The 70123-nt window shown below is 43.1% G+C and overlaps 5 protein-coding genes across 12 annotated transcripts in view; 1 reads left to right on the top strand and 4 right to left on the bottom strand.

The window, feature by feature from the left end:
• LOC115160756 (histone acetyltransferase type B catalytic subunit) overlaps nt 1-8470 on the bottom strand; it is an 11349-nt gene extending 2879 nt beyond the window's left edge. The window contains exons 1-9 of the mRNA XM_029711125.1: nt 8373-8470; nt 7691-7762; nt 7408-7483; nt 6604-6724; nt 2925-3104; nt 2617-2738; nt 1963-2067; nt 1420-1526; nt 1-100 (exon numbers count right to left, since the gene is read on the bottom strand). The exon at nt 1-100 is cut by the window's left edge and continues 52 nt beyond it. Coding sequence (XP_029566985.1) covers nt 1-100; nt 1420-1526; nt 1963-2067; nt 2617-2738; nt 2925-3104; nt 6604-6724; nt 7408-7483; nt 7691-7762; nt 8373-8397 — 908 coding nt within the window. The 5' untranslated portion in view covers nt 8398-8470. The remainder of the gene's footprint in view (nt 101-1419; nt 1527-1962; nt 2068-2616; nt 2739-2924; nt 3105-6603; nt 6725-7407; nt 7484-7690; nt 7763-8372) is intronic.
• Nucleotides 8471-10963: 2493 nt separating this feature from the next.
• On the top strand, nt 10964-32465 carry LOC115160752 (calcium-binding mitochondrial carrier protein Aralar1). Of its 6 annotated transcripts, none has more exons than XM_029711117.1 (19): nt 10964-11030; nt 11390-11494; nt 12039-12092; nt 14333-14475; nt 15141-15256; nt 16659-16798; nt 19795-19941; nt 20028-20166; nt 20579-20672; nt 21177-21261; nt 22481-22565; nt 23728-23886; nt 24794-24846; nt 25056-25136; nt 27946-28086; nt 29319-29457; nt 29733-29891; nt 30039-30129; nt 31819-32465. In XM_029711117.1, exons 2-19 carry the CDS (start codon nt 11483-11485, stop codon nt 32030-32032), a joined length of 2052 nt encoding a protein of 683 aa, XP_029566977.1. In that variant the 5' UTR covers nt 10964-11030; nt 11390-11482; the 3' UTR covers nt 32033-32465. The 6 variants fall into 6 exon arrangements, with proteins under 6 accessions (XP_029566977.1, XP_029566976.1, XP_029566975.1 ...); XM_029711116.1 differs by having other exon boundaries at nt 10964-11156; XM_029711115.1 differs by having other exon boundaries at nt 10964-11266.
• dync1i2a (dynein, cytoplasmic 1, intermediate chain 2a) lies at nt 32402-53611 on the bottom strand. Of its 2 annotated transcripts, XM_029711120.1 has the most exons (17): nt 53487-53611; nt 51157-51274; nt 50712-50826; nt 49905-49995; nt 48543-48602; nt 48084-48199; nt 43101-43190; nt 42721-42883; nt 42492-42591; nt 41317-41442; nt 40110-40256; nt 39795-39908; nt 39248-39381; nt 36160-36304; nt 35758-35898; nt 35413-35538; nt 32402-33466 (listed from the first exon to the last, which is right to left on the bottom strand). In XM_029711120.1, exons 2-17 carry the CDS (start codon nt 51262-51264, stop codon nt 33353-33355), a joined length of 1890 nt encoding a protein of 629 aa, XP_029566980.1. In that variant the 5' UTR covers nt 51265-51274; nt 53487-53611; the 3' UTR covers nt 32402-33352. The 2 variants fall into 2 exon arrangements, with proteins under 2 accessions (XP_029566980.1, XP_029566981.1); XM_029711121.1 differs by lacking the exon at nt 48543-48602.
• Nucleotides 53612-53915: 304 nt separating this feature from the next.
• Nucleotides 53916-56642, bottom strand: cybrd1 (cytochrome b reductase 1). Its single transcript, XM_029711124.1, has 4 exons — nt 56374-56642; nt 55516-55724; nt 54894-55048; nt 53916-54779 (listed from the first exon to the last, which is right to left on the bottom strand). Exons 1-4 carry the CDS (start codon nt 56564-56566, stop codon nt 54494-54496), a joined length of 843 nt encoding a protein of 280 aa, XP_029566984.1. The 5' UTR covers nt 56567-56642; the 3' UTR covers nt 53916-54493.
• A 1437-nt stretch (nt 56643-58079) lies between these two features.
• dcaf17 (ddb1 and cul4 associated factor 17) lies at nt 58080-69059 on the bottom strand. 2 transcript variants are annotated; one of them, XM_029711122.1, is made up of 16 exons: nt 69024-69059; nt 68890-68933; nt 63552-63706; nt 63361-63464; nt 63167-63257; nt 62662-62798; nt 62428-62506; nt 62199-62288; nt 60405-60512; nt 60174-60276; nt 59897-60039; nt 59351-59460; nt 59111-59195; nt 58874-58957; nt 58578-58733; nt 58080-58400 (listed from the first exon to the last, which is right to left on the bottom strand). In XM_029711122.1, the coding sequence occupies exons 2-16, from the start codon at nt 68915-68917 to the stop codon at nt 58284-58286; spliced, it is 1590 nt and encodes a 529-aa protein (XP_029566982.1). In that variant the 5' UTR covers nt 68918-68933; nt 69024-69059; the 3' UTR covers nt 58080-58283. The 2 variants fall into 2 exon arrangements, with proteins under 2 accessions (XP_029566982.1, XP_029566983.1); XM_029711123.1 differs by lacking the exon at nt 68890-68933 and having other exon boundaries at nt 69024-69045.
• Nucleotides 69060-70123: the final 1064 nt, after the last annotated feature.

Below are 70123 nucleotides of genomic sequence, written 5' to 3'. Positions count from 1 at the left end.
CCCAAGGGAAGCTTGTCTATGGAGAACGACGGCAGTGTTTGGCAAAGCTTGACCAGAACGTAGTCTCTCAGCTTCACATAGCTCTCCGAGGGGTCTTCGGCTGAAAAGAACAAGATGATAATTAAACAAGCTTGGGATTCCCTTTAACACGTTGCATTAATATTTCACTACAGTGTATATCACATACAATTACATCGAATGTTAGGTATATTGAATATATACATTTTTAAACTGTCCACATTACCACACCAACACATCTAAGGCTACAGTTTTCAATACGGGCTTATATTCATGTCCCACTGACTTCTGACAGTCAAATAATTACACCATTGTCAGACTATGATCGTGGCTGCATGTAACAAGCCCAGTACTGCTGAACCTGCTCAAATGTACATATATCCAGCTTCCACTGGGGTTTTCGAACTAATTCAGTGCAGAGCAACATGGAGGATTTAAAGCCACATGGAACAAGACCTCCTTCTAGCAGGAGTTGTCCATCCATCTCCCCATTCAAAGTAGAGGGAAAAATAGACAAGAAAAATCAGGGTGCTCCTCTGGACAGGGGGAGCTGAGGTGCTTCTGTTATTAATGTCATTTGCCTACGCAAAGCAATTACACTGAACAAAAAAACACAACATGTAAAGTGTTGGTCCCATGTTTCATGAGCCGAAATAAAAGATCCCAGAAATTCTCCATACACTTAAAATGCTTATTTCTCTCAAATTGTGTACAAAATGTGTTTACATGCCTGTTAGTGAGCCTTTCTCCTTTGCCAAGATAATCCATCCAGCTGACAGGTGTGGCATATCAAGAAGCTGATTAAACAGCATGATCATTGCACAAGGCCCCCAAAAAATGCAATTGTGTCACACAATACAATGCCACAGATGTCTCAAGTTGAGGGAGTGTGCAATTGGCATGCTGACTGCAGGAATGTCCACCAGAGCTGTTGCCATATAATTGAATGTTAATTTCTCTACCATAAGCCACTTCCAATGTTTTAGAGAATTTGTCAGCACGTTCAACCAGCCTCACAACCGCAGACCACTTGTATGGGGTCGTGTGGGCAAGCGGTTTGCTGATGTCAACATTGTGAACAGAGTGCCCCATGGTGACGGTGGGGTTATGGCATAAGTGACAGACAACGAACACATTTGCATTTTATAGATAGCAATTTGAATGCAGAAATACCGTGACGAGATCCTGAGGCCCTTTTTTTTGGGGGGGGGGGGGGGTATTTGACCAGGTGCATGTCTCAATTCCCAGTCATATGAAATTCATAGATTAGGGCCTAATATAACTCAGTCAAAATATGCAAATGCGTGCATGTAATTGTATGTGTGAAACTCTAGCAGTTATAGCCTCCTCCCCAAATTGAAACATAATGTAAGTAAGACAATTAGGTTAACACACACACACCTGTAATGTCCTGTACTTTGTGCAGATTGCAGTAGAACATGTGCACTGCCTCCAGCAGCTGAGCTCCATGACCCTCTCCTTGGAACGGCGGCAGGATCAGCATTTGGCTGTTCAGAAGGACACCAGGTCAACATACACAAAGACATGAAAGAACAGCTTCACAGACCTCTCAAACCTAACCCTCTTTCACTTCACATACATGGGCAGACCTTGTAAACGTGATTAAAATTGAAACATGACCAATGTTAAAGACTGGGAAAAAGAGAGAAAAAAAAACACTTGACAGAATGATGTACTAATTAAGCGAAAATTGAGGGAGCAATTTTTCACTTGATAAGAAACGTAACAAATTGTTATCATGTCCATCAATCCAAATGCTTATTTACAGCCCAAAGCCCCCCCCCCAAGACACTGATCATTTGGTTGGATACATAAGCCAGTAATTTGGGATTTTTTTGTAGGACAAGGGAGACCGAAATGTATAATTTTCCTCTGTTTTTTAGTATAAAAGAATGGGAAGGCACGTGCGCCCCTAGCAATTACCTCACACGTGGTCGGGTTTTGTCTGGATACACATAGTAATTATAAACTGTCATGTAGCCAACAGTTGCGAAGAGCGTCTCCCCATCCTTATTGTACTTCTCAAATCTGCAGATAAAACACAAAGACAAGCTGGTCAATTCCAGGCACACTCCCAGGCCGCAGCCATTTTCTCCTCTCCATTCTCCGGGTGCCCTTTTTCAGTGTCCGCATGCTGGAGCAGCCAGGCCGTCCCTATCTGTACACCTGCTGCAAACGGAACACATTGTGCACTTAATTGGAGGACTGCAATTTAGAAGAGGAGAAGGGGCTAGACGGGGGAAATCGAGGCCCTCCACATCACTTCATTCCATTGTCACTTAATAGTTGGTTGGCTAAAGAAAACACTGGCAGAGGCTCTTTTTACTGTTTTAGATGTCATTCAGTGTTTCAAAAGACAACAGTGTTCAATCAGCTCTTGCCCCAAAACATTTACATTTTTTTACAAAAAGGTTTGAACACAAAGGCGACTCTTGCCAGATCAAGAATTCTCAAACGGCCAGGGAAAATATAAATCAAACTGGTGGCGAGCGCCTCAAAAAGGAGCTCATTGTTTCTCAACGAGACAACGAAGGGTTCGGGGGAGAGTGACATTGGCTAAGGAGGGCAGACACTCACACGAGAAAGAAGTCCCAACGATCGTCGTCCACGTCGATGAAGCTGGCCGTCTCAATGAACCACATGAGGAAGGTCTGCAGGCGCTTGTGGTACTCTCGGAATCCCGGGCACGACACGTCCACCTAGGGAACACAACACATGGGGAAGGTACAAGGACAATCAAAGTCATGATAAATAAGCAGATCACCCTCTTATACTGAAATAATCTGCAGGTCATACAGTAGGCATGGAAAGCACTAATATCTGTTGGCCTGTACAACAACCTAATATTTTTTTATTATTGTAAGATCAAGGACTAGCATGTGAACCTTGTGGATCTGGTAGGTAAAATCTTCTCCCTCCTCCACATTGTGGACGTTGTATGTGTGAAGCAGGGTGCCGAAGGGTTTGAAGTTGGTCTCCTTCTCCAACAATGAGGTGAAGTCGTCCGTGTTGCAGCTGAACCCAGCGGGGATGATCTCCCGGATCTTCCCTTCAACATCATCAGGCTGCAGGAAGGAAAGAAAAGAGGGTTTAGTAGAACAACACAAACTCACAGCATCTTGTATACGGAAAAGTAGCCTGGTATTTTATATGCATTGCTACATTTCTGTTCAAAAGTGTGATTACCAACAAGATACGTTTTTGCTAGGGAGGTCATTTACAATCTTATCACCTTCCAAAATACATTTGAAATAACCCCATTTCTTCAACATTTAGCATAGGTCTTTGTAACAGTCGTTTCCCCAGAGTACAATGTGTTTGTTCTTTGATATAGTGTCATCATATCGATAACAAAAAATGGACAAGGTCTTTATTACATGTATTTTTTTTATACCAACTATACAATAGACTAGACAATAATCAGGAAGTGTGTGGACATTTCTCTTCCATATGTAATCACTAACTAGACCTAAAAAAAAAAACAAGGTCCTATTGTTCTGTAATTAGGCTATGCTACAGCCCTGATTGACAGAACACAAGGAATTAAAGTGGAAGAATACATATTTTGTGCCACAAAAAGGAGAACCATTAGGCAATTAAGACTGTCAGCTGAGCAGAGACAAGCACCCCCCCCCCAACCCCTTGGTGAAAGAGCACTTAATTGAATAAATTTACTACTTATGTTAAACCATGAATATTTTATGAAGTCCCCACAATAACGTATTTCTGCTTCTCACTGGGCAATAAAATGTAATGAATTGATCTCAACTTAAAAAAAAAACCTTGGGCATCCATAATAGAGGCCTTTCCTCTAATCCTAGCGAACTCAATCAAATGAATTTGCCCCCACGTTTCAAAGAGCCTGGCAGACAAAGGGCCCCTCCCCTTGGACTTTTTACTCACTAGAATGTGTGCTTGGTTCAGCTGTGATGTTTGCATTGTATCCATTTCCACAAGGATTGACATGAGAACACCTTGTATTAACTTGCTAAGCAGCCCTTTCACACCATTTACATGCGTGATGGGTATTACTTCTGTACAGAGACCCTTGCTGCTCGCCATTGAAAACAGGGAAATTAAGAAGGCCTGAACAAAATGCACTACAAAAGGCAAATAGAACACACTGCTAATTCCTCTCCTTTCAGACATCAGCTAATATCCAACTGGAAGTAATGCACCTGCAGCTGAATGCCACTTCACCATTGTAATTGTTCAACTGCATTTCTGAAGAATAAGGAGCTGAAATAAAAAGGCCATGGACAAACAAGTCATATTGTCCAAGGCACTCTCCTATATACTAGATATTAAATTGCACAATCCTGCATAAAAGAAGCCATAGTTTGGTATAGATGACGTAACAATGCATCTTTAGAACATTTTGTTTAATCTGAAAGCCTTTTATCGTCGGGATATAATTGACCATGTGTCCACATCTTATTTAGAGTAGTCAACACGTTGGAGGTAAAAAGGCTGACAACGTAATCCGATTTAGTGTTCTTTATTTTTTTTTTTACAATTCTTGGACTTCACCCTTATACGTGTCGCTATACAGGAAATACATTAAATTAGATCCCTCTCGGGGCCCAGAGAGGCACTAACTTTTTTGCTAACTAACTTCAAAAAGTATTTTTTTCACTTTCTGCTGAGAGGAGCTTTGAGAAAAGTTGTAAATCTAACAAATTACCTTTTGTTGGATTCTTTTCCATTCAAAATAATCATTACCAATGGCGTCGGCCTCAAACATAATCTACATATGGCAATAAAAATCCTGACCAGACATTTGTACGTGTCATCTATACATTTTACATCTAGGCTAACAGACACCAACTGATTTATTTTTCTCTCCAGATTTTCACTATTGATGCCCAGTATGAAACAATGACTGAGAACAAAAATGATGTTTGACTGTGTGGAGTCCATCATTATAGCATTTGGCTGGTTTAGGGTTAAGGTGATCTCTGACAAGTCTTCCATTGGAGTAGCAGCTGCATGCTGAACTCTGTCCCACAGCTCCCATCCTCTCCAACTCCCACCAGCTGCACTACACCCAGCCACAGTGAGCACGCACTCACAGACAAGCACTTCAGATGCAGCCTGAACTCTACTGCTCCCTAACTCTCTACCTCACACCAGCTGCACTAAACCCTTAACGAGGTGGACACTCGTGGGTCAACGCTGGCCTGGCCTTTATCATCACAAATTATTCAGCCTTGCTTTTACTTCCGAGTACTGTTTAGTATTTGGAACAGTATAGACTGTTTTGGAAATACTGAAATTAGAAAACTACTAAGGGAAAAAAAAGTAGATAAGAAAAACATTTGCACTGATAACTGATTGGTGTCTAAAAATAGGATATTGCCACTGCTTTTCTTATTTAGAATGTTACTACTGTCAATGCACTTCACACTCAATTCAGCAATTGCTTCCCATTCTGACAATTTTAGTGGAACACAACATTTAGTGTATGCTACTAACAGGCTCCCGAGTGGCACAGCAGTCTAAGGCACTGCATCTCAGTGCTAGAGGTGTCACTACAGACCCTGGTTCGATCCCGGGCTGTATCACAACCGGCCGTGGTCCAGAGTACCATAGGGTGGCACACAATTGGCCCAGGGTCATCCGGGTTAGGTGACAGTTTGTCCTTAACTGACTTGCCTGGTTAAATAAAAAGGTTAAATAAATGAAATAAATTAAAAAAACGTTACACCTAGAAATGTAGAAATGCTGTAATTATATAACATTGTCTTCTTAATATTGTGTAATAATGAAAATCAGCCAACTCCATACAATGACTAAATTACAATATGCTAATGCAATGTTACTGCAGCAATTACATCAATGCTGTGTGTAAAGCCAGTGAAGGGTTATTGGCCATTACTTTATACAGAATAGCTGATGACCAAGAAGACTTTGGCAGAAGTTCCGAACTGTAGTTGGAGTTCACTCTATGCACCAAGTTCTTCAGTGCTAAAAACACACTTATGGGAAACACACCCTAGCAGGACATATTCCATTTCCTGCAGCCTATCACAGAACCACTCAAATCAATGGCTGAGCCAACTCTGATCCTTCCCTTTAGGGAGGGAGGGATAGGATTAGCGTACCAATGGCCCATGTGGCCTATGATAGACTGGGAGTGGTCTGACAAAACATGAGATCTCTTATCTGCTGCATAATACCGCCACTAAGAGTGAGGTTCTGGATCACTACAGAAGGCCAACAGAAACATGCACAAAGCAACCCACCGAAAAGACTCACAAAACAGCTCACCTCAAACTAAAGCAGGCTGGGAAACTGGACAAGTTTCAGAAGAGAAGAGAAGATACTAGAAGGGTACCGAGGGTGGTTAGTCACCTGACCAGGAAAAACTATCGTCCATCATCACCAAGACCCAGAGTTTTCCCTGGTCAAGTCATGTGGTCGAAAAAACCATTCACAATATGATGGGTCCCATCTCTGAATGCCTATAGTTTGACAGGACATCTATTTTTTAGGTAACGGAGTCAGTGTTACCGCACTTGGCATAAGTAAGTAACAAAGGGCATCATTTCAAACAACTCTTACCTCCACACAGTCAAACTTTTCTGTGACTCTGGCTGAGTATTTCACTTTGAAGAGGGTGCTCAGGTTCCCAGCACTGTAGTACAGCTGAATCTGAAGGCCTTTGTATCCAAAAGCCACCTCACTGAGGGGGGAAAAAAAGAAGAATAAATATGAGTTAGCATTCATATAATCCTGTTATTAAAGGTTTAGTCATGCAACCAGAAGACAGATGTAGAATTCACATGCAGATGCTGTAATGACATTCACACAGACCTCAGGGTTGATATTCACACAGACCTCAGGGTTGACATTCACACAGACCTCAGGGTTGACATTCACACAGACCTCAGGGTTGACACTCACACAGACCTCAGGGTTGACACTCACACAGACCTCAGGGTTGACATTCACACAGACCTCAGGGTTGACATTCACACAGACCTCAGGGTTGACATTCACACAGACCTCAGGGTTGACATTCACACAGACCTCAGGGTTGACATTCACACAGACTAGGGGACATCACACAGACCTCAGGGTTGACATTCACACAGACCTCAGGGTTGACATTCACACAGACCTCAGGGTTGACATTCACACAGACCTCAGGGTTGACATTCACACAGACCTCAGGGTTGATATTCACACAGACCTCAGGGTTGATATTCACACAGACCTCAGGGTTGATATTGACACAGACCTCAGGGTTGACATTCACACAGACCTTAGGGTTGACATTCACACAGACCTCAGGGTTGATATTCACACAGATCTCAGAGTTGATATTCACACAGACCTCAGGGTTGAATCAGGTTTGATACTCACTCATCACCATAAAGCTGGTGGCTGTACTCTGGATGGAATGTTGTGCTTTCATCCTCCAAATCATCTGCGAAACGGACTGAGAAAAAAATAGTTGTTGTTAATTCTTTGAGTTAGAGGGTGTTGTCAATAGTCAGTCAACATAAAATATTGCATTATGAATATGAAACACTCAGTGTCATCTACCAAACTACACATTTCAGCGAAAGTAGCTACTTTCTCTCAACATCCTAAACCAAAAGTATGAGATTACACAAAGCTAAATAAGTAGATGAATGAAACAAACCTAGTTTTAAGCTGATTGCTTCGTTGGTGTCACACTTATATTCTGCCAACTTCTTCTCCATTGGGTTCATCCCTATGGATCAAAACAAACCATTTCAAGCTTCTACTTTTGCATCATTCTCCATTCTGATTTGAACACCAAGTGGTAAGTTTGCTAGTTAGCAGTAAAGCAAGACAATAGATAGCAGGCCTATTCTTGTTTACAAAGGAAGCTAGATAGCTAGCTTGCCAGCCACTGGCGCTGCATAGCTAGCTAGTTAATCCACCTGCATTGAACGTTGAGCTATTGAAGCGACAATAAACACCATGGTGAAGCATTGCACAACACAGTCAGTCGCTAACTTTCGTCATTTGCACACCAGTTACAAGCTATTGCTAACATGCAGTCAAAGACATTCTTCTATATGTGATGCAGTTCTACATTCAGGATCTGGCTAGCTTGTGAATAGCCACACCACCATCATCACTGACTCAGCAAGCTGGCTAGCTAGGGCCAGAGCCTCTGGCTAACAGTTAGCTACCTAGCTAGCTTGTTTGTTTGCCATCTGGATTGCCTGTGACAGCAACATACCACGCCCTCGAAAACTCAAAGAGGTAAGCACAGCTGTCATACAACTTGTAATACAAACCATAAGACAGGTTTTGTTCATTTATATAACGTAATTGACGTATCTATTACTTACCCGCCATTTCTGTACACTGTTGCATCTCTGTTGTCGTCAAAGGCCCGCGGAAAATACGCACCAAGAACTTCCTGTTTGCTCACGTATTTCCGCCGCATCTGGTGTATGCGGAAGAAATACCTTTAATCATCGCGCTCTCCATCGATTCTTTCGCATACCCTTCCAGCGTATGCTACAGTTTAACCACAAACGGGAAAAAATAGAACACTTCTCTGTACAAGTGTACAAGTTATTATTTTACTAATGAGAGGATTTGATGCTGTACCTGTGCTGGTGTTCTATTCTGTGATATTCTATTATTTTTTATTTTTTTTTATTTTACATAGGCTACTGGTAGCCTAAAAATGTGAATCCTTTTAAAATCTAGAACTTAATTCCCCCCCAATTTAACACGAACTATTAACTATTGTTATTTATTTGATTTCCAAACGACCAACCTCCTCACACACACTAAAAGTTTAAATAAGATTAAAAAATTCCTCTGTGATTTACCTTTTATAGCACTCCCACAAAGAGAAAAAAAACGAAGTGTACTGTCACGAAATAGCCTTAGAACTCCAAGAGGGAAGCACACTATGTTGTGGTAAACAAAATTGACCCTTTAAATGTCCCATTATGACAGTCCACCGCAGACTTAAATGAAGAATTTGAACCTTGAAAATTGTCTTTCAAAAAGTGGATTACAGTACAGTGATAGCTCAATAAAATAAATGGCCTCTCTGGGGGAGAGTGCATGGCTGAACACTGAACTGTGGTAATGCTGTGCTATCATCCCTGCCATGGCAATTCTGTCCTCCAGAAGCACCAATGACTGACCCACACAGTCATGTTTAAGCCACTATAATTTTACCCCTACCTACTACTCTGACAGCACTAGATTATCCCTTTTCCTGCAACAACGCCTTTTACTCTCTTGCTATGTGTTAGGGTGTCAGTATGGAGGCAATACATGCAGCTTGATCCCTGACCTTTATGAAATACTTCTGGTGGAACCAGAATTGCCTTTCCTGAACTTTTGTCTAGAATTTGTGCAATGTGTAATGTGTAACTTGTTTGTGTCTGTTGATGAAAGACTGAAAGACTGAAAAACAGCTCCTATCTCCAGGCCATTCCACTGTTGAACATCCATCACACCATCTCCTATAGTAAGAGACAAATATAGACTCACAAAACACACACCCACGCACACACAAACACACACACACACACACACACACACACACACACACACACACACACACACACACACACACACACACACACACACACACACACACACACACACACACACACACACACACACACACACACACACACACACACACACACACACACACACACACACACACACACACACACACACACACACACACACCCAATCCGACTCCTGTACTCACATATACATTCACACACACGCATACGCCCATACTCAGCCACTGCTGCTGTCCCATGTACAGAGGCATTAAACAATGGACACTTCCCATTTCTTTTATACAGTTTTTCACACTGTGTATTCATATACTGTATTCTTCACATAGCTCATTCTAATATATCTACTACTGTACATTGCATTTTTGTTACACTGTTTATTTATACGCCGGATTCTTGATATAGCTCACTGTAATATATCTACTGCTGTATATTTCCTTCTTACTATATATTGTTGGTGTATATATTAGCAAAAATTGTATTTGGATTACTGATACAGTGCTATTTGATACAGTTATTATTTATGTACCTGTTTGACATTTTACTGCACGCTAGTAACACAAGTATTTTGCTGCACCCGTTATAACACCTGCTAAACTGTGTACGCAACCAATAAACGTTGATGTGATTTGTTGCAGCCTATTTATGTTTGTGGGTAGACTGTGTTTCTCTTTTAAGCTTTATAGATTTTGTATCATTGTGGTAACAGAACATTATCATACAACACTTCTTCACAAAGCAGATAATAAAGTATGTTCTTATGCAATAAAAAAAAGCAGTGGAGGGTTTTTATGAGAAATCAGGTATTGAAACCAAAGAGAAAACAAGCCAGACAGTTGCCTTCTCAATTGTATTTATTCATGACATTTCAGATTCCAAGTGCACAAAATCCTTAAAATGATTTTTTTATTCATCCCCTATAATAGTCCCTGGATACTGGATGGACATGAATAGTAATGCATCATTTGACCCTTGTGCACCTCACTGGAGCTCACATTTCATTAAGATGATTGAAAAGGTCTAATAATTTTGGACAGCATAATTTGTAGAGGTTTTCACAGTGGTCACCTTACACTTTGCGCACAGGTAGTGTAGCCTAGTAATCTGATGATTTGTTTTAGTTGAGCATGCATGCTATAAAATACTGTATCTGCAGGTTCAGATAGCCCACACAGTAGTGCATCGTGTCCTTATATGACCGCAGGAACTCCCATTGCACGACACTTAAAAGACATCCTAAAAGACACTGTTATTAGGTCTTCTTCAATATGGTCATGCCGTTATCGAAAGTTACAGTAGCCAACCGCCTGCGCTGTTTGTCAACGTGACGTCACACCCGTCACACCCAGTATTATCAGAAATGAGTATTACCTGTACTGAAGTTGTTTATGTCTATTGGACGAGAACTTAAGCTTATTGATGCGGAAGCATATATGGAAAGAGAATTGAGTAATGTTTACCTTGTTACATCGTGTCGTTTACTGATCTAATGGAAGTTATAAAGCTACTTTAATAGTATAACAAGTTTATTGCTGTGAAGGTCGAGTAGCCGGTTCAGTAATGATAATGGCAAAGGTGACTGTTGCTGCTGGCAGGGCTGATATTCAACTGTAGACTACGACTCCTGTGTTATTGCTTTTTCAAACATCGAAACTTCAGAGACAAGCAACCGATTACTCTCTGCAGTAATGATTTTATTATATTGTAGCCAATGCGGAGTCGTTGCGTCCTATGTGAATTCTCATACTCTCATTGCATTACCAGATTCATCAGGGTTTGGCTTTGATGACTCCAACTGTATGTTTTAGGTCTTCTTCAAACGTGTCATGCTGTTATCTCCAAATCAAAGGCTACAGTAGCCAAGCGCCTGCGCTGCTAGTCAACGTGACGTCACACCCAGCATGGCGGTCAAGGTGACTCTGCCAATATTTCTTAACAGAAATGAGTATTACCTGTATTTAAGTTGTTTATTTCTATTGGATGAGGACTTAAGCTTATTGATGCGGAAGCATATATGATTTACTTTTTTTTAAAACGAACGGAATGGTCCTCTTTCAGCATCTTTCCGTGGGCACGTCGGCCTTGGAGAGCGAATTGAGTAATGTTTACCTTGTTACATCGTGTCGTTTACTGATCTAATGGAAGTTATAAAGCTACTTTAATAGTATAACAAGCTTATTGCTGTGAAGGTCGAGTAGCCGGTTCAGTAATGATAATGGCAAAGGTGACTGTTGCTGCTGGCAGGGCTGATATTCAACTGTAGACTACGACTCCTGTGTTATTGCTTTTTCAAACATCGAAACTTCAGAGACAATCAACCGATTACTCTCTGCAGTAATGATTGTATTATATTGTAGCCAATGCAGAGTCGTTGCGTCCAATGTGAATTCTCATACTCTCATTGTATTACCAGATTCATCAGGGTTTGGCTTTGATGACTCCAACTGTATGTTTTAGGTAGAAACAACCGCAAGAGGCGATTCCAATGCACTAAGGACTATATTTCTGAAGGTAAGACTGTCATTCACAAGTGGATCTTTAACCCAATATTGCTATGGCACAAAAAACATAATTCTTTATATTATTTTAGTCTGAATGCAGCAGTTCAACTCTTATTATTATCTACCCTGCCTTCATTTACATATCTACCTTAGATACCTCGTACTGTACCTCTGCAGATTGATCTGGTACCGGTACTCCTTGTATATAGTTCCATTCTTGTGTATTTGATTTTTTTCCTCTTTTGTTACAAATTATTTTGTATTATTATTATTTTTAACTCTGCATTTTTGTTAAGGGCTTGTGAGCAAGCATTTCACAGTACATTTTACATCAGTTGTATTTGGTGCGTGGGGCAAATAAAATGTGATTTAATTTTGATTTGAAAAGAGCATGTAACTTTTCATTGGTTGTCGTCAATGGTATAAGGTTAGAACCTTGATTGTATGGCAAAGCTACAGTTGAACAAATATGATATTATTGCCAGCAGGCCTACTATGAGACAAAGATTTAAGTCTCTCTCTCTCTCTCTCACACACACACACACACACACACACACACACACACACACACACACACACACACACACACACACAGAGATACACTGAGTGTGTTGCGTCTACTGTCGAATACTACAAGGAAAGGTCACACAAATGCTTGGACTAATTCTGAATCCCCTTCATGGAGGAATTTGTCCTTCCCTGACTTCTTTTAGGCTGTGACATTGGCTAGGATTTTCATATGTCTGGACGATTCAGTTGTTTTTGCTAATCATTTGGGCCATGCATTCTTGTGCTTTACAAAGTCACACATAGTACCAAGTTGAAGGGTGTAAGGCCATTTGATTGGAGAAAAATAGGCCTCTAGCAACAGATAGCACCAAGGAGGGACTTATTATTTTGACCTTGTACAACTTTAGGATCTTCTTCTTTCTTCATACAACACTGCACTGATTTATCTTGAACGTACACCAATTTATATTAGGCATAGCTGTTCTAATACACACATGCAATAATTAGTCATAAACATATCCCTGTGAAATAGCTAGTTAATTAATGGATGAATGCGCCATTTTGTCCAACCTAATCTTATCAAGAAGCACTTGAGGCTTACTGTGAAGTTGAGTTGATGCCAAATTATGTAGTGAAGAAATGGGTTAATAAATTGCTTGGAATTAATACTTGCACTTAAAATATTAACTAAAGTGTGTGCAGTGAGATGCGGTCGGAAATGCATTCTTTGTGAAGGTCTCTCTCTCTCTTGCTCGCTCTCTCTCGGTCTTTCTCTCGCTCTCTCCTTGGCTGTACACCCAGAGCCTGGCCTTTTATGCTGCCAGTTCATGCAGTGCTCCAGCTTGTAACCCAACCCTGACTCTGAAACTGACCTTTTGTTTCTTTAAGCCTAGATGAGAGGTAGCAACACCAGTGCATGGGTTGCATGTCTTGCAGCATAGCAGAAAAAACAATGCTGTTCCTTTTTTCTTTCTAAGTAGTGTACATGGATTCATTTAGAAATATGTTTTTCAGATAACTTGGCAGTCCCTTGCATTTGCCACAGCTAAAGCCCTAATGTCACATATCATTATATACGCTGCTATAGTACTTATCTGTCACATTGTACTAAAACATCCCATATTGTATATTCAATATAGTATACTGCACTGCACTTATCTGCATACACGATTGTGACAATTAACATGATAGTGGTTTGGGAAGCTTTGTTGCCTTGATGGCTTCCTACACTATACTACAGCTTGTGCTGGCTTATTGTGGGTTAAACCACAAAACTCCCACATTTTTCCTTATAAGGTATTATAAAGCTTGAAAGTGTATTGAAGTGTTTTGAAAGCAAATCTGAAGTCTGTTTACTCACTGCAACAACTCAAAGAAATGACTAGAATACGATGAATTGCAAAAACAAGATGGTTTTGAAATAGGATATTTTTGCCTAGCTTTGATGGGATGTCTGAAAAGTACATGATGGGATTAATATAAATCACACTAAGTATAACTGCGAAGACAAAATACATTGCTTTGACAGATACTGCATCAGGTTGTCTGAACAAATCATTTGTCATAAGTAAAAAAAAAAAAATGTCAGAGCTGTTGGGGGGAACGGTGATGCAGTACAAAGACAGGCTGTTTTGGGAAAGGGACTTCAAGGAGGGAGTTTTGTATGAGTATAAGTTTGTATATTGAGTGTCTGAGCATTTATATTTAACACTAACCTGGATTTTTTTGTGTCCCCTTCAGCATGCCAGTGTGGTTGAGAATGGGGTGCATTACATGTCCCCCAGGGACTTTGTGCAGAACTTCCTGGGTATGCACAACCAGCCCGACCACAACCACAAGACTGTGCAGCTGATCGCTGGAGTAGCCGACACCAGCAAGGATGGGTAAGTCTGCTCCCACTACGGGTGAGGTGGATGATCGTTACTAATAGTAACCTTGCTATAGAAGGACTTAAACAAGAGGTCCTTCAAGACATCATACAGCGAAAATGGAATTTAGATGTTTTTGTGGAAAAAAAAGGATCATAACACACAAACACATTTCGATGACAGTTCCACTACCTACATGGATCCCAATGTAACCCATGTTGATACACAGAATGTGGTTCACAATGTTACATGTATTGGCGTAGTGAAGAGTAATCCGTAGCAAGGAGAAGTTAGGTTAATGATTGGTCACGAGGTTGTTCACACATTGCCTGAACAGCCATCTTTATCAGTTGTTTAACACCCATACTTGTTTGATTGAATATCCCCCTGATAAGATAAGCGGCCATATTATTTGCATAATGCCGAAGACTCGAGAAAGCATTTTGTTGAAATAGCACTAAACTGCACGTTCCTATCCACATTACACTGTAGACCATGTTATAAACATGGGTAAAATAAAATGTTATACTTGAACTTTACTTGAACTTTTATGTAAATGTATCTGGTAGGCTCCAGTTATTGGTGTGCTCAAGTGAAAATTCGAGTTGCTGATGTTCTTTGGGTTTTGTAGGGACATGTACTTTTTTTCAGATAGTACTCTTTGTTTCTTGTCCAAACAGACTGATCTCTTTCCAGGAGTTTCTGGCCTTTGAATCGATTCTGTGTGTCCCGGATGCCCTTTTCATAGTTGCCTTTCAGTTGTTTGACAAGACTGGCACAGGGGACATCTCGTTTGGTATGTACATGGGGATGCCTGGTGACCTGGTGTGTGGGGATGTTCGTCCTGCTGCATCCCAGTCCTGTCTGCTTCATGTCATAATCATGTCATAGGTAATGGGGACAGCATCAGTAGAGCTTTTACCTAGGGCAATGACCACACACTTTCCCATTGTGCAAGATCCATTTCTATGCAAGAAGTGGATAACACAAGATTACTATATCTTATTTATAACCTAGGACCTTGTGTAAAAAAAAAAGGTGCTACATAGCTGTTTTCAGTGTAGAAAATGAATGTAGGTCTCATGTTACTCCTAGTGCTCAATGTGTATTCCGTTTGTGCACTAGTGTGTCTCTCTATATTGGGCTTCTGAAGACTGCAGAGTAGTATAGGGTCTGTCAGTCAGCTGCTTCTATTCTAGAGGTCTCTTCTAAGAGAAGAATTGTCTCAGCTCTGAGTGAGCTGTGGGTAATACCACATCATAACAAGTCCCATCTGACAGGGGGAGAGATGAATCCAGCGTGTCACAAAAACAGGGGAAAAAAGAGCTGTTGCAATGCTCATTGTGCACACATTGTGCAGCACGGGCCCCCATGAAGGCAATAGAAAATGAAGGCAGTGCACAGACACAGAATGACCTAGATCTGCTTAGAACTCACACAATATGAAGGCACTGGGATTGTCAGCAAGGCCATATTCCTTCTCTGTGCATATCAGGTTCCCAGAAATGAGATAGGGACATACAGTGGGGTCTGAAATTATTGGAACCCTTAATAAAGATAAGCATAAAATAAATAATTCAAATACTGAGCTATATTGGATGCTCAAGAAATTGGGGAAATTATATTATTTTATACTAATACAATTGCTGAGAGAAAGTGGATCTTCCAGCAAGGCAATAACCGCAAACACACATAAAAATCCACAAAGAAATAGTTAATTGACCACAAAATCAACCTTTTGCAATGGCCATCTCTGTCTCCGAAACCCATTGAAAACCTATGGTTGGAATTGAAGAGGGCATTCCATAAGCACAGACGAAGGACATCAATGATCTGTAAGAATTCTGTATGGAGGAATGGTCTAACATCCCTCCCAATGTGTTCTCCAACTCATAAAACATTTTAGAAAAGGTATTGAAAGTTTTTGAAAACAGGGGTGTCAATACTTTTGACCCCTGCCTTTTTGAGAGAGAAAAAAAATACTTTTGAAACCAAATCTATTATTCAGAAAAATGTCATTAGTATACAATTTTGTTTTGGCATACAATATACAGTAGCTCACTTTTCATTGAATTGATACAGTCATTTTTGCATATCTTTAACAAGGGTGTCAATCATTTCAAACCCCACTGTATATTGTATGGTTGTTGTGTTTTTTTCAATCTCTTGATGTTACTCATCCATCTCCCATTTGGCAGCCAATGTGCGGGACATCTTCAGCCAGACCACAGTGCACCACCACATTCCCTTCAATTGGGACTGTGAGTTCATCAGGCTCCACTTTGGCAGTGACAGAAAGAAGAACCTCAGCTACTTGGAGTTCACCCAGTTTCTGCAGGTACAGTATACAGTAGACATTACTAGACACCTTATGAACCGTACAAATACAGTGCATCCGGGAAAGTATTCAGACCCCTTCCCCTTTTCTACATGTTGTTACATTACAGCCTTATTCTAAAATTGATTAAATACATTTTTCCCCTCATCAATCTACACACAATACCCCATAATGACAAAGCGAAAACAGGTTTTTTGACATTTTTGTAAATGTATCTAAAAATAAAAACAGATACCTTTATTTAGTATTCAGTATTCAGACCGTTTGCTATGAGACTCGAAATTGAGCTCAGGTGCATCCTGTTTCCACTGATCATCCTTGAGAAGTTTCTACAACTTGATTGGAGTCCACCTGTGGTAAATTCAATTGATTGGACATGATTTGGAAAGGCACACACCTGTCTAGAGCTAGCCGCCCGAGCAATCGGGGGAGAAGGGCCTTGGTCAGGGAGGTGACCAAGAACCTGATGGTCACTCTGACAGAGATCTAGAGTTTCTCTGTGGAGATGGGAGAACCTTCCAGAACGCCTTTATGGTAGATTGTGGGCTCCCGAGTGGCGCAGCAGTCTAAGGCACTGCATCTCAGTGCTAGAGGTGTCACTACAGACCCTGGTTCGATTCCAGGCTGTATCACAACCGGCCGTGATTGGGAGTCCCATAGGGCGACGCACAATTGGCCCAGAGTCGTCCGGGTTAGGGTTTGGCCGGAGTAGGCCAACATTGTAAATAAGAATTTGTTCTTAACTGACTTGCCTAGTTAATAAATAACATCAAATAAATAGATTGGCCAGATGGAAGCCACTCCTCAGTAAAAGGCACATGACAGCCCGCTTGGAGTTTGCCAAAAGGGACCTAAAGAACTCTCAGACCATGAGAAACAAGATTCTCTGGTCTGATGAAACCAAGATTGAACTCTTTGGCCTGAATGCCCAGCGTCACGTCTGGAGGAAACCTGGCACCATCCCTACGGTGAAGCATGGTGGTGACAGCATCATGCTGTGGGGATGTTTTTCAGCGGCAGAGACTTGGAGACTAGTCAGGATCGAGGGAAAAATGAACGGAGCAAAGTATAGAGAGATCCTTGATGAAAATCTGCTTCAGAGTGCTCAGGACCTCAGACTGGGGCGAAGGATCAACTTCCAACAGGACAACGACCCTAATCACATTGCCAAGACAACGCAGGAGTGGCTTCTGGACAAGTCTCTGAATATCCTTGAGTGGCCCAGCCAGAGTCCGGACTTGAACCCGATCGAACATCCTCTGGAGAGACCTGAAAATAGCTGTGCAGCGACGCTCCCCGTCCAACCTGACAGAACTTGAGAGGATCTGCAGAGAAGAATGGGAGAAACTCCCCAAATATAGGTGTGCCAAGCTCGTAGCGTCATACCCAAGAAGACTCGAGGCTGTAATCACTGCCAAAGGTGCTTTAAAAAAGTACTGAGTAAAGGGTCTGAATACTTATGTAAATGTAATATTTCTGTTTTTTAATTTGTAATAAATTTGCAAAAATTTTGAAAAACTTGTTTTTGCTTTGTCGTTATGGGGTATTGTGTGTAGATTGATCAGGGAAAAAAACGATTTAATCAATTTTAGAATTAGACTGTAACATAACAAAATGTGGAAACAGTCAAAGGGTCTGAATACTTTACAAAAAATGTTTAATCACTTGCATGCAGGAAGTTAGTTTTCTATCATGGTTTAGATCAGGGCTGTGCAATGTCGGTCCTGGAGTGCCGAAACACTTCTGGTTTTAATCCTCTCTTTCTATTAAGGGACTTATTCAGACCTGGGACACCAGGTGAGTGCAATTAACTACCAGGTAGAAACAAAAAACAGAAGTGTTTCGAGCCCTCCAGGACCGGAATTGAACATCTCTGGTTTAGATAGACACGGGCCGATTTATAATAGCATAACAAATACACAATTATGTAATGTATTAAAGCTGTAACACATATATGTAATCACCGAAACAGGGAGGGCCATAAAGCCAGTAGTACGGCTGTGGACGTAGCTTGTTTGGAATGATGGGGTTTGTGGGTTCATATGCAGCTGGGTGGTCTGGGACTTGGAAGGGCTTGGCTGTGGTTCCACTACTCTACTGTGTGTAAACCTTCATAGCAGTTTGCGGTGGATCATGGTTGACTGAGGGTTCCCACTTGCGCGTCAAGGATTCTTGTGTGCGACCCTTTTCATTCAAACCAACGTTTGCTTTAGCTGTTATTTCACCGCTGATGTTTTGCAATATTGTTTCCTGCTAATAGATTATTGAATGTGATTCAGCTAAATCTAACATAGTCATAAACAAAACTGCTGAAAGTTTAGTGATTTTTTTTGTTGTTGTTGCAGAATATGTCCTGCCACCTTGTGGAGGTTACATAGTTCTCAGAATTGTCTAACCGGAATAAAAAAAAAAACCACTATTTGTAGCATATGTGCTGCAATAGCCCTCAATAGTGCAGCAGCCTAGTACAGCACCTGGATTTAGGTGCCAAAGTATTCCCCAACTCTTACAAGATGTGGAATAAAAGTATACAGTATAAAATGTTACCATTGTCATGTTGGGCTGTAGTCTGCTATGGCCTGATGAGTTGTGTAGATGAGAGGGATCTGCTGGTAGTATGTGATCAGCTTTGACAGCAGTGCTGACCCTGGGTCAGTGGTACCCCTGCTTCTCTCTGATTGCATGGCTGTCCTATTGAATCATCCCTGTGCTCCTCCGGACACACCTGCCTGCTCTCCTGCACAGACTTGAGATCAGACTTCAGGGGGACATGGTTTTCATCAAGACTCCTGAGAGACAGCTGTGATTACAAGAGCCAGGGTCTAACACTGTCTCATCTGATGCTTCCACATGTGCCAAGCAGTGTCCGACATCATCCAACATCATGTATTCCCCCCCCCCCCCCCCCCCCCCCCCAATTTTCCATTTCATCCCTGGTAATTTGACGTGTCTTTTGTCACAAGAGCCTGCTCTTTCTATCTTTCCTTTCATTGTAGGAGATGCAGTTGGAGCATGCCCGCCAGGCCTTTGCCCAGAAGGATAAGAATAAGAGCGGTACCATCTCTGCCATGGACTTCAGCGACATCATGGCCACCATCCGCCACCACATGCTCACCCCCTTTGTGGAGGAGAACCTGGTCTCGGTGAGTTAGAGACAGCTATGGTCTCCCAGTTTCAACGTGAGATGGTTGTACGATGAGACCTCAGTGTCTGTTCCTCTCCCCTTTAGGCCGCTGGAGGCAGCACCTCCCACATGGTGAGCTTCTCCTACTTCAATGCCTTCAACGCCCTCCTTAACAACATGGAGCTGATCCGCAAGGTCTACAGCACACTAGCCGGAACATACAAGGATACCCTCATCACCAAAGGTAGCCTAGTCCTGCTCAAGTGAGGAAATGTGATTTCGAACATGAACTGAGGCTGTACAGTACCATCATGGTAGTTTCACCTCTCTTGGCAGAATGGTGTCAGGAAACACAAGAACATTTTACCCTAGCTCTAAGTAAATAAGGTAAATGTACACTGTAATATTCTGGTTTATTAGTTTAGTCTGTTCCCTTAGATCTGTGGAATGAATAGTTGACCTGTTCTGATGGTGATAGTTACCTGTATTATAGGAGTTTACCCTTTCACCTTTAGACTGTACTGCTGATGTGGTTGGTTATCCTTGCCGCAGGCCTACCCACCCACTGTATCTCTAAATATCTAGTCTTAATAAGTGACCCCCTGTCTGGTTTTTCTTACATAACATGCCTCCCTCTGCTCCGTATTGTACCACAGAGGAGTTTGTTAGTGCTGCCAACAAGTTTGGTCAGATCAATCCGATGGAAATTGACATCCTGTACCAGCTCTCTGGCCTCCACGCTCATTCTGGGTAAGGTTCAAACTCTCTCCAGTCTCAGTGACACATCTCCGCTGCGTTGTGCTTTTTACTCACACGCATACAACGTGGCATTTGCGCTGCCAAATGTTGAATTCCTGTCCTCCACATGAATTCAATATATCTAACACATTAATCAAAAGTTACAGCTATATTTATTGGATGTAAATTCTAAGTTATGACCCATTCAGTTTAGCAATAGTGGCTCTACTGGTTGATGTACGAAATAAATCTAAGCATGCAGACTTTATGATGCCAGCGGGGAATATTTGTGTCTCACTGGCATTGAGAAAGCTTCATTTATTGCTTGAGTTGTGGGCATGTATCCAGCTTTGTTTGTCTGTTGTGTATACAAACTCATATTAAACCAGCAACAACCTCAAGTTATATGGCCATAAAATGTCTGTGGAAAATCGTGCATCAACTCCGTGTGAGGGATGCTATGCTGTGTTTGCTACTCCTGGCGTAACATTGTGATTCTCCCCTGCTGCTCTGAAGAAAGCTCAACTTGGCGGACATCGAGAGGATAGCACCGTTGGAGGAAGGCGCGCTACCATACCACCTGGCTGAGATCCAAAGACAGGTACCCTGCCTGAATGACTGTCCACACGGCGCTTATCTACCGCCTTTTCTTTGCTGCATCCCTTCTGTTCCCCCGCCATGCTTTCTCATTAAAGAGCAACGAAAGGGAGTGTTCAATGATGGAATTAGCAGAGTGCTGATGTTTTCTCTTTCTTTGTGAATGTGCATTACACCACCGAGGATAAAAGTCACCCCCCCCCCACCCCCTCATTTATAGGTACAAAAGAGGAATGGATTGTTGCGATGTTCCCTTTTTCTAAAAGCCTGTCCCATTTTATTCAGTGTAGACATATACATCAGACGCAATCATACACCTGAGAATCTAATTGGATGCTTTTATCAGGGTGGCTTTTCATGAGTCTGCTGGTGTATGAAGCCTCTGGCTAGGTCTGTTTAGAGTAGGAGGCTAGGAGCGGGGTGAGTGTGCTGGCGAGAGGTGGCTCTGGGAGGGAGGAGGAGGAGGAAACAGTTCCTGTCTTTCCAGACGACACAGCTCTGTAAATCGGACTGTGGTCAGGCCCAGGTCCACTCAACGCTCGGAGGTCTGGAATGGGATTTTGGGAAAAGGGAAAGACACGAAGTAGGGTAATTGCTTAAACCTTTTGATCAAGGCCTCGATCTCATTAGCATGCTGCCTTCAGTGAAAGCAGCTGGGTAGGAGGAAGGGCCTGGTCTGGGAGATGTTGCTCACTGCCCCAAGGAGGGCAGACACACTCCAACTGTTACTCAGCCAGTGTATTCATTCATGGGGATGCTTATCTCTACACGGGAAAGGCTTGTGGGACTAATCTGTTACACGGCACCACAGAGAAAACAAAGGGGCTCCACTTTCAAGATCATGAACCAAACCAGAGATGAGACAGATAATGCAAAATCATGCTTAGTTGATTTTTTTTTTTTTTAAGGAAAACCCTTAGCTTCCATCCTCTACCTAGCTCCATTGTAATCAATGGATAGCCCTGGAGAGTTCTCCTACACAGCCATTTACTGTATCCGTAGCCAGAGTGTCTATGTCGGTGACATACAATACTGGCTTATGAATAAGACCTATACCACGACGAGATGTCTACATTCCATAGCTTTCCTCCTCTGTTGAGTGGTCCATAACGTTTTTCTTTCCACAATGTATCTGGTTCACGACAGTTTAATAGAAGTCGATTCTTTCCTGGTGTTCTGATCCCCCGTCTTTCTCCACATCGGTGTCTTTTCTCCCTCCACAGCAAGCTCATGGGGATCCACATCGGTCCGTCTTGCTCCAGGCTGCAGAGTCTGCTTACAGGTTCGGTCTGGGTGCACTCGCTGGAGGTGAGTGACATGTCTGCGACAGAGACCTGGGCCCACTGAGGGGTAACCCAAGCCGGTCAGACTGGCGCACTGAGGCCCTGGGGCCGGTTTGCCCATTGTGCTGCTGTGCCACTGGTGGCTCCAGGCTGTCTTTGGAGCCGGAGCTTTGGAATGACACAAATCTTCCGGAACCGCACTGGAATCTCTGTCTAATTACACTGGGAGGAACTAATATAACAGCCATTGAGATGTGCGTGCGGGAAACCAACATTCTAAGAGCCTACTGTCTCAGTGGGTCTTTGATCTAGCAGCTCAGGAGAGTGATCAGTTCTGAATGATCAATGGACAGTTGAGGGTCAGAAGTCTTGCGAAGCATTGTGAAGACGGCGGCTCTCCACGGCGATAATGAGACCTTTCTCACCCTCTCTTGCTGACGAAGGGTGAGAGAGCTCTCTGCATGCTTGAGAGCCCGAGTCATTACAGGGCCTTTGATGTCAGAGACAAGACATGACAAGCCGCTGTGGCTAAGAGCTGCATTTAGGGCAACCTGCTGCATGGCTGCCTCCTCAGACAGTAGACACCCTCTACACTACGGCTCTCCTGCAGACTCCTAAATAGTCACTACTCTGTCTGGGCCTAATGACTGTTTTTAACTTCTTTATATGCCCACATCTCTCTATTTATCACTGAAGCAAAACACTAAAACACCAATCTTTAAATATACCCCACCTAAAAACGGTCTGCTAAATAGTTAAAATAATGATAAAGCTATTTGCTGTGTCTGAATATATGAAGATCATAGGATATTATCACCAACAAGAGTATGTTGATGGTGTGAATGCAGTATGTTGATGTTGTGTTTGTTGATGGTGTGAATGCAGTTTGTTGATGGTGTAAATGCAGTTTGTTGATGGTGTGAATACAGTATGTTGACGTGTGAATGCAGTATGTTGATGGGGTGAATGCAGCATGTTGATGGAGTGAATGCAGTATGTTGATGGAGTGAATGCAGCATGTTGATGGAGTGAATGCAGCATGTTGATGGTGTGAATGCAGTATGTTGATGGTGTGAATGCAGCATGTTGATGGTGTGAATGCAGCATGTTGATGGAGTGAATGCAGTATGTTGATGGTGTGAATGCAGTATGTTGATGGTAGGTTGATTGACATGTGTGATTTGCAGCCACCGGTGCGACGGCTGTGTACCCCATTGACCTGGTGAAGACCCGTATGCAGAACCAGCGCTCCACCAGCTCCTTCGTAGGAGAGCTCATGTACAAGAACAGCTTTGACTGTGCCAAGAAAGTGCTCCGATATGAGGGATTCTTTGGATTCTACAGAGGTATAAACTAAAGCCTGGTGAATGCGTTTCTATTATGTAATGCTAGATACGGTCATCTGGTCCGGCGCAAATGGTGGCAAAACACATTTTTGTGCCAGTATCATCATCAACATGTTTTGCATAATAACAGAAACATTTGCCTTGACTGTTCTAAATTGACCAAGTCTATGGAAGGTCACATTGTCATTACTTAGCTAGCTGAAAAAGTCCCAGAGGTAAAAGAACTCCTGTAGTAGTGTCAGATCTATGTTTTCCAGTGTAGTGATAACGCTGCTGAAGGCTTGTGATGTATATATATATATCTATATAACACTGCCACAGTGAGGACTATCAGATGAAGGAAGTCAAGACTGCCCTCTACTGCTGCCTCCGCCACTGCTGCTCTTTGTTTATCCTCTCTGCTTGGCTCTCCCCCTCCCTCTTTATCTTTCCACACTGATGAGAGGGGTGATTGACTGAGAGACAGACACGGTTGGCTGTTTTCTGGCTGCATACCACAAGCAGTCACTCAGCAGCTCCTGAAGTTTATCTGGCTCGCTGAAGGACGGACGGTGAAATAGTACGGTGGTTATCAGCGCTATAGCACTGCCCCCCCCCCACCCCCACCCTCCACCAGGGCCACACAGCTCTCTCTGTTCCACACCACACTGGGATCAGGCCACAACAATGTTGAGCCCATACAACTGCTAGTTTCATATTTGAGCTTTTTGCCCATTTCAATGGGAGCCATTGTCGTTTGGTTCATCAGATGTAGCAGCCGTATCTGTAAATATTTCTGGGTTTATTTTATCCGGACAAGAATCATGCAGATTTATTGTGGTAACTGGCAATGGAAGTATTCATTTCCAGTCGGAGTGTCTTCCTCTGTCAGGTAATCTAAATGGTCTCCATGAATACTGTTTTGCAGGTCTCGTACCACAGCTTATCGGTGTTGCCCCAGAGAAAGCGATCAAACTCACGGCAAGTCATTCCAAACCCTCAGAGTGCCTTCATGTTTATTGCACAATAAGGAAAGGTTGTAGTATGTTAAATATGAGTACAGTCTCACAGAAAATACAATAAGTCTTCCAAAATCCAAGGCGCGACTAGATGCCCTCCTTGTCATTCTCTTTGAGCGTTTCTTTCTCTAAAGGTGTGCGTTGTGCTTGCCTCATTCTCTTTTCTCACAGATGAATGACTTTGTAAGAGACAAATTCACCACAGAGGATAACACCATTCCCCTGTTTGCAGAAGTCCTGGCTGGTGCCACTGTAAGTATTGGTGTGAGGATGTCTTGGTAGACAGTCTGTCTCTACAGAGTGAGGGCTGAAAAGGCGTGTGTGCTTCATGCAAAGCAAAGGGAAAGCGTTGGCAGCTGCTACATTGACTCGTTTTAATCTAATTGATCTCGATGTGGGGGAACTGAAACAAGATTTTTGTTGAAACTAAAACATGATTTAAGATTTTCTCTTTGAGTTTATGAACATTTTGCATCTCATGGGTGTAAATTGTGGATTCCAGATATTGAGCTAAGGGGGGACATTTTTGTGGTTTTCCAACCCCTTCAACTTTAAGGTTTAGCTTAATTATTTCTGACTGATCTGAATGTACAATTATAAGCTTTTCATCTTCAATTTGAATTACGGACATTGAATTATTGTATATGAATTTAAGCTCTAATTCAAGTTTCCTGCCGGTGTATTGACATCCTAAATAAGTGGCGGAGCTGGATAAAAAGGTGCTCTTTGGTCTCTGAACCCTCTAATTGGGCACAATTTGAGAAATTATGTCTGTGAATGGACTATTTTTTACCTCAGCGTGGTAATTTGGCACGCTGTAACGTTTGGTGAGTGCATTGGTGGATTAAAGCGTGTAATTCCATCACCCTACCTCTCTGCTAAATGAGTCTAAGTGAAACGAAACAGACAGGGCGGGGAAGAGAGCCTGCAGGTTGCCTACGGAGGGCAGGGTCTGCGGGGTTGTGACCCCTGTCAGCCTGTAATTGGAGGAAGAAGGCCTGGAGGGCCCTGGATGGAGCGGGCTCTACCTCACTGTGATTGAGTTTGACAGGACTGCACATACCTGAGGTCTGATCTGCCATGGGCACCACAGTTCCATACACCATACATGTACAACAACAAGCATAGTCCCAGGTGGTATTAGATAGAATGCCCGCCTGTAGGGAAAACAACCTGTTTTAGGTTACCCCATTGGTTCACAGCAAAAACTTGACCCTTTTCAAATGCAATTTTCTTGTTGTCGGCTTGTTTTAGTCAATTACAAAACTACATCTAAGAAAAGTACAACGTGTCTAAAATGTACTTTTCAACATTGCCTGCTCCAGAGGGTTCTCACTACTTAGAAAAACGTAATATTGTAGGGCTTCCCTCATGCCACTTTTCAGGACGATGCTAGCAGCCACGTGAGTGACAGTGCTAGCTAGCTACCGACTGGAACTTAAGCTAGCCAAGAAAAAAAAAAAAAAGAACTATACAGCTACAAGTAATGAGTGGAGTTACAAATGGACTGTACTAAACAGGTTAAATGTCTTATCTGTGATTAAATGTTTTCCACACAGATACTGTAGCTATGTGTAACCTACTTGGACAGCGGGTCCCCACATTTCCCACTCTCCCATGCTGAATAGCCTGAAGCCACAAGGCTCTTCTTGCAGGCTCTATTTCCCTACGTGGGAGCATTGCGATTCATAGGTCAGGATCTTTGACCTGGTTACATGTACATTGAACAACACAGCAGCTTTTCGCCATTTTTTAAATGTATTTTTGTATAACAAAAAAAAACGAAGTAGACTCTTTTACAATGGGGGTGAATGGGAAATAATTTTGTTTTCCCCAATGTGTGGGTGTGGTCGAGGGAAATTCCTTATTATTACGTGAATATCGACTCGGGAGTATAGCATGCCATCTAGAACTTTAGATTATGGTAACCTTCTAGTTCTGGTGAAGGACTGCACCCAGCAATATTATCTTAATTAATATACTACGTATATTTATTTATGCTAGATTCTTCCCATAGTATTAATTTCTTGCACATCAGATGAACGTGGTCTTCATGTAAAGTGGTTTCACATTGTAGAAGGCAAATGTTTTGCTAGTTTGTGGAGATGGACTGTAATGTAATCCCTCCTGACAGTGAATAAGTGGAAAAGATAAAGGAGATAGGGACAGAGGGATGAATGCATAAACCTTCAGAGTAGCGGATCTTCCCCTTCCACTTTGAAAATGACTAAATGTGCCTGAGCTTTTTTTAGGACAGCGCTCGGATGTTTACAGATAGGACCCCTGCCCTCTGTGTCACCAGCAGGCATCCAGGGGCCTGATTCGATTTGGGGAGGGTGATAAATGTGCCGGAGTCAGAGGGGCTGCACCCTGGGGCGTCCCTGCCAGGGCCCTGAGCAGAGCAGTGTGATTCAACGCTCTCCCCTGGGAGTGGGGTGAATTGGGGAAGTGTGCGGGGCGAGGCTGGGCTGGGCCACTCACCCCTCCACAGGAGGTGCCTGGGGGAGATGGAAGGGGCATAGGGCTGTTGCCGGGGTCAGGGCCTTCCAGCCATAAGCAAGGCTTCTCCTCGCACCCAGCCTGTTCCTCCCTGACCCCACTGTTTCCTCCCTCAATGCCTGCTTGTTTCTCCTGCTCTCATCAAGGCTACTTTCTGACAGCTTGACATCAGCACTTGAAAAGAGTGTCTTTTGTGTTTGAGTTTACCAAGCTAATTTGAAAATGCTTATTGGGGTGAAATGCTTAGACATTATCATCCTCGCCACAGGCTGACCCCTGAGATGTTGTAAAACCTATTAACCCCTTAATCATGGGACACAAGTAAAAACAAAACATGTATGATTGTCTTGATTTACTTACTGTAAGTGATTACAAGTTTTTCATTATAATTATAGATTTTGTTTGTGCGACAAAGTACTACAGAAAGAGAGTAAGACAAAAATAGTGTATAAAGTTGGTTCTGCAGATTGAGACCTACGATTTTATCACGCTGCTGTTACTTGTGCACTGTGACATGTACCATTTGTTTCGTCTCACCCTTAACCTGGGTTGTGTTCTGCAGGCCGGAGGATCCCAGGTGATCTTCACCAACCCTCTGGAGATAGTGAAAATCCGTCTCCAGGTGGCCGGAGAGATCACCACGGCCCGCCGGGTCGGTGCCCTGACCGTGGTCCGGGACCTGGGCCTCTTTGGCCTCTACAAAGTGGGTAAACCCCTCTACATCAGCAGCTTCACTTAACTCATCACCTCTTAAAACCTCTGTTATAGCCTAACTTAATAACCCCTGCATGATGTCACCCCCGAGATTAGTTTATGTTGCAGTGGTGTTGAACAATAAATACTGTATGACTGTGTATCAATGCTGATATTACATAAGACACTTTCGCAATATGAGAGTTCTGATGAGCAGGCGCAGTCTGCAGTAGGATGACTAGCTAGATTCCCTACTGATTGTTACAATCATATTATTTATTTCCAAAACAGTGTTTAACATGCAGAGAGACCACGGCTGCCAACAACCAACAGTAAATTATGCTTAGCTACTGCTCCTTTCCAAGTTCTTGTCGGTTTACTTACATCTCAAGTAATGTGTTCATGGTTCATATTTTAATGAGTAGCAGACAATGTGGAGCTTGTTAAAAGTGACTGACTTCCTCTCTGTGGATGGGCCCAGTAGACCATGGGTCCATGTTAATGTAGTCTCTGTGTGTGTCTGAGAGACTGTGTGCTGGGCTGGGAGGGAGTTCTCTGGGGGCCCCGGGGGAACCGTGGGGGGAGCAGCGCTGCCTGAGGGCCTTCTGGCTCCTGCTGTGATCGACCACACCGCCAGGTTCCTCTGTGGGTTGGCTGAGGCTCACAGCCTGCCAACAATAATCCACTGGAGCTCCCAGGCCAGATGATCCCAAAGCCACAGCGGCCGCCTCAACCACTGCCTTACCTTCTCCACCATCAGGGTCAATCATATTTTGGAAGATATTCAGTACATTAGAATATTCAGCACATTACAATATTCAGTACAGTAGTCCAAATCTGGACTAATGAGACCAGATGTCTACACCACTTAACTAATTTGTAGTTGATGATTCCAAATAAACCTGTGCAATATTCTATACTGTATTTCTAGTATAGAATATTTTTCTAAAAGCACTCGGTAAGCATTATCCTAAGCAAATATCTTACAGAAATTCAGGCAGGTCCAAATGCATTTTTCATTTCATGTACTGTACATTTCATGTGTAACTCTGTGTTGTTGTATGTGTCGAACTGCTTTGCTTTATCTTGGCCAGGTCGCAGTTGCAAATGAGAACTTGTTCTCAACTAGCCTACCTGGTTAAATAAAGGTGAAATAAATAAAACTGTGAAAATGCGATATTCTTGCGGGTGTAGTTATTTTGGGTTATATAAAATAAATCCTTTTGTGTTTGTGTGTCCTAGGGAGCGAAAGCCTGCTTTCTGCGTGACATCCCGTTCTCTGCCATCTACTTCCCCGTGTACGCCCACACCAAGGCTGAGTTTGCAGACGAACAGGGCAGAATTGGACCTCTGCAGCTGCTCACTGCTGGTGCCATAGCAGGTAGCTAGCACTAACAACCACAGCTGCAAACCTCACCAACTCAACCTATAGACATAGTGTAGTATACTAGAGACCTGAATAAATGCTTCAATCAATTGAATGTTTTATCATATATATTCTATATGTGATGAAGAAATATGTACAGTAAATGACTGGACATTCTATTCCTTTTTTATTTGAAACCTGGCATTGTACTACTCTGCTTGCCATCAGTGGTGATACTATTCCTGCATAGTGAGAATGACTATTATGTGGGTTGTGCAACACCTCCTAAGGTATACCTGCTGCCTCCCTGGTGACCCCTGCTGATGTCATCAAGACCAGGCTCCAGGTGGCGGCCCGCGCAGGCCAGACCACATACAACGGAGTCATAGACTGCTTCAGGAAGATCATTGCTGAGGAGGGCTTCAGGGCCCTGTGGAAAGGAGCAGGAGGTAAGCACACACATGCGTGCGCTCCACAAATGAGCAGTTTCATGACTGGGAAATGAGGCACTCCTTGGCTCCCATAATTGCTCTCTTGAAGACATCAGAGAAAATGTGAAATCCCACATTGTAATTTGAACCTCTCTCTCCCACCAGCCCGTGTCTGCAGGTCCTCGCCACAGTTTGGTGTAACCTTGGTGACTTATGAACTCTTGCAGAGATGGTTCTACATTGACTTTGGAGGACAGTGAGTATTTCTGTCTGGTTCACCCAGTGGCGATTTTAGCATGTAAATCTTGGTGGGGCAAACAAAACAAAAAAATGCGGGATGCATGCCAGCAAAGCCACAACACTAAACAATACATTAATTGCACTGTAACGGTGACAAACGGTGCCCATAAACTGTTAGGGCCTACATAAATCTGTCCCAACAGCAGAGCTTTCTTTTCAGCACCATGGAGTGAATCCACCGCTACACCTGGCTATCAGCAGACACTTTTCTGGCAGTGAAACAGTTCATTCAGCCTCATTTACTGCCTTTTTTAAAAACATAGCTGATATGGCTGACTTGCTTAAACAAATGTGGTTTCTACTGACAATTTAGACGTACAAACTATGGCTTAAGGGAACGACGAGCGCATAAGAGGCAATCCATAATTTTGATTAAGACATTTAATGAGCGAGCAAGGACGGACATAGTCAATATGACTATTTGTTCAGCACTTTCAAAATTCAGAACAAGTCAGAACCGTAGGATAAATAAAGGGGGCATATAAGCAATGAAAGCTCTTACAATATTAAATGATTACATTTCTCTAAAATAGGCTACATGTGCACCACGAAGTCAGAACAGTAGGCTAAATTATGAAGGGGAAAGGGACCAAATGATTAGAGTGAGGCACATGGCCTACTAACATCTTACTACACAACATACACTTAGTATTACTTTCTTAGCTACAGTATACATATCTCCCTGGCATATTACATCATTTATGCAGCAGAATACAATACATTTTTGGACTCACCTTTCTGCTGTGCTCACTTGAACAGGAAGGTGGCAAAGCGGTACTTGTGGGCAAATTTTGTCATGAAACAAAGTCTGGCGTTCTCTGGATTTATGGTGCTTTCAAGACAACTGGGAAAAGAGACCCTTAAACCCAGACTTGGACAACATACCCTCTCTCCAGAATAGCAGAGGAAGCAAAATAGTGATTTCTCTTCAATACTTGCAGTTAGCCACTGATTCCTTCCAAACCACTCATTGTTGAATTTGCAATTTCCAACTTGTTGTGTAATGTTAATGTCCAATGGCCGATGAGCACCAATACGTTTTATCTATAATTTTTCTTCATATGACAAGGATTGAAAAGGATTTGCCAGTAGATTTTCAACGTAATGACGAGTGCTTGTCTAGCTTGCTAGCTAAGATTTTGAAAGTTTGATGTTGACATGAGTCCAATCAAAGCTACAGGAGATATAACGTGATTTGACATTTTATCTGTGGCCAATGACCTTGAGTGTTCTTGGATGGGCACTTCTAATGTAAATCTATGGCAGCACCCAAGGGGGCTTGAAATTTCTAGCTCCCATGATTGACAGAACACTGAGCCAATCACGGCGCAACTAGAGAAGATTACCAACCCCTACGCTCTGTATTTTCCGCTGGCTGCCCCACCACCACAGAAAGCACTGAGCTGCCTTACTCAAGAAAGCAAAAAAGAGACCATGTTTCTATTGCGGCTTTAACTAATTAAAAAAATATGTTGTTTGCAAACTGATATGTGACATGTATTAATGCAAAAATAACATGCAAAATAGGCAACAACTTTTTTTCAAGCTGACCTGCCCTGAATTACAGGTTGCCACCGGGTTCACCTTTAGTGAACTGAAGTATTGTCTGTATGTTAATTATCCTTCCCAAATCTTTTGCCCCCAGTCGCCCCACCGGCTCTGAGCCAACTCCTAAGTCGAGGATCTCAGACCTTCCCCCTGTAAGTGCCGACCACGTAGGAGGCTACCGTCTGGCTGCTGCCACGTTCGCTGGCGTGGAGAACAAGTTTGGTCTACACCTGCCCAAGTTCAAGTCTTCTGGAGCGGTGTCTGTTAGCCAAGCCCCAACCACGACCAAAGAGGAGCCTACAGCCCCATAGGCTGTCCGTCTCCCCCTCAACACTTAACTGCTAAATGGCTGCATGGTCCTTGAGTCAGGTGTCCTAAAACATCTGTCCCTTCATTCCTCTGAAATGGTAAAGAAAATGGTCTCCTTCATTCATAGGCATTTGAAATAGTTACTTTGAATGCTGCATGAATAGTGCTTCCTTGGTTAGTCTTTGTATAGCTCGCACAATGTTACTGTACATATTGTATTTCTGTGGAGAGGCATTTTTTCATTGAAAATGAGGTGTCACTACAGCATTTCTCAAAGCGAGGCTGTCATCTCGGCAATCACATTTCAGAGACTTGAAAGGACGTACAGATGTTTTCCAAAGTATTTATTTTGAAATCATGACCAGGGTTTTGGGAAATCATTTAAATGTATTTATTGTATTTTTGTTGAAATAAATCAAAATGGTTTAATTTTAATTGTGAAAAAAGTACATTGAGATTCATGACAGCATGTGGGAGACATTCTCTGTAGTATCTGTCACACAAAGTAACACTTTTGATTAGACACGCCATAAAGAATGGATACTGAATTCGTACTGCACATTAAGCAATTTTCCAATACAGCATAATATCTTCAGGTAGTTCTCCCTTCGATCAAACTTCTAAAGATTCCGGTTCTGATATCTTAACTGTCAAATTTTATTTAAAGCAATAGTCAAGTTGAAGGTTACATTTTCCCATATATTACAAAAACAAGTGGAGATTTTGTGCATCGAAGTTAAAGGAACATAGAAAAACACTGGCTGATGTATGTATGTATGATGAGACCACTACATTCCTGTGTGTAGTAATGACGTGATGGGTCTACTGCAGTTGAAGTGGACACGGGCATCGAAGCACAGATGGTGAACAGCAAACATCAGTCATCAGGACAGCAAAACACATGCTCAAGGTGGTGTAACCACAAACAAGTTGAGTGGCCTGTGAAACTGAAGCTAAACCCACAACACTACCGTATGGATTCAGACAGGTCTCTGTGTGGACTTGACATGGTACCTTTAAGGCATTCTGGTTTTTGAGTAGTTGAAAAAAAGAGTTCAACTGATTTGTATTGCAGAGTAAGAAGATGGCTTTGTTTCTTGTAGTGTCTGAGGTTGACAGATAGCCCTGTTAGTTATCCCATCGGAGACTGGGGTGCTTAAACCAGCCGAAGGCGGCGGCAGAAGTATCCCAGTTAAGTAGCTATGTGTATTAACTCTGACTACAATGTTTCCAAAGAAAAGATGTCCACACGCCTGAACGCTGTCGCAATCGCGACATTATGAAGCCTTTCGCTGGTCCCTAGACTGGAGTTTCCATGGCGATCAGGCAGAGAGACGCTGAGCGGCCAGCTCCTCTGCGTCGTCCCGGTTCTCGTTGATCTCCGCCAGGGTTCGGACGAAACGGGTCCACTCGTCGTTGCGTGGAACGGCGATTTGCTGGCGGGAGAAGAAGACAAAAGCATTGATATGGGTGAAAATACTAACATATTGTTGAAACTGGGACACTTTCAGAGGGCATGGGATCACAGGCAATCTTCTAATTGTCACAGAGACTTGACCCGTCAGTGGCAGAGATCAGGGTGGGGGAGAGCTGCTCTCTGTATCTGCAGCTCAATACTCAGTGACATGACTGACACACACTCAGACAGACCCTCTGGAGCCGTCTCCATCCAGATAGCTGGCCTCCTGACAAGACAATGGCTTAATTGTTGTCCGGAGAAATGGAGCATGAAGTATTACCAGAGTGCCTTCACCTCCACTTGAGATATAGGAGGAGAATAGGGAATAACCCCATTGAACATTTTAGATTTAGTCTAGATCTCAATTCTTGCTCAAATGTCTGAATGTTAAACCCCCTTCCCAAACATCTAAACTCAGCAAAAAAAAAGAAAACGTCCTCTCACTGTCAACTGCGTTTATTTTCAGAAAACTTAACGTGTAAATATTTGTATGAACATAACAAGATTCAACAACTGAGACATAAACTGAACAAGTTCCACAGACATGTGACTAACAGAAACAAAATAATGTGTCCCTGAACAAAGGGGGGGTCAAAATCAAAAGTAAGTCAGTATCTGGTGTGGCCACCAGCTGCATTAAGTACTGCAGTGCATCTCCTCCTCATGGAATGCACCAGATTTGCCAGTTCTTGCTGTGAGATGTTACCCCACTCTTCCACCAAGGCACCTGCAAGTTCCCGGACATTTCTGGGGGGAATGGCCCTAGCCCTCACCATCTGATCCAACAGGTCCCAGACGTGCTTAATGGGATTGAGATCCGGGCTCAACGCTGGCCATGGCAGAACAATGACATTCCTGTCTTGCAGGAAATCACAAACAGAACGAGCAGTATGGCTGGTGGCATTGTCATGCTGGAGGGTCATGTCAGGATGAGCCTGTAGGAAGGGTACCACATGAGGGAGGAGGATGTCTTCCCTGTAACGCACAGCAATGACCCCAAGCTCAGTCCGATGATGCTGTGACACACCGCCCCAGACCATGATGGACCCTCCACCTCCAAATCGATCCTGCTCCAGAGTACAGGCCTCGGTGTAACGCTCATTCCTTCGACGATAAACGCAAATCCGACCATCACCCCTGGTGAGACAAAACCGCCACTCTTCAGTGAAGAGCACTTTTTTGCCAGTCCTGGCTGGTCCAGTGACGGTGGGTTTGTGCCCATAGGCGACGTTGTTGCCGGTGATGTCTGGTGAGGACCTGCCTTACAACAGGCCAACAAGCCCTCAGTCCAGCCTCTCTCAGCCTATTGCGGACAGTCTGAGCACTGATGGAGGGATTGTGCGTTCCTGGTATAACTCGGGCAGTTGTTGTTGCCGTCCTGTACCTGTCCCGCAGGTGTGATGTTCGGATGTACCGATCCTGTGCAGGTGTTGTTACACGTGGTCTGCCACTGCGAGGACGATCAGCTGTTTGTACTGTCTCCCTGTAGCGCTGTCTTAGGCATCTCACAGTACGGACATTGCAATTTATTGCCCTGGCCACATCCTCATGCCTCCTTGCAGCATACCTAAGGCACGTTCACACAGATGAGCAGGGACCCTGGGCATCTTTCTTTTGGTGTTTTTCGGAGTCTGTAGAAAGGCCTCTTTAGTGTCCTAAGTTTTCATAACTGTGACCTTAATTACCTACCGTCTAATCAGTGTCTTAACGACCGTTCCACAGGTGCATGTTCATTAATTGTTTATGGTTCATTGAACAAGCATGGGAAACAGCCTTTACAATGAAGATCTGTGAAGTTATTTGGATTTGACAAATTATCTTTGAAAGACAAGAGTCCTGAAAAAGGGACGTTTCTTTTTTTGCCGAGTTTATGAAGAATGCCATGCATTTTATTGGCACAGTAAAGGCTCTTAACCCACTCACCTCTCCAACATCATAGACCAGAATCTGTCCATCAGAATCTCCCACGGCAATCTCTTTGCCGGAATGGGCCCATCGCACGCGGTTCAGGGCTGGGTTCCCCTCCACTGTGGTACTGGCTGTAGGAACCTGCAAAAGAAACACCTCATCTGTCAACACCAATACTGATGACTGACTGGATTTCTGTTACACTATGGGCCAGTTTCCCAGACACAGATTAAGCCTAGTCCTGGACTAAACAGCACTATCAATGGAGAATCTGCCAGGGCTAGGCTTAATCCGGGAAACCGCCCGTATAGATGCTGCATTGGTGCAAAACTTGTGGTAAAGGGGGCATGCGCCAGGTACCTCAGTGTCGTTGTTGAGGTTCCACAGGTCAAGATGGCCCACTCCGTCCACACACGCAAACAGCGCCGGGTGAGTGGGAGACCACATGACGTCGTAGACGTAATCAGAGTTGTCCTCGAATGAGTACAGCGGCTTGTTGTTCTGAAAGAGAGAAACGTAGGCGGCACCTGAAAACATAGACCCACTGAACTGACCATGCCAAATACAAATATCTGGATCAATGCAATAAAAATTAAAAAACAGATGCAGCTTTGTGGGTTTAAATGAGTCCAAATTCAACCACATATGTTGCTTCCTAAATGGCAACCTATTCCCTATATAGTGCACTATGTTGGGAATACGGTGCCATTTGGGACGCACAATAGTAACAGCAGGCTTTCTAACGGAGAGACGGTACAGTACCTTAGTGCTCCACAGCTTGACGGTCCAGTCGAAGGAGGAGGTGACGAACAGGTGGGAGAAGTCGACGGGCCCGGTCGCTGTGTGACAGTCTATCCCTGTGATAGGCCCGTGGTGACCCTCAAACATCTCACTGATCCCTGCTTTACTGTGGACCAAACAGACAGCAGATAAGAACGCCATAAGTAGCAAACACCACGTTACATTTCTTAAGGAACCCCTCGATGAAGACATGAACCAATAAGAATCTAAGCCATATCTGAGCCAGGGGCAAGGGTCTATTCATTTTAATTTGGCCTTAGTGCTATTAGCCCATACAAACACATTGAACAGCTAGGCCCCCCCCCCGAAAAAATTATCAAAAGGAAGTTTGTTCTGAAGTGTCTGTCCTATATCTGCGAGATATAAGAAAGATTGTATTTCTTTTTTTTTTACATGTATTTCACCCTTTATTTTTGGCATGTGTCTAAGCCCTGTCTAAACCGGGGAAGTTATATGGAATTGTTTTAAGAAGATCATTTTGCTATTTGATTTATAATTTTAAGACCCATTGAAGTATCAAAAAATATATATTTGGCCTTAGTACTATTAGCCCATTCACTTTTTTGAGCGCTTCAGCACTCGCATATTAGTGTGTAGCCCAAACTGTTGGGACGCTACAGACAGAAGTTGGCAGATCAACTGTACCGACTTCAGACGAGTCCCAAGACGCTTGTGGGGGTCATAGAGCAAAACGAAGACCATCATTGTGTTCGTGAAAGTCTCATTTTCAATAGAGGGGTCATAATAGTTTGTAGGCCAAACCGTTTGGACGCTACAGATGATTTTGTGAGAAGTCAGATTTTCAGGATGTCTCATGGTCTGACAAACAAAAAAACAGATCTAACTTAAACTGACAGACTTATGGGGATTTTTTTATTATGCTAATTGGATTTCCACAGGGGAGCGGACATCAAAATTAGGGGTTTAACATATATACTTAGTGCACAAAACATTATGAACATCTGCTCTTTCCAGTACATATACTGACCAGGTGAAAGCTATGATCCCTTATTGATGTCACTTGTTAAATCCAATTCAAATCAGTGTAGATGAAGAGATTCAAGGTTAAAGAAAGATTTTAAATCCTTGAGACATGGATTGTGTACGTGTGCCATTCAGTGGGTGAATGCGCAAGAACGGGGTGCCTTTGAAAGGGGTAGTAGGTGCCAGGTGCACCGGTTTGTGCCAAGAACTGCAACGCTCTTGGGTTTTCCACACAACAGTTTCCCGCATGTATCAAGAACGGTCCACCACACAAAGAACATTCAGCCAACTTGACAACTGTGGGAAGCATTGTAGTCAACATGGGCCAGCATGCCTGTGGAACTCTTTTTACAACTTTTAGAGTCCATGCCCTGATGAATTGAGGCTGTTATAAGGGCAAGTCAATATATTAGGGGGGGCAACTCAATATATTAGGAAGGTGTTCTTAATGTTGTGTATACTGTGATATCATTACCAACTAAATATACTGTACATTAAATATGCCAGCATATACACTGAACAAAAATATAAACACAACATGTAAAGTGTTGGTCCCATGTTTCATGAGCTGAAATAAAAAGATCCCAGAAATGTTCCATATGCATGAAAAGCTTATTTCTCTCCAATTTTGTTCACAAATCTGTTTACATCTCTGTTAGTGAGCATGTTATCAAGATAATTCATCCACCTGACAGGTGTGGCATATCAAGAAGGTGATTAAACAGCATGATCATTACACAGGTGCACCTTGTGCTGGGGGACACTAAAAGGCCACAACACAATGCCACAAATGTCTCAAGTTTTGAAAGGCGTGTGCAATTGGCATACCGACTGCAGGAATGTCCACCAGAGCTGTTGCCAGAAAGTGTTCTGTTACATTTCACCACCGTAAGCCACCTACAACACCTTTTGAAAGAATTTGGCAGTACGTCCAACCAGGAGGTGGAGGAGTATTTCTGTTTGTAATAAGGCCCCTTTTGTGGCGAAAAACTCATTCTGATTGGCTGGGCCTGGCTCTCTATTAGGTCAACCTGGCTCCCAAGTGGGTGGGCCTATGCCCTCCCAGGCATGCGAAATCCATAGATTTATTTATTCTCATTTATTTATTTATTTAAATTGACTGATTTCCTTATATGAACTATAACTCAGCAAAATCTTTGAAATTGTTGCGTTTATATTTTTGTTCAGTATATTTCTGAATGTTATAGTACACAAGGTTTGGTTAAGACCTCCCTTTTTGTCTCAATTTACTTTTGGAATAACATTTAGAGAATTCTCCCTTTTAACATGCCATGACTGTAGATTCCCAGCCCAGTAGGGAAGAAGAGACAGCTTTCAGCGCCAGAGCCAAATGTTGCAGAGCTGTGGCCCTGATAATTACGCAGAGAGGTAAATACCCAGCATGAGTGATGCTTATGCGTTATTAACTGGGATGAGAGTATCATACCATTGTAAATGAGGTGGAAAATCAGTCCCTCAATTACCGAGGTGAACCTGCAATGCAGAACCTAGCAACTATCCCCTCTCGGCGGTCTCTGGGCATAATGCAGGACATTAACGTTAACACCGTAGCTGTAGAGACCAGGCTCTCCGTCGCAGGCAGCACTCCGTGTCAAGCCATGTCGCTCTGTTGCCCCACATGCGGACACGCTGACTGTTCGCTCAAACGAGAGCATTGTGCAACAAACTTCAGATTCTAGTCTCTTTGGGACACCCAGTTTTAAACAAACTCCCTCACTCTGAGGGAGAACTCCTCCAAAAGAAAAGAGGGAAAAAATTATTTGTTTCCCCTCCATGTGTGCCCTGTTTAGGTTGGGCGACCTTTACAAACATAACTGACAGAAGCTAAAGCAAAACAGGATGACTGGGGTAGGAATGAAAACCTCAAAACAGCAGGAGATCAAGTGTTGGATTCATATTGCTTGGGGAAGTGAGGGGGATATATTTATGTTTTAAACTGGGGCCTAACAAGCCTCCTCAGTTTCCTGGAGGTGTCTGCCCAGCCAGAGGGGACGAGGACGGGGACAAAGGGGGGGGGGGGGGGGGGGGGGGGGTGTTGGTGTACCTTCCATGACGACACGCCATGTAGACGGAACCGTCCTCGCTCCCCACCGCAAAGTTGTTGACATCTCCGAGGGGGAAAGACATGGAGGTGACAGCGACGGCCTTCGACTGCTTCAACACCAGCTCCAGGCTGTCCTGTAGAGTAGGGGTATGGCGGGAGGGAGCAGAACAACATTCACCTACCAGCTCTCTCTGCGCGGCCTGCATGCTAACACACACACACACACACTACCCTAACCACAGCCTATAAATTTCGCTTGACAGGTTATTAATGCAGAATTTAAATTCAGCTAGCACTTTATAAATGATTAACATTTGACATCGGTGGGTTTGGCAGCGACGTCGGAACAACATTGCTAGCGGAGATCATTTCCTTGACTTTGGGGGAAAAAAAAGAGCAAAATGAAAGGTTTACGCATAACAAAAGGGTTCTAGTGAGGTCCGGTGTTTGACATGCCCTATGAATGGGCCGACGTGTTGTGTGCGCAGAACAGGCTGAACGGTCCCCATGTCAGTGTGGTGGCGGGAAGCTGACTGATGGGTGGTACCTGCGGCTGAGACAGCATGTCCAGGCTCCAGGAACACATCTTGCCGTCGGTAGAGATGCTGATGAGGTTGTTGGCGTTCTGGGTGCCCAGCACGTTCACGCAGTACACTGGGTGCTGCGCAGAGAGAGAGAGAGAGAGAGAGAGACAGAGAGACAGAGAGAGAGAGGAACAAGGCCCCACAATGAGGCTGTTCACGACACACTAGCGAAACCATGTTCCTGCACTCGCCTCTAATTGCCATTCTATGTGTCAAATGGAACTCGAGATCAAAATATATTTTGGTGATGGTTGATTGACATTCCATCCCAGTGTTACCGTGTGTGCTGCTGCTGACAGGGGAGTCCTCTGTACGGGGGTCCTCTTGTTGCTCCGGTTGTCCCACAGAACGATCTGCCCTGAGTAGGTGCCCCCCACCACCAGGTTAGGGTGGAACTTGGCAAAGGCGGCCGACATCACTGCAGACTGGCGGGGGGGGGGGTAAAAAAGAAAAAGAGAATGCCATGTTAGCGTCTGCTGAGATGGAGAGCACAGTGGAATGGCGACAGCTCTCCGGTAATATACGTCTAATGTCACCTCCAATCAAAAACCGCTGTGTGCAGTCCCCATTTCAGACCTGCTCAAAATAACATACAGTACAGACTTGAGCCATTCAGGCTCCTGCAGCAGTATACCAGCTTGCTGTATAACGGGCTGCTTATTTTCATTTAAAACTAACAATCCCGTGGTTTCCATGACTCACACTTCACCACCCACGGCAGAGCCTTCTGCCGGAGGCTGCTCACGACAGGATAGGTCTATATTATTCATGCTAGTTTATTATGTGTCAAATCTCCTTCCTTGCTTTCTGGGTTACTGGTCCAAGCCCTACCTTCCCCGTAGCCTGAAACACATCCCCTATAAATCCTAAAACATGTAGTCAAATGTAATCATTAATTCATCTTTTTTTTTTTTTTTTTACAAAAGGTGACACCTGGTGAGGAAAAATTGCATTTCCCGCCCACTTAGAGGCATGAAGAAAAATGAGTTCACACTTCTGCTCAGTTTTATTTCGTCGGAGCAACGTGCCTGGGACTACATCCGCTCTGGCGGCAGCAACATGTGGTTCTACTCAACCTGCCTTGGTCTGCGAACCTCAGGGCATGCAGTATATTAAGGCAAGCCAGCGGAGGAGCTTCTCTCGCTCTCTGCTGAACACAGGGCCCTTGTTTAGACACACATGATAACCACTCCAGCCCTGCAAAGCACACTTAATACGACTGCTGCAGCCTCTTGGACCCCAGTCAGCTATTGCAACACTGCTCTTCTCCGGCGCCTCACTAACATGTGTTTGTGGATAGATGTGGAGGAGGTGAATGCCAGCCCGGTGAAATCACAATGTAGATAAGAGAGGGAGAGAGAGAGGAGGTGAGAGAGAGAGAGAGAGAGAGAGGTGGGAGGGATGGTTGGCGGTGTGCCACACTCGTCAGGGAGAAAGCCACCCATGAGGCAGAGGGAAAGGGAGGGACCTGCGTGGCTTTAGTACCTGGCAGTGGAAGACGTATTCCGGCGTGTTCTTCTTGTACTTCATGTTCCAGACCAGGGCCACCCCGTCCGGTTCGTGGGGGGCTTCCTCGTTGTTGTTGTATGAGGCAACCAGCAGCTCAGGATACTGGTGACAGACAAATCAGCCCAAATGAATGTCAAGAGGAAGTAGTCATGGCCCCCAGGCTTGGCTCCATGTGAACAAGCCTACCCTGCCCTCCGCGGTGCCGGTGAATGCCGAGCAGAATGCGTAACCGCCCCTCCTTCAACAAGATTTATGGCCGGGAAACTTTTCCCCAACAGCGCAGTCTGGTAAATAACGTTCGGATGCTACAGCTTTGCATAACGTTAAAGGACTAGGGGACTAGACTTCTGAGAGAGCCGAGTGAACAACAGTAGTAAAGTTGGCCACTCCAGGTCGTTGGCCACTCCAACTCAACCCTCCAGTGCACATTTAAAACACAAGGAGAAATAGCTGAGGAAAGAATGGCTTTAAAGACCTGCTCTCAACCACTTACCAGATGTAAACAAACCATTAACCTCTGCTGCTTCTCATATCGGAACAACTGAAGTTTACAGTTTGTGAATACACAATTAAACACAAGGGGAATGGATTTTGCTCTAGGCGAACGACATAGTGGTGAACAATGAGTTGGTGTTCAATAACTGACAGAAGCCATTGCAGAACTATGAATCAAATGAAGAGCAACGTTAGGGGAAACAAATCATTGCGGACTTGTACTAAGTGACAATTTGTGCATGACACAGTCCCAGCTCCAGGAGGAACATGGTTCAATGTCTAATATGTCAAATAAGTCCCATGTATATCATACAGAATTACGGCAGTGGAGAAGGAGTTAAAGACTCAATGCATTAACATACTTCATTCTTACAATAACAATGGCATTCTAACACACAAAGACAGATCGACATGATTCACAAAGACGCAGGGGCCAGTGAAACCATAAAGAACTATTGCTTGCATTTTCAGTGAAAAGGTCGCATCATGAGCCAACGCTGACAGACGGTGCTGTGTTATACCGGTATAGGGTGAAGTTCCCCCTTAGACGCTGATCTTGGATCAGTTTTCCCAATGATTAAGGCTAGGATTGGAAAAGGGAAGCTGATCCTAGATCTGCACCTTGGAGAAACTTCACCCCGGAGCATGTTTTTTACCTGAGCGGACCAGTCCAGACAGGTGACCACACGGTGCTTGGACCAGCGCTCGTCCATAAACTGCCTGTTCAGAAACAGCTTGGCCCCCGCCTGGATCTCACTAGAAAACAGTCAAGTCATAACAATACCACACTCCTTCCTATTACTAAACAGCGACATGATTTAGCCTTTTCTACTCAAAAAAGGTATCAAAAGAAACGTGACTCGTCTATCGGAGAGCTTTCCTAACCCCTCCTTCTCCTCCATCTCGCGGCCACTGTAGTCAAAGAAGACGTCCACATGTTCGGACAGGGCCCGCTCCACGATGCGGGTGCTGTGGTCAAAGAAGGTTATGAATTCTGAGGAGTGCAGGATCTGCAGCTTCTCCTCCTCGGTCAGCTCTTGTGGAGGTGCTACAGACAGACGGGACAGTAAACGTTACGGGCAAAAGATACAGAATCTTCTAACAGGTTTGGGTTGTCTCGTTCAAATTAAAAAAGTCCAAAACAAAAAAGGGACGTCATGCAAAACTTGGATGTAAAAATCCCACAAAAACGGTTGGTAGGATTATTCAATGAAGATGACATGAAAGAGATTCAATTGTTATTCCTTTAACACCACAACTCCTACCTTCCTCCTCCTCCTCTTTCTGGACAGGTTTCTCTGTTTGGGCCTCCAGCACTAGTTGTGGTGGAGCAACTTCCTCCTCCTCCTCTTCCTCTGTTGTGTAAAAGATGCATGATTTCAGTTGAACACTACATAAACCTGGCAATGCTTTATATTTCACGGCTGAGACAAAATTAGTGACGCCAAATTTGACAGTGACAAATGAGCAAAGTTATGGCTCATGGCTTATTTTAATTACAATGGCTTAAAGTGACAACTGATCCTGCAATTCTGAGTCAATGTTTGGTTCATTCCTATTGACTACTAGTCTACCTCTGCAACATTGTTTTTCCTCTTCAATATAAACACACTGAATGTTAAGCAGGCTAGCATGGGTATGGGAATGGAATCATTCTGTGTCTCTCTCTCATTTGTTTGGTTTGCCAACACAATGTCACCTCTCTGAAAAGACCTGCGCCTCTAAAGTTGTCATTTGTGTGGAGGGGGGTGACACAGCAGGGGTCTGGGTCCTAGGGCCCCCCCCCCCCTTTCCCCCTCTTCCTGTTAATGAGACCCAGCTATTCAACAGGGGGCTTGCACTTGGAGGATATGGCTGCACTGACATGTCCCAGTAACAAGTCCCCCCCCCCCCTTCCAACCAGGCCAGGGGCCGGGGCCATGGTCCGGGGCCAGCGGGAGGGGAGCAGCTGCCCAGGCCCACTCCCAATGGCCCGACCAGCTGACAGGACGGTGCTAAGCAGATGGCGCTGCGCGGATTGTCTTGTTCTACTCCAAGGTGGCATGAGGATGGCACAGAGGTTTCCCGCCTGGCCGCCCCTAGACAAGTCCCTCTCTGAACGGCAAGCCTGTGCAATTACCGTCCTACCAGGGGGTCCACAGACTGCTATTCAACCTCGGAGAACGTACAACAAAATACAGCTTGTAGGCCGGACCAGCTGGCAAACCCCACGCTGGCTCAGACACACTAGACAACTCCGCTATCTCAAACCAACACCTCTCCGATGCATAAATAGACAGTCTAAACAAACACATTCACGTGGATGAGAAAATGTACAGTGTGTTACTTCCATACCTTTTTAGAGCTCTACGTATGCATAGTTCATCTATAATGGCAGCAGCGTTGCACACCACCTTTCCATTTCCACTGAGATCTATGATAAAGTAATCTGTCACTTTTCCCATATAAAGTGATTCTCTTCCCTCCTTCCTATTAGGTGGGAGGGCGTTGGGTGCGCTGATGAGTTTACAGAACTGGGTTGATGACGAGCCATTTCAAATGGACGGCGGTACCCTGAGACCCAAAGGAGAAGGTTAAAATCTTTCCTTTCAAGGGCCTCAATCAGGCTTAAAGGAAAACAGTAATCACTGTCTTTCAGCTGGGCCCGGCCGCGCTCGACAGCCGCTTCCCCCGGCGAGGCAGGCAGAGCAATCAACCTGCCAGGCATTAGGAGCGGAAAGACAATCTGAAAATAAAGGGTATAATGCACCTGCCAGCCAAAATGGCCATTTGGAGAAAAGCTAGTGATCCTGGTGACCCCGCTGGGGTAAGAGGACAGAATCAGGGGTGGGGGGGGAAACATTTAACAGAATTCAACACGGATCAACCATGTCCTGCACACTGACACCTCCCCTCAAAGCAGGCCCAATTATGGCTTTTGTACCAGAGAAATAAAAGCTTTTTTTGGGGGGGGGGGAGTGGTGCCGGGAGAGGGAGGTGTAATCACAGTTCTTTGTCAATAGACACTATATTAATGCAAACGAGACGTGGCCCCAGTGTGTTGTTCACGTACAAAACTAATGACCTTTACTCCCACTGCAGGTGTGTCCGTCGCCTCCACAGCCACAGGATGGACAGCACAAATCTGACTTCCACATGTCAGTTTACTAAAGGCTGTTCCACAAACCTCAGCTTTCCATCTGCTAGTCTTTCTAGATGAGCTGCGGAGACAGCACACGGTCTGTCAGCAGAGAGAGAGAGCCCACTTAGCGCTAAATACAGAACGCGCCTTGGCGTCATTCAATTCACCGCTAGTTTTCAACCCGTAAATGAAAATGTCCTTCCCCTTCAAGTCTAAAGTAAACAGAATTACTCATAACAACTGTTCACAAACCACATACGACGAGGTTCCTTTTAATTCTGTTCTCCCATTTCTTGCATTTGCTAGCTAAAATGAACGGCAAAATAATTTGACATCTCAGAATAACATCATAATGCCCTAAATGTATTTTGCTGCTATCAGAAGCAGGTCAAGCGCCAAAACAGGTTTACGTGCATCACATTTTCTACAAGTGTCACATACGGATTTACTAGAGGGACAACACAACCCGGGAGATTTCAGCAGTCACCCTACTGCTATTCTGATGAGCAGGTTAATCAGGGTTCAGTCAGCTTTAAAATGGGAGGCTTTTGTTGAGTTTGCACACTTGGTTACCTCGCGCTCTCTGCATCTCTATCCCTTCATATAAGCTCTCTTTCTCTCTCAACAAACAAAGGACAGAGACAAAAAGTACCTTTCTGTGAAGATGTGATTCAGCAAAAAAAAAGAAGAAATAATCTACCCTCTAAATCTTTCTTCACATTCACATCTTGGAATAAACTCTACTAGAATTGATATGAGCGTGAAGAAACTCTAGTTAAAAATGGTAGCCTAGGCCTAAATTTTATTCAACAATACAGTCAGTTAAGGGGTACTAATCAAGTGCCAAGCGCATGAAATGTGACAATGTTCAAAGAGTGCCACTTCGAACAAGAGGCTGTCGAGTTCCTTTAGTGATTAAAAGTTACGGCCTTCCCCTGAATTCCAAGTGATTAAAACAATTTAAATTAATCATATTTCAAATGTACTAAAATGCTCTCTTGTATTGCCTGAAGCCTTTTTCAAACAGAGTTCCAGGCAGACCACTCAATGAATTTCCCCATATCTTCTTTCCATAATTACAACCTCTTGCTAAGCAGCACTTATTGACATTGCATAAAGTCTACTGCTGTAGCCCGAACACGCTAACATTCTTGATATAGGCTACCACAACATTTGATTTCTACACACTGTGGGCCTGATTCACTGCATGACCTGGAATGGGAATTACAACCATCCCAAATAAACAATGAGTATTACTTTTATAAATATTGTTGGGCCTAAGATTTATGGGGAAACGTCTCAAACTAATGGATAGTTTCCCACCAGGTCACAACATTTGCGTCTACTCTGGACTCCTAGTAGTCTATATTAGAGACAGTCTAGAGCAGTGCCTTTCAAACCTCTCCCATGGGACCCCCCCAGACGTCTCACAATTTAGTTGTAGCCGTGAACTATTTCACCTGATTCGCCTATTCAAGCCCTTGATGATTAGTTGACAAGTTAAAAATCAGGTGTGATAGCTGTGGACTAGTTCAAATACCTGAAACGGCTGGGGGTCCCCGAGGAGAGGTTTGAAAACCACTGGTCTCGAGGATGGGAGCTGGAAGGACCAGTGCCCCCTATGTAAATTAAAGATGACTAATTAGCTTTTTGTTCCTTTTTGGGAGAGGAGTTGATCATCTATGAGGACCATTTGGGATCTCCCTCTCTCCCCCCGCTCTCTGTCGAGCATGGCACGGCAGCACCTCCCTCCAATGCCACCGCCCGCTGACCTTGTGTGCCGTGCCGTCGCCTCCTCTTGACAACATGATGAATCGCTCAAATCAGTGCACACGCCCGACTCCACCCCCAACATCGAATATGCACAGAAGGGTGCGAACAGGCGAGGGGACGCCGCCTCACCAAGTGCCAGGAGTGATGCCGCGAAAACGCACAATGTCACTGAGTGTGTTTTGTTATGTGCCTATTGGGTGAAGGGAAAAGACAGGGAAGCGAGAGAGTTGATGAAATGATTACAGAGTGGCAGAGAGAGTGGAGGGGGTCTAGTGTTGAACAGCCGGCAGAAACCATCCTTGTTTAACACAGTGTTACAATGCCCTAGAGAGAGAGTCCCTATGCCTCCACAGAACAGACAGAGAGAGCTCCACTCTTCACTGGGTCTGGTTGTTTTTCCCTCCCAGAGTCACACAACTTGTTCACAGCCAGACTGCAGGCAATTCACAATCCTCAATGACAAATCACCACAAATCATCTGGCTAGTTTCCACGGGAGATTGAAATGATAGGGAACTAACTTGGTTCTATGCAGTTTGAAGTGTGAAGGGGGAACTTAGCGTTGCTTCTCAAGCAAAGACAACTGGCCCGTGCAGGGAATAAACCTTTTGTTCATCAACCCAAACTTCTACGAACACAAATCTTCAATCATACATTTTTTTTTTTTTAAAGCACTGTGTAAAATTTTTTTTTTTTAAACAGCTAGGTAACATTGCCCCTCTTTATAGCAGTAGGGTAGTCTCTGACATGTATTGCTGATAAAGCAGTGTAAACAACTAAGGTGGGTTTCAGTCCGAGAGAGTGTTTGAACTGCATCTTAGCAAAGAAAAACGAGGGCCGTAATCACAATATTGCACATGTGGACTTTACGAGTAAATATGCTTTTTTTGAAGATACGCATAGACAACCACATGAAGGCTGCTGTGCAACAATAACATACATATTGACATGCTTCCAATAAATTAGCCAAGCATGCACAAAGCACTTCCTATCTAGCCAATCTACTGCCTTTCTTCCCCGTTCGCCCTGGCCCTCTCAACCTGCACATTTATTGTAGCAAGGCCGTATTGGTTTGAGGATGGGAGTTGAGAGAGGAGTGGGCATACGTGTGTGAATTTAATCTTTCCTTTGGTTTCTTATGTTTCTCGGGGCCCCTGCAATTTCCCCCAGCTTTCATCTCTGTGCTCTGTAAGGCCAGATCATTTCCACTCTGTGTTCACTTCCTGCTCCCACAAGCCAGTCGGCCACACACACACACACACACACACACACACACACACACACACACAGCTTTAGTTGTGTCCCGAAAATATCAACTCCTAAAGGAGTCTAGAGTAGTTGAATCAGGCTTTCACCTTCCTTCTGCTGGGTCATCACAGGTGTCTGGGTCTCCTTGGTGTACGACACCATCTCTTTTGGAGGGAAGTCAACATGGGTGATCTTGGCCATGCCCATCTTCAGAGGTCCACGCCTAAAAGCAGAGCACAACTTCAGGACACATGGAAGGGCCAAGGAGAGCTGAAATAATAACATCAATCCGGGCCAGCCCAGACAAAGCACACAACAGTACTATCATATTGCCGCCTTTTCATTAGCACCTCAAAGCTGAAGTTGCCTTTTAAGACCGATGGGGGATTTTGTCTTCTAATAACCACTTATTCATGGAGAAGAAAAGGAAGGATAACAGCGTGTATGTAGGTCAAAGAAAGATGCCACCAAAGCTACACACTTTTCTTCTGATATAAAATGGCGGCTTTGAGAGGGTCAAGAAGAGCAACAACACTAGAGGTCGAAAAGAAGGTAGTGTCCAATACCGCAGCTCAGAGTCAGAGTGAAGCTGAAGAGTGGACGGGTCAGAGTCCCAGTGAAGAGTCCTGGTTAGTGTCACAGCAAGAAGGCAGCATTAGTGAGAGAAAGCAGGCATAAACCAGAGGATACAAGTTAGAACATATACACTCAAAATTCCCACACTGAAAAACACAGGTAACAAACCAATTGACTACATAGGATTTCATTTCAGAAACACTGCGTGAATAATTTGACGTGGAGGTTGGGAAAACGAGGTTACCACAACAACCCTCTAGTAGGCCCTTCCACATCAAAATACAAATAAAACAAGGACGGTATCTGTTTAAAATGTGCGGACACAAGTCCTGAGAGTGTGATGACACGGTGTAACGAGGCAGCCTGAGGGACTGGTGAGGCCTGAACTGTGTCACACCAACGGCTTGAACTCCCGTGTGAGGGAGCGCCCTGCGGGAAAAACATGACCTCCATGTGTGTAGGAAATGGCCACGCCGCTGAGGGAAACGAGTCAACACGTAGAGCCTTGGGGTGGAGGAAGAGCTCCCTGGCCCTGATGGGACACTGGGGGGGATCTAGAGTTTCAGCAGGGGGGACCGGGGCTCTAATTAGGGGTTAAGATGTCCCCCAGGCATTGCACAGTCCTGCTGTTTTATTGTCCATTTAGGACCATCCTAATGCAACAGAACACAAACAAAATGAACACGCACACCCTCAGCACAAGCTAGCAATCATTCTCTTTAATGGTACTGTATATACCATGCAACGCCATGCTTCCGATGGGATATTGTTAATGCACACTCTTAAAATGCACCAGCTTACCCTGTGTAGTGCTACACAAATCTAGAACAACGTGGAACCTCGTGCTCCGCAAAAACTAGTTTACTTTTACAAGCGCGTCATGCTAGGTTTTATAGTGCATGAAAAACCATGGCAAAGCGTTGTTGGTGGGCATGTGTGTGTTACTTTGAGAAGAACACCCGTACTGTGATCTCAAAAACTGTACATGTTTATGGGCATAGCTTATAAGGCAAAATGCACGTGTCAATTTAGTCAAACTAACTCAACGATAGTTCACATTTTATTGTAAGAACATTAGCAATATCTTACTAAAAACCTAGATGCGAGATGTTCCAGCTGTGACATGGATTTATAGAGAAGAGACTTGCTCAAACCTGTGATACACAAATCCTTCAAAATGACACAGACATTAGGAGAGACAGTCCCTCATTCATTCCTGCGATTAAAAGCCCCTGCACGCATCGCAAGCTAAATTACAGCAGCGCTGCACTGTGCTTAGAGGATGAAGGCTCTTTGCAGAGAGAAATGAAAGCATTTTGTCATTAAAACATTAGACTGGGGGGTGTTTGTACCTGGGTCCCACGGCGCCATCGCCTGAGTCTTGGCTCCCTGCATCGCTTGGTGTGCCCACGGATTTGCAGGTTGGAGACATGGGAGGAGGGACTAGATAGTGAAACAGACAGGTATCCTCTGTTACTACACACAGAGGCTGACCTGTTCACAATGGCATAAAAGTATGTAGTGTTAGGGAACCAGAAGTGATATATATATATATATATATATATTAATGTGGCATGCAAAAAGGCAAATAAGGAGTGGGTATGAGCAGCACAAAGAGAAAAGACAAAGAAAAATGGTTATATTTCATGCCGTATGCTGTGAAAATGCAAGTGAAAATTCAACAGTAAGACAAATACCAATAGTATTACAAACAACTATTCACACATCAGCATACCAAAAGTAAATGGATGAGACATGGCAGAGAAGTTGAGGCAAAAATAGAGTTGTCAAATTTTAAAATACAAACAAGTATTTAATCATGTCACTGTCTTTTTTTTTTAAACTATTTACATTTCTAAGGAACCTTGGCAAACCTTAGATTTATTTAATTTAATTTTCTGATTTCATTCATAGCATCAGTTCCCTAGTCTATGGCAAAGATTCTGGTTTACACACTGACAGGCCTGGCCAGTCATTAGGCAACATTCATTAATCTACTATGGACCACTTCTGCCCCCTTCTGTTAGCTTGGTGGCAATGTTCTCTCACATAAATCTCGGTTTAGAGATGTCAAGAGTCAGATGGTCCACACTAGAGGCACAATACACTTCCTTGTAAATAGCTAATGTGCAGAGATCTGCCGGTACATGGTTTCTTACCAACAGGAACATCAGCTGACGTGATGCCCATGCTCTGCAGAAGGGCATCTGTCTCACGTCTCTTTTTCTCCAAGTCTGAGTCATCCATCGGGGCTGCATCTTTCTTCAGGTCAGCCTGGGAGAGAAGCAGAGCAGGTACACGGTTAGTATCCTGGCTGTAAGCATGAGGAATAGACGGTTTGATGGAGCGTTCGAGGCTGATAGTCTGAATTAGTTGCCTGGTTAACTTGCCTAGTTAAATAAAAAAAGGTATAAACATTTTTTGGGGGAAGTTAAATAAAACAATTAGTCTAGCTGTAGAATCTGTACATTTTCCATGGAATCAAAGCTATTGTTCCTCTTTCCACTCAAATACACCTACTCAGAGACTGAGCAGAATGCGCACTACCATTTTGGTAGGTCTAAGTTCAGAGGGTAAATAAAGTCCCTATAAACATGTACTAACCTCTTTCTTTTTGCGCTCATCTTCCTTCCTTTTTTTCTCCTCCCTGATCTGAGCCAGGCGTTGCTTCTTCCTTTCAAGCTCCGCTTTCAGCTCGCTTTTGTCTGACATGATGCCAACACTGTAGGACACAAACACGCTTCAGAACAACAAGATAGGTGACCTACAACATTTTACAGGAGTCTGATTTGCCATGATTTGTACAGGTGTTCTTTTTTTCGTCTCTCACAAAAAAACACGAGTTAGGCTACACATTGGAATATAGACTATAGTATGGTCAGAAGCACATTTCATGAGAGGGGCGGCAGGTAGCCTAGTGGTTAGAGCGTTGGACTAGTAACTGAAAGGTTGCAAGATCAAATCCCTGAGCAGACAAGGTAAAAATATGTCGTTCTGCCCCTGAACAAGGCAGTTAACCCACTGTTCCTAGGCTGTCATTGAAAATAACAATTTGTTCTTAACTGACTTGCCTAGTTAAATAAAGATAAAATAAGTGAGCTGTTCTGAAAGTGTAATAAGATCGTTTCAACGTTTCAAATCAACGAGAATAGCACCTGCTCCTTTGATCTACCAGGTCAAACCATTTAACTAGGGGGACCACTGCTAGGTTTTTTTTTATCATGAATGAAGTTTCAGCAGGGCCCAGATAATTTGGTTCAAGAGCACACTACTGTCCAGGCAGAGAAAGGATGGATGCTCTTCCATTAACAGGGTCCTGACCATCTGGGCTGTAAAACCTCTCTTCTGGTCCAAAGCCCCATTCAAGGCTCTTTTGTCTACTCAACTTCACAGTGCGCTCTTAAGAGATTAAGTTGATAATTTCAAGAGGCTTTATCATTCAGCATACAGCATTAATCAACCCTCACATCCTCCACAGCACCTGACCCTTTCCACACCCAACACAGAGACCACTTCAAGACATTTGTCCTAATTGCACAATTTAAGACAATGAATGGAGGTCTGAGCTATCATATTGAAATAGATGTGGGTAAGCCTTCCTTTTAAGATGGTCTGCGCAGTGTGAAACCCCTTGCACATGAAATTTGATCAACCTTGAGATAACAATGTGGTTGATGCAGCTGTGTATATTTAACTCAGACATTTGCATTCTTCTGACAAAAACTGACAAAATATGCTTTTTCAAGGAGGTGTTAATTGTGAATGCAGACTTTAACTGCAGGGTAATACAAGGACTTTAGTTAGCCAACTCTTATAAAAACTTGTCTTTAGTAAAAAAAAATATATATAATAATAATAATTTTAAAAAACAACATAAGAGGTAATCTAGAGTTCCAACATAAGCGATGCTGGCAAGAGTAGAGCCGAGAAGTAACTAGTTTAGCCACCACAGACACTGGTCAAGCCATGATGAGTATTGAGCAGCATATTCGTACTTTCGTATCTTTTACTGACACAATTTATCGCGTTGGTAAACTAGCTGCGGCCCCACCCAGCCACTGACCCAGTGGGGGAGTTATATTAACATGAGCCGCTGTGCACCGGACTAAAGCCCGTGAGAAGTGAACGGACAAATACTGTGAGGGAGAAACGCCATTCTCAAATCGAACAGTCACCTGCGCCGCTCGGGTCATGTTGTCAACAAACATGGTGCACCGTTCATAAACATCTATTTTCCATAAAATATATGTTCGAATTTACAGACTAGTTTTCATTGGGTATATATATATATATATATGTCTACATCTGTTGTTTACGAAGCATGTGACGAATAGAATACGGTTTTATCAAAAGTAACCACTTTTGCACTCGAGAACACAGAATCCAACTCATTACTCCACGTGCTTAACCTAACTACGTCACTTTTGTTTGTTTTTAGCATACTTCGCCGACAGACAGAGCAGGACTGACGAAAGCCCAGGAGGCAACCCGGATCCAAAACGAATACGATCACTTTTCACCCGAAACAATCTCCTACCACCGGGGCAACCCGGGCCTTAATCGAATCCCCTCACTGTGTGTAGTGACAGACAGCATTTTTAAACTAGCGAACTAAATAATTGATGACTGACTTGGCATCCTGATCTCTTCAAGTTGAAAGCATTGATTAGGTAGCTGAATATTTCGCAAACACTTTATAACTACCGTTCTTTAACGTAAAGTTTTATTTCAGTTTACCTTGTAACGTTGATAATCTTAACTAGCTAGCTATATCACAATGAAGTGCAAGTGAGTCAGCTCGGCCTGCTAGCCAGCCAACTCAAAGACAACGGGAGGGCTGGCATGGCGACTAAATCGCAACACGTTTTTATTAGCAACAATATGTAAAACAAAAAAAGTACGCTCCACGTTTCACTTGTAGTTTGGTAACAAACCTGGTTTCTCCTCGGATTTCCAATCGCTTGAATCAGGAACCCAGGATCCTTTCCTAAACTTGCCAACGCAACCAAAGCGGAATTACGAATGCTGAAGAGGGACATCTAGATTGATATCCGCAGTCGATTTGCTTGCAATGAGTTTACTGCGCCAGTGGGGAGCACTGTCTGCGCAAGGTGGTAAGATCCCAGTGGCTGCCGATAAAGATAAGTGTTGGTGGAGAGATAATTTGAGAGAGATGCATGTCCAAGTCCTGATAATTTATCTGCGCGCAGTACTATGATTTGGATCCAAGAGGGTGTACAATTCCATTAACCCTACAGAAAATATATTTGAAAAAACATAGACCTACTAATCATAATTCAACAAAAATGTATAGGCTGCTATAGAGACATGTCTACAAACATTCAGGTAATGTTATAACTTAATCATTTGTAAAATATGCTTTAATTTTATGCAGCAATTATGAATTCCTCACTGTATGAAATCCAGGTACACAGTGCATTGAACAAAGTAATGAGGAACTTTGTTTGCCTATTATTGCCTTTAGGTAGGCCTATATGTAATATTACATGATATATTTGGATTATAATGGATTCACCTCTCACATCCCTTCCCTAAAGATGTGTTGGTTCTGTAATTCCTCCCTTAAATGAAAATAAAAACACTGAAGAATACTGTATGTATTTGTTATAAAAGGTATACAAATGTAAAGAATATGTATTTGATTATTATTTTTCTATACTTCAATAGGCTAGTTTAATCCTTTATCAAATCATTATTCAATGATATCAAATTGAGCTGTCATTTATTTGTAAAAAAATACAAAATAAAAAACTGCTTAAAGGTCAACATTCTGGAATGGTTGGGAACAATTCCTCAAGGTGCTATTTGGAACAAAGGTTATTACAAAGGTTTACATTTGCTTTGGGACTGCCAGAACAGTAGATCCATGCAACTTTTTAAAGCATCAACAGACAGAACCAGCAGTTGGTTTTCATGTTACTCAGTTGACCTGTCCTGAGTCCTCCAATTTACCACTCCTTCTCCTGGCATCTCCATTGCCTTCGGGGTCAATCGGGTCAGTTTGTTGTGACAGGGCAGTGCCCATTTTGGTGCCAGCTGACCCATCCCCATAAGTTGGCAGGGAGCGTAGGACCTGCTCACTGGGGCGTTTCCAAGAGGGGCGAGTAGCGATCCAGAGAATTATTGCGCCAAAAACTACTATCAGTACTCCCAGCACATTTACAAAGTTGGCCTCTGGGGGAGAGTCCTTGTACTTGGGATATTTCCTGAGAGACAAAGAAGAGAGAGTTACCTATAGCTGTAATATAATTTTATGAAATGAGGTCTCTAAGTACCCAAGTTTAGTATATTTCTCGAATTTCCTGCCTTGTAATACTTACAGGCCAAAAATGAGCTTCTCTGTGATGCCCATGAGTGCTGTGGTTATGACACTGGCAAAGATGAACAGGCCACTGTAGACATGCAGGGGCATAAATGCTGCTCTCAGGTATATCGGGGTGATGGGTATCAAGTATATACACACTCCCAGAACAAGCTGCTCAGTAAAAGAGGAAAGATCAGGAAACTCTGTCAAGCATTGTAATAAAGAATGACATGTGGTATACCTACTGTGCCATAAAATGCACTTCATAAACAGTCTTCATAAGCATCCATGCATAGAACTCTAGTTATGTAGTAGGGGGGAAAAGATTAATAATGCTTTACGACAAAGCTTTATAACAATGTAATAGATATTATGAAGCAATCATTATGGACAGTTCTATAGCGTAATACTAGCCCACATTCAGTGCTTGACTTGGGAAGGCGTTCACCGGAGCAGAGTACCGGCACCTCAAATTTTCTACTGCTTGAGCTCCTGTTCCTTTTCTAAAATATTAGCTCAAAAGTATTGTTGAGCTCCTGCCCATAAATATAAACAGTACCGGCACCCAAAATGAGTACCAGAACCTATTTCAGTCCAAGTCAAGCACTGGCTACATTATATATTTGAGGTGTGCTTACCTGTAGTGAATATAGTATCACTGCTGCTAGCCCCACCCAGCTGTGCAGGCTATACATGTTGGGGATGTTTTGTGCATTGTGGAAGTCAAATACTGCTACCAGAGATATGACAGCGAAAATGAAGGCCAATATGTTTAAGCCGGCATGAATAAACTTCATCATTAACTTGCTGCACTTCCAGGTCCATGGCAACCTATACACCACAATGGCTGAAACAGAAGAAGAAAAAAAACACTTATTCAACTTATTAATCATGAAAATGCATTCACTTCACAGTAATTGAATGGGAATAATACACCCTCAAGGATGAGCAATTCCTGCTATAAATACCAGATGTTGCAACATCCTGTCTTGACAGAATCGCTATGAGGTATACTTCTATACTTCTATTTAACTAATGTAAGTGCATACCAATCAAAGTTGCTGTGTCATTGAAGTTAATTAGGCTACACTAAAGGAGGTACTTCACGTTAAATAATGCAAATGAGTCTGGAATGTACTTTTGTAAATTATCGAAGGGTGCTATTGTTTTGGGCTACTCTTGTCAGTAACTTTACTCCGAAATGCATCAGAGTAACAAATTACAATAGAGCACCTAACGTTTGTCTGCAAAAAAAAGTCGATAACAGGCTATTTCTACTAAACATTGACACGTTTCATAATGTATATTTCGTTCAATAACAGTAGCCCCTGACGTTACAGCCTTGCAAAACAGACTAATCTGTTCCAAGATTGATTCATTCCCAAACTTCACTGCTTGTTGAAATAACTTAACATTTTTATGTATTGACAGACCTCCATCGCTTCAGATTTGACTGAATTATGTATGTACAGAAGAGAGAAAAACAAACTTCTCACCAATTCCCTGCATACAAATGAACCCGGTAACGATTAAAACAGGGTGCCAATTGAATTCCGCTAATTCTCCATCCCATGCTAAACCTTCCTTGAAGTAGAATACCCATCTCAAAACAAAAATTGTCGACACAAAACCAACGGATACAGCGGCCGACAGAGCGAACAGGAACTGCTTGAAATTCTCCATCGCCATCTCCGACGAACGCACTCCCAACACTGGACTAGAGGAATTTCAAGAGGTTACTCAGGGGGGATGGGTCATGACTCTTCTTCATAACAGAAGGTCTGAGTGTTTTTAACTACCAGTTTTGTAACCGCAGGTTGTTACATAAGCGCCAGACACAAGTTATTATGGAAGCCCATTCCCGCCACCATTTCTTAGAATATTTTTTATGTCGATATTAACTCGAACTTTCATGGTATGCAAGTCAAAATGTTGTGATATGTATTCGAAATTACGAGATATGCAAGTAAACATTTCTAGATACTAAGTCGAAATGTTGAGATAGACCATAATCATAGGATATGTTTCTTCATTTGGAGCATTGTGTGGTGATTTCAGAGGTGGCACCACAGGTCCCAAAGCCAGTGGTGGTGGTGGGGGGTGGGATTGTTTTCCTGATCTGGAGGGTTTACCTAACCAGGTAAAACTCTTGCCCCTAGTTGTAGACCAGTGTATGACAGAGTTCAAAAGGTACTTGCACACAAACTATGAAAAGGAATAACCCAAGGAGGCCAAGATGCAAAAATAATATACTTAATTTAATCCATGCCCGAAAGAATACAAAAAGGGTGGCAGTGCAAGTTGTTAAAAAGAAAACAAAAAATAGTAATAAAGTCAAATCAGCTCTTAAAACGGTTTTATATGGGCTGTTACGGGACCAGATTTGTTGTAAATCAGGTCATACGTTATTAAATACTCCTGGCCCTAGGGAGTACTTATTTACACAAACTGCGATTAGACAATATAACAAACAGGGCTGAGCTTGCTTCATGCAGGGTTGCATTATGTATGCCTTTGCATCTGTAATTAGAGTTACTCACACAGTATGTCTTCACTATTGTGTTGATTAATTCCAGTCAATCATTTTGGATAGAAAAGGTCTAGCCTAGCCACCCGAAGTCAAACAAATAAATGGGCCTATTTTAGACTATAAATACATAGCTTAGGCTATAAACACATGACGTTACCGCTTCGTTTCCCCTGGCCAGAGGGGATCAGAGCGCATAGGCTTCTCTAGGCTACCTGCAGCTGTGGTTAGGCTACAGTTGATCCGACTAAAGCACAGATGAATTGTGCACGAGTTGACAAATCATGAGGCAAATCAGTCTTAAGAACAATACTTTATCCCTGTTTTCAACGCTTTGTGTCAATATTTTTTATGAAGCCGAATCAAAGGTGCTGGGGAAAATTCCAGCTTGCTACACATTTGCCAGCGGCCTTGCTCTGCTGATCTATGCAAAGAAGAAACATATCCTCAATTTTGAGTATATAAAATGTTTGACTTCCATGCATCTTGACATTTATTTTTATTTTTGGGTGGCGGAAATGTTCACAGCTCTTCTTAGATATTCACAGCTCTTAAATTCTAAATTCACAGCTCTTCTTAGATGATCAAACATGTACAACTATTTTTATCAGTTAATTTAGACATTTTGGGAATGAATTCATATGTCCTAAAAATAAAAACGCAGAAGTAGCCCAGTTAGCCAACAGTTGTATTGGAATAACTATTTCAGACACTTTATTAGAGTACCAACAACATCTTCAAAATAACAGAATGACAACATGTAGTCCTTATTGGGAAAGAAAGTGTAAAAAATAACTAGAAAAACACATTCAACGGGGCTATTTACTTGAGGAATCTTTTTGAATAACATCATTAGCAATTGGAAGGAATGTCTCAACTTCACTCATCTGCTTGTCCACGACTGATTTTGTAGACATGGCAGCAGAAGTTATTATTCTTCGTCTGTTCAATATGAACAATTGTATCTCTGTCAAAGAACAGCTCGTGGCTGTAAGTCTGAAACAAGAAAAGACAATACATGAATAAATGAGAGATTTCCCACATTTTCGTCCTTTACACTAGCCTCGTTCGACCATTGTGATCTTGCAAGCTTACATTCTGTTTAAACAAAATGAGTGCAGCGGTCAGGATGGCGGACCAGGCTACATTTACACAATATTATAAAGCACTAACCACATCCCATGACTCCACAAGTGGAACCCTCTTCAGTAACGCTCCAGTGTTGTTGTCATGGAGTCTGACGTGGGCCTTCCCCTCATCCTCCCTGTGGGTCACCTCCACAACAGCCAGAAGGTCAAGCTCATCCTCATACTCCACCATCCGGAATGTCTATGAAGTAGCATGTTGCAAGAGGCATCAACAAAAACACTCACCGGCAATAACCAATATGCCTACATGGAATGCCACTGAACTGTCAGTAAAAGTAATTTAGTCAGGATACAGTCTAAGCCTAATCCTTTAGAATCTACCTCTCGGTCTGGGTCATCATCCAGCTGATAAAATCTTCTCTTCACTGTGCGGCCTGAGGAAGTGACATTGATATGGGAGGCAGCCTATGGTGGATAGAAGACGAGAGGTTTTATGAATCCATCACAGGAAAAGCAGCAATTTTCACCCTTCTATCGTAATGATGGAGAAAATATATCTAATTTCAAATGTATTAAGACCCATGGTTAAAAAGGTGCCAAAACACTATGTTAACTCACATCGTCTCGGTGAGCTGTGATGGAAAACTCCTTCACTATATCGAACTGTGCATCACTCTCCAGTTCACTCAGAATTTTCAGCACACTGGGGAAAAGTATTCAATATTCAGTAAAGGCATAAGAGAAACGTCACTGTGTGTAATCTGACTGATGAATAGCACTGACCTAAATAACATAAAGCTGCAGTGTAAAGCATGGTCTTGTGGACAACTTTGTTGGGGGGGGGGGTTTTAAACTCACTTTATGGTGCTAGGTCCAACATGGATGATTCTTCCTGAGTCATCAGGGTGGAAGTAGATCCAGTCAGACTCCAGAGAACAGCACTTCATGTCTTGTATTCCATGCTTTGCCTATTTAGAAATGCATACAGTGGGAATTTTACAGATCTTGACACTGGGTATGACCACTACAGAACACTTTGGACCTTAAATTGATCATTACTTAGCAGAAGCATTAATTTAAAGCAACTTAGTACCCAAAGTATTTGTGAGCCACGCATAAATTGACTCAACAACATTGGTGCTGCCAGCACCATGCTCCAACCAGCTGAGCCATCTAAACATCCTTTTGAGGATAATTTGTGTTTGAGTAATACGTTTGTTGTGTCAGTTAAAGACAATGCCTGTCAAAGACATCTGTAGTGCTCTGAAACTGACATGCTCAAATGGCTCTGGCACACTAGCAGCAGGATACTTAATATGCTTAAATAGTCTCACAATTCCGGAGACTTATTTGCGACCCATTCAATGCGTAGTGCATAAAGATAGATATGTACAAGTATATTACCAGGGTGTTATCCTTGAGAGAGCAGATGCGGTACGACCCCTGGTGTTTCTTATGGGGTAGGGTGAAGATATAGTGCCATGGGTGGCCTCCGATCTGTACTCCATTATCGAAGCATGACACCTCAAACAGCACCGGGGGGCATTCTGTGAAAAATTATGAGAGAAAAAAATAAAATCACTAAGGGTCCCCTGAGGCACTTCTGCAGATGGATAGACAAATGAATGGTTGGAATATCTGAGGGACAGAAAGATGGATAGACAGATAAACAATCACCTACCGTTGATGTGGATATTCACTGGAATACCAAATGGAGCTTCTCCCACAGTTTTACCGCCTTCTGAATGACACGGCTCCCCAAGAACCAATTCCGTTCTTATGTACTGGCAAAGAAAGAAAGAACAATCAATAAATGTTTTTTGAAATAATGGAACATACAGTACGTAGACAATCGGAACATTTTAAGAAGCATGCATTAAAACAAATGTTATTGTTAATCATAAATTCACACCTTATTCAGAATGTCTTCAAAGCTATAGAGTTTCACAGTCTTGGTACTGTGAGAAACTGCAAGGACCCCTTGGGACAGAACTACATCAATGACAGTGCTTCCAAATATCTGAAATGACAGAGACATACAGTGCATTCGGAAAGTATTCAGACCCCTTCCCTTTTTCCACATTTTGTTACATTACATTACAAATTATTCTAAAATGTTTTAACTAGTCCCCTCCTCATCAATCTACACACAATTCCCCATAATGACAACCCAAAAACAGGTTTTGGGACATGTATAAATAAAAACTGAAATATCACATTTACACAATTATTCAGACTCATTACTCAGTACTTTGTTGAAGAACCTTTGGCAGCGATTACAGCCTCAAATCTTCTTGGGTTTGACGCTACAAGCTTGGCACACCTGTATTTGGGGAGTTTCTCCCATTCTTCTCTGCAGATCCTCTAAAGCTCTGTCAGGTTGGATGGAGAGCGTCGGGTTCAATTCCGGGCTCTGGCTGGGCCACTCAATGACATTCAGAGACTTGTCCCGAAGCCACTCCTGCATTGTCTTAGCTGTGTGCTTAGGGTCGTTGTCCTGTTGGAAGGTGAACCTTCACCCCAGCCTGAAGTCCTGAGTGCTCTGAAGCAGGTTTTCATCAAGGATCTCTCTGTACTTTCCTCCATTCATCTTTCCCTCAATAATAACTAGTCTCCCAGTCCCTGCCACTGAAAAACATCCCCACAGCATGATTCTGCCACCACCATAGGGATGGTGCTAGGTTCCCTCCAGACGTGACGCTTGGCATTCCGGCCAAAGAATTCAATCTTGGTTTCATCAGACCAGAAAATCTTATTTATCATGGTCTGAGAGTCCTTTAGGTGCCTTTTGGAAAACTCCAAGCAGGCTGTCATGTGCCTTTTACTTCTACGTCTGGCCACTCTTCACTGATTGGTGGAGTGCTGCAGAGATGGTTGTCCTTCTGGAAGGTTCTCCCATCCCCACAGAGGAACTCTGGAGCTCTGTCAGAGTGACCATCGGGTTCTTGGTTACCTCCCTGACCAAGGCCCTTCTCCCCCACTTGCTCAGTTTGGCTGAGCGACCAGCTCTAGGAAGAGTCTTGGTGGTTCCAAACTTCTTCCATTTAAGAATGATGGAGACCACTGTGTTCTTGGGGACCTTCAATGCTGTACAAATTGTTTAGTACCCTTCCCCAGATCTGTGCCTCGACACAATCCTGTCTCTGAGCTCTACGGCCAATTCCTTCGACCTCATGGCTTGACAGTGCATGTCAGAGCAAAAACCAACTGTGGGACCTTATATAGGCCGTCAATGTAAATAAGAATTTGTTCTTAACTGACTTATCTCGTTAAATAAAATACAAATATATAGACAGCTATGTGCCTTTCCAAATCATGTCCAATCAATTGAATTTACCATAGGTGGACTTCAATCAAGTTGTAGAAACATCTCAATGATGATCAATGTAAACAGGATACACCCGAGCTCAATTTCAAGTCTCATAGCAAAGGGTCTGAATACTTATGTAAATAAGGTATTTCTGTTTTTAATACATTTGCAAAAAATTTTACAAACCTGTTTTTACTTTGTCGTTAAGGGGTATTGGGTGTAGATTGATGAGGATTTTTATTTATTTCATCAATTTTAGAATAAGGCTGTAATGTAACAACATTTTTAAAAAGGGAAGGGGTCTGAATACTTTCCCGAATCCACCGTACAACAGATAAATGTCATTACAAAAATACACGACTTAAAGAAACCTTAAGAAACCAAAATGTTGCATACACTTTTGTTGATCTCCAGAACGCCCACAAGTTGCAGGGGGAAAACGCGGAACACGGCGAGGTACAGCAAGGTGTTTTGGTTGAAACCTGCCTGTGAGAGTTAGGATCGGAAATAAGTGAATACTTCTCAGATTTCACCAGTCACAAAGAGAAAAACTACATGGAATGGTTCTACTTTACAAAGGCAGATTATAAAATGAATGGGCATATCAGACTCGTGGAAACCACACCTGTCTTGCTGAAGATGTCACTTTATTCTGAATGGACTTGACATAAAATGTCTCCTGAGATACATCCCAGCCAAGGTATCTGATATAGAAAAAATGTCATGTTAAGTAAAATCAGCGGTTCCCTACAACAAGAGGAACCCCAGCTCCACAGTAATAATAAAAAGAGATCTGTTGGGTTCATGATTTGTGGAAGACATTTTAATTGTAATTAAATCACATACAACTGCCAATTACCTGAACTTGTGATGTGGGGACAAGTAAACTTTCTCCAATTGTTGTCCTGTCACAGCTGAGAAGCGATACAGCCAATTATTGCTAGTCAGGGCCAAGAGGCTAGGTTTTTGATCTGACGGTGTTGGCAACCCTTTGTCCTATGAGGGTAAACATAATGATGGTTAATTAGGATAACACTAGTACAGCACTCTGTTTATAGCATTTCTACTCATTTACTATTACATTTAATGAACTTTATTCATCCCCAAGGGGGCAATAATTCAGAAGTAGGTATAATAGACAACAAAACATGCACTTCATAAATACAAAAAGCAAAGTGCAATACAGTACAGTCCATATTCCAATAGTCCATAAGTCCACAGTGATGCTAACGCTGTAGATGTACAGAACTAAAAACTGGAAGTGATATCTATTGACCACTTAGGAATTATAAGCTGTTGACACCTGTTCCATTTCTATACAGCAACAGCGAACTGGCTAAGATGGAAAATATGAATTCACTTACAAGAGGGCACTGGCATAGCAATGCATCTTCAATCTTCTCCGCTTTGGACCGCTTGGGTAATTCATACAGAAGTTGTGGCTCAGATGGAAGGCTGGAAATGATATTTTTTCATTTTAAAAAGAAGTAACGGTACTCATGTGATGAAACATAACAATGCCACATAATGTAGTTTAAAAATAAAATATATACATTACCTACTGAAGCAGCACTGATAATTTTCAAAATAAATCCTCCCACTCTCATAAAATATAGTGGATTTTGAGGACTTGGTCCAGACTTTGGTGAAGTCTTTGCTGTCCTAGAGTAAATTAATAAAAGTCAATACTCAGATTTATTTTTGTGGAATTAATATATTCAATTACTTAATACATTGCACTTCACATACCTGGAGGACAATACCCCTGAGAATCTTCAAGTTGAGTTTTGACAAAGTGCCAGCGTCAAAAATGCCCCTCGATCTCAGGTCTAGGTAGGCTGCAACATTTTTCCCTCTCAGCTGAGGCATCACTAGGAGGCGCTCAATGCCCAGGGGCTGGAACACTCCACACAATAACACCAGTGTGTCCAAAACAAAGCAACCGCAGTTCAACTGTTATCCACGTCGGTATTCGATACTCCCAACCATGTCAATGATTCATTTACAACCAAATACTACGTATACACAAACCTCGTCCTTTACAACACGATAATTAAATAGGCATAACTAACTATCACGACTGTTAAAACGACGTGTCCTTAGCATCAGATTTACAGTGATCACAAATAGAACGAGCCATATATTTCACCGGATGTATAAATGTGAAGCATCCGGTTGGCGTTTCCGCTTACTACCAAATATGGGGATGAGAGGAAAACCAGCGGTAAGCAGTGGGAGACGATAGAGCGAGGTGGATTTTGGCCGGCATTCTTCAGATTTCCTCAACGATGAAACATTTGATCTCCATACAGTTTTCAGTTTCCAAAACTAGAATCTGTAACAAACAAAGTGGACTACGTTTTGTAGACGTTACCCTTCGCCAAAGTAAAAAAAAAAAGTGAATCGTTTAGGAGGGCAAGGGCGAATTGAATTACTGCACTTCACACAGTAGGCGTTCCCCCAACCCTCCTTCTTCTTCTTTGGTGTAATAGCTTTTGCAACAATTACATGTGCATTCCCGCCACCTACTGTACCGGTAGATAATAAAGATCCGAAAAAGAAAAAATGCGGGGTAATTATTATTATAAATATATTTTTTTATTCCATACAAAACTATCAATAACGACATTTGTATTAAACTAAATCAGCCTGCTTTTCTGTTTTAATCAGGTCCCAACACAGGCACAGAAGGATCCTGTGATGGTTGGACATTTCCTGGTGACAGTAGTCCTTGCAGTGCTTCTGCGGTTAAGTCTTGGAGGCCCAAAAACTTCTCGGCTGCAGATATAATGATGTCCAGCTTCTTGGAATTCTTGGACACTTGGCCAGTACATTTAATAACTGTGGCTATAAATGGTACAAATCCACCTTCTTCACAATAAGTGTATCCAGAACACTTGATTGACATATAAAATATCTTATTCAGAACTCTCTTCACCGCCTCCACATATAAGATTTGCTGTACAGCCCTGATCCTTGACACCTCAACCTCTTTCACTCTAACAGGGCACTCAGGGAATTCGGAAATGTGATCCCCATCACAGTTGCAACATTTTACATTCAACTACTCCTGATTGTCAATGTCCAACGTAGCCCTGCTCCGACAATCAAAGCTGTCCACTTCATGCGTTGATAATTTTGCGAACCACAATGCACGCCCCTTTTGCTCTTTTGATATATACAAGATATCAACACCTTACCGCTCCTGGTTACTGTTTCTGTATGATATGTTAGATTAAAGAATAAAGACAGACACAAATGTCAAGTTCAATAGCCATGTTCAAGTATTGTACAAGTCCCTACATACGGGGTCAGGGGAACAGCACAGCTCGTCAATTACCTATCAACTAAACTCCGTAGCATCATCCTTTTCAATAGAAAGTGCTAACGTAAGAGCACAACATTAAGTTCTTAACAGTCAAGTCATAAATTAAAATACAATACATTTTCTTTTTACTTCAGTTGTCGTTGTCCTCTTTTTGTTGTTGTTGTATTTAACAGAGGACAGGTTAACACAGTCCCTTGCTTACAAAGTAAGCCTGTCTGGTGGCTTACACAGCCAACCTACCAGTGAGTAAGTATGGGCTCTGACAGGGGTAGGATTAGGGCCACGGCTGGAGAGCTTGGTGGGGTAGAAGCCTCACCCTCAGTTGGCTCATTTCTCAATTCTGTAGCCCTTGCCCTTAGGCCTGGGACTGTGATCCAGCTCATCTAGGTGAGTGTATGGAGTGTTCTGGTTTGTCTGCTCTGCTACGCACAGATCCACCCAGTTGTGATGATAGAGGGAGCCACCGACATCCACCAGGTAAGAACATGATGCAACTCTGTAGTAAAGTGCCCAGCCTCCAAAATCCTGTGTGGTCTCCCGGCAGCAGTTTCATCCTTATCGTTTCACCTCCAGCTCTGGTAGGTCTCGAGCATTCCAGTCTTAGAAGCACTTAGCAAGCTGCTTTCTGTGATGCCAACCATGATGCAGGGCTCAAGTAGCTTGTTGGCTACGGGGATGGTAGTCTTCACATGTCTGGACAGAAGGCGTTGCGCTGGGCTGCTGTCCATGTTTTCGGTGGGTGTGTTCCTCCACTGTAAGATGGCTTTCCAGGGGTCGTTGCTGTCCCGCAAGGCCTTGCGTAACAAGGTTATCCCGTCGAGGGGCCTGTCCACTCCTCTCTGATCTCATGGGGAAGTTTACAACTAGATTTGTTTCCTGCTCTGGCGGCCTTGTATAGTGTTGCACATAGTCTCGAACCCACCACCGGCCTCGACGAGGCTCATCATGGGTCTGGGCTAGTATCCCCCCCCCTTTGTGTCTCGGGACCCTCCCCACCAGCAGTTGGTGTTGGTGTCCAAGGCACAAACGAGAAGGTCGGACCCTTTGTACCAGTTGTCAGCTGCCACGCTATTAGATTGGCTGTAACCTTTCAACCAAATCTCCTGGTGTTTGTGCTTGAAAACGCTCAGTGACTGTCAAGGTTTGTTCCTCACCACAGCATCCATGTGTGGCAACCGTTCCAGTACCTGCGGACTGAGATGAGGATATCTTTCTACGATATCGCAGAGCGTTTCACCAGTGGAAGTCATCGGGTCAGTTGCGGGACTGACGCCGTTAGTGTCATTGTAAGGGGTTTCAGTCCCCCACAAAGTGGACACTGTATCAGCGGAAGCAGAGTACATTCTGCACGTTTATGCTTTTATTCCTGAGATGGCAGCAGTGCTTGCGGAAGTGTCCGAAGGCTACAGTTTTAGCTACAGTTTTGCACGACTCCAAGGAGGAGGGGAGTTGCTCATTCACAGAGACTGTCGGCTCAAAAATCCTGAAAATAATGGTCGTTTGCTGATTGAATGTGACGAGATATCGTAATATCTCTTTGGGTCAGATTCTGCACCACAAGGTTTTAAAACGTATTTTTCCGAAGGGGTGCTGTTGACAGATGCCTCTCATGGATGACTGTGTTGCAGCTAGCATTAGGAGATGACAGTGTGGTCAGTGGAGAAGGCACTGTGACCTGTGACCATACTTGGTTGGTTTTCCAATCCATTAGTGGGAGTAACTGATCCATCTAGTCTGCTCCAAGTAGCAGGGGTTCAGATTCGAGGCTGGTAACATACACAGGGTGAACAAGCGAAAAGTCCTGGATGTGTAGTTTTAGCATGAGTCTCAATGTGAGAGGCGAGGTAGTCTGAGTGAAACCTCGAAGTGTAGTGTCGCATCGTTCCGTTTTTAACCAACGTTTAGCTGGCTTCAAAGCCCTTTTGAGATCATTGAACAACGTTTGAGAGATGAGCGACATTGTTGAGCCCGAATCAATTAGCGCATCACAGGTTTAGCAGTCCTCCAGGACTGTTTCCAGGTATGGGCTGTTTGAGTTGCGTTCTGTGGTCATATTCTCCACAAAGTGGAGTGGTTGTTCGCAACTACGTGATGTGTCATTTGTGTTCATGGTGAAGACAGATCGACTAACCAGGGTTTGAGTGGAATTGGCTATTAGAGCGGGCCCTGGACAGGGTCTTGAGTAAGAGCGGGAGTAATTTGATTGTTAACGTCCTTGCTAAGGGTCTTAATTCCGGCGGACCACTTGTCCGGCAATTCATGTCTAGTCATAGTGACTTATCTTTTTCCCTTTTCTGAAATTGTATTCCTTGGGGCTCGAGCCAATTGTGGCTACTCTCTGGCAGATGATTACACAGGCTGCTTTATATAACTAACATTTCGTTATTTCTTTATTTTTCCATATTTTCTCATTGTTTCTGTGATCAAAAAATAAAATTAACATTTAAATAAAATTCTTTAAGAGTCCTGTTTAAGTAGTATTTTAGTATTTTGATACTTTGTGCAAACTGATAAGCATTAAAAACGTTGTAGATGGGGCCTCCTGGGTGGCGTAGTGGTCTATGACACTGCATCGCAGTGCAAACTGGTTCGATGCCGCCCGTGACTGGGAGACCCATGCGGCGATGCACAATTGGCCCAGCGTCGTCCGGGTTAGGGGAGGATTTGGCCGGCCAGGATGTCCTTGTCCCATCGCGCTGTAGCAACTCCTGTGGCGGGCCAGGTGTACAGTGTTTTCTCCGACACATTGGTGCAGTTGGCTTCCGGGTTAAGTGGGCATTGTGTCAAGAAGCAGTGCGGCTTGGTTGGGTTGTGTTTTGGGGGGACGCACTGCTCTTGACCTTCGCCTCTCCCGAGGCCGTACGGGAGTTGCAGCGATGGGACAAGACAATTGGATATGACGAAAAGGGGGTACTTTTTTTCATTAATTGTGGATGGGTATAATTTGTATGTATAAAATGTATAATTGCAATATTTAAAATTACTAATTGGGTAATTTTGTATACATTTAATTAAAATTGCATCGGGCCGCTTCTGAGGGGATTCTGGTAAGATGCCGACAAAGTCGGCTGAATTCCGGGAGATGGAAACGGGCCGATTCTGGACAGTCCTTCATTTTGATTCCGGGCCGAGTCCGACACCCGATTCCGGCCGATTCAATCAGTTCCGCCCCCCGAAGAGGGCCGCTTCTGGGCCAATTCCTAATTTCTAGCTGGGGCGCTGTAGTGCGCCCAAAGTCATTTTCCAGTGTTTTGTCTCCATTATTTATTGATGTGCATCAGTTCTAGAGTATGTTGTTTTATGGAAAAGGTTTGGAAATAGGTGTCTCCATAATGACAATCTAAATAGCCGACCTACAACTGGTAAAAAAAAAAAAGAAGTTGTCACAACGTGCGCGCGTGCTACTCTCTCGCTCGCTCGCTCATGTGACTCAGCCAATAATTGTAGTGCTCTCTCAACATAAACACCTTTCCGGCCCTCCCCACAACTCACTCACTCAGCAACAACCCGTCTCATTGCCTAATAGTCAAGAGAAGGTCACCGTGAAATATACATATTTTAAAGAGAAATGCCTTGGCAGCCGCGGTGCAACTTAGAAATAGCCCAAAAACCCGCAACCAATACATTTTCACCCGTGACATCATTTTCAAAGTAGCCCAATTTTGCAGGAAAACCGTGAACGTGGCAACACTGTATGGAGCCAGATAGCTGCCAAAAGGTTGAACGTACATATCGTTAGGATCTTAAGAAAATCCATACCTAAATTAATGCATGAAACAGGAAACATAAATGTGAAAGTTCATCTGTGAACATACAAACACCATGTTACGATTACGGACTAACATTTTAGGCTTGAACAAATCTTGTGTTGCAATTCTGACATACAATAATACCTTTCAGAGTTTTGGCAGTTTCATCTCACCAACAACAAAAAAACATCCACCAAACAGCCATTGAGGAGTGCTACTCGAACAAGCATAACATATTATAAAAAAAACAGAAGTCAGGGAAACCGGAAAGAGGTATCCTGCCCATTTTCAAGTTAAAAGTCTCCATTCTCTATTACTTCTCAGTTGAATTTACTTCACATTTAGGAAGCGAATGTAATGGATGTGTTTGCCAGTGCCAGTGTAGATAGCACTAGCTGTATTATACCTACAACAGGGAAGTTTCAGTTCACTAGTTGTTTCTCTACAGCATGGACATATCTCTGGGTGACATGGACATTCCCATGAAACATAGAATTATAATAGATATTTGGTGAATCTATGAGTTATGTATGACCACAGGAGTCTATGCCACTCAAAATAATTTGTTATAGAATATTTAGAAATGTATTTCATCACTCAAAATCTGACCAAAACGTATTCTGTAGGAGGGGTTAATATGAATTTAAAATCATTTGACATGATTTTAAGGGAGAGGTTAAACGTAGGCTAAGTCTGGCATAAGCGTCTTCCCACACTTTACAATAATTCTGTTGCAGTGGTCTTAGGTAGTCTCCATATAGGCTATTCCCTCCATTGCAACACTGCTGCCCAGTTGAAGAGCTTGTGATCTCCATACAGAACAACGCCCTTCTGGAGGCATGAAGCCATAGAGTCATTATACCCTAATGCAGGCCTATTTGCCTACCAACCAACTAAAGTGCAGAGCAGGCATGATGCATGCAACTAACTCATCATTCCAACATATTTGAACATTTAATTCATCCTTCACTCAGTTCAGTCAGTCAGTATGTCATCCGATTTTGTCATTTGTCTGAGTTGCAATAGGAGAATAGAACTGTCTTATCCATTTGTTTATTGAAATCCATGTGTGTATTCAAAATTATCTAAATTCTACAAAGTTCTTTAGCATATCACTTTAATAATTCCATGTTTAATTTTGACGTATCCAAATAAAAAAAATAGGCCTTCAACTTGTAGGCATTGCAATTTATGCTATCATTTTGAGTACTGGTGTCTTGCGGAATACTTTTAGAACTCGATTT

The sequence above is a fragment of the Salmo trutta genome, chromosome 24, assembly GCF_901001165.1.
Source record: "Salmo trutta chromosome 24, fSalTru1.1, whole genome shotgun sequence".
Lineage (NCBI taxonomy): Eukaryota > Metazoa > Chordata > Actinopteri > Salmoniformes > Salmonidae > Salmo > Salmo trutta.
This window is presented reverse-complemented; position numbering and strand designations above follow the sequence as displayed.

Excerpts from the sequence above, each read along its gene's own strand:
- dcaf17 (XM_029711122.1), bottom strand. The coding sequence starts at position 68,917 with ATGTTTCCTGTTTCATGCATTAATTTAG. Across the intron at positions 63,707-68,889 it reads TGTTTCATGCATTAATTTAG|TGTTCCAGCCCCTGGGCATT; the intron begins GTATGGATTTTC and ends TATTGTGTGGAG. Across the intron at positions 63,258-63,360 it reads TATCAGTGCTGCTTCAGTAG|CCTTCCATCTGAGCCACAAC; the intron begins GTAATGTATATA and ends TATCATTTCCAG.
- cybrd1 (XM_029711124.1), bottom strand. The coding sequence starts at position 56,566 with ATGGCGATGGAGAATTTCAAGCAGTTCCTGTTCGCTCTGTCGGCCGCT. Across the intron at positions 55,049-55,515 it reads TGATACTATATTCACTACAG|CTTGTTCTGGGAGTGTGTAT; the intron begins GTAAGCACACCT and ends TTTACTGAGCAG. Across the intron at positions 54,780-54,893 it reads GAGAAGCTCATTTTTGGCCT|GAAATATCCCAAGTACAAGG; the intron begins GTAAGTATTACA and ends TTTGTCTCTCAG.
- dync1i2a (XM_029711120.1), bottom strand. The coding sequence starts at position 51,264 with ATGTCAGACAAAAGCGAGCTGAAAGCGGAGCTTGAAAGGAAGAAGCAA. Across the intron at positions 48,200-48,542 it reads CACTCTGACTCTGAGCTGCG|GCGTGGACCTCTGAAGATGG; the intron begins GTATTGGACACT and ends CTCTGCTTTTAG. Across the intron at positions 42,592-42,720 it reads GAGATGGAGGAGAAGGAGGG|TGAGATCCAGGCGGGGGCCA; the intron begins GTTAGGAAAGCT and ends ACTGTTTTCTAG.
- LOC115160752 (XM_029711113.1), top strand. Across the intron at positions 20,167-20,578 it reads GGATACCCTCATCACCAAAG|AGGAGTTTGTTAGTGCTGCC; the intron begins GTAGCCTAGTCC and ends ATTGTACCACAG. Across the intron at positions 20,673-21,176 it reads GGCCTCCACGCTCATTCTGG|AAAGCTCAACTTGGCGGACA; the intron begins GTAAGGTTCAAA and ends GCTGCTCTGAAG.